A 70,637-nucleotide genomic window follows, 5' to 3' on the forward strand; every position below is an offset into this window, starting at 1 on the left:
ACTTAGTCAAACGATCCACTATTACCCAAATGCTATCATGTTTGCTTGCTGTCAAAGGTAACTTGGTAATAAAGTCCATCGCTACACATTCCCATTTCCACGTAGGAATTTCTGGTTGTTCGAGCAAACCAGATGGGCGTTGGTGTTCAGCTTTAACTTTAGAACAAGTCAGGCACTTAGCTTCGAACACAGCAATATCCTTTTTCATACCGGGCCACCAATAAGTTATGCGCAAATCCTTGTACATCTTATCAGCGCCAGGATGAATAGAATACCGAGATTTGTGCGCTTCACTCAGGATATCAGCGCGAAGATTCTCATCACAAGGGATCCAGATGCGACTGAGATAGCAGAGAATTCCACTCAGATTAGGGACAAAGAGTGCTTCCGCGCCACACGCTAACTCGGCGCGAAGGTTACCATTACTGATGGATGCGCGCTGCGCGTCACGAATACGCGATTCAAGGTTGCTTTGAATCGGCGCGAAGTGAAGCTGGGTGCGCGGCAAGATACAGTTAAGTTGGCAGGGTTTTCGGCTGAGCGCATCGGCTACCACATTAGCCTTACCAGGATGATACCGGATCTCACAATCGTAATCGCTGATGAGTTCGTTCCATCGGCGTTGCCTCATGTTAAGTTCCTTTTGATCAAAGATATGCTGAAGGCTTTTATGGTCAGTGTAAAGGATACACTTAGTACCATAAAGGTAGTGTCTCCAGATCTTCAAGGCAAAAACAACTGCACCAAGCTCGAGGTCGTGAGTTGTATAATTCTTTTCATGAACCTTGAGTTGCCTTGATGCGTAAGCGATAACCTTGCCTCGTTGCATAAGAACACAACCGAGACCTTGGTTGGATGCATCGCAATACACGACAAAATCATCATTACCCTCAGGTAGCGCAAGAACAGGAGCTTTACACAACAAACGCTTGAGCGTCAGAAAGGCTTCTTCTTGCTTCGAGCCCCAAATATACGGTTTACCTTTGTGCGTCAGAGCTGTTAAAGGCAAAGCGATCTTCGAGAAGTTCGAAATAAAGCGCCGGTAATAACCAGCTAAGCCTAGAAAGGAACGGATCTCAGAAGGAGAGGATGGCGTAATCCAGTTCTTGATTGCTTCAATCTTGGATGGGTCGACATGAATACCCATCTTGTTTACAACATGACCAAGAAACTGTACTTCATCAGACCAGAATTCACACTTGGAAAGCTTAGCATAGAGCTGCTCGGTTCGAAGCTTCTGCAACACTAACCGAAGATGTTGCTCATGCTCGGCCTTGGTCTTAGAATACACCAGAACATCATCGATAAACACGATCACGAATTTATCCAAGAAAGGCCTACACACCCGATTCATAAGATCCATGAAAACGGCGGGTGCGTTGGTTAGACCGAAGGACATGACCAAGAATTCAAAATGGCCATAACGAGTTCGAAAAGCAGTCTTCGGAACATCTTCATCGCGGATGCGCAACTGGTGATAGCCAGAGCGGAGATCAATCTTCGAGAAACAAGAGGCACCTTGGAGTTGATCAAAGAGGTCGTCAATACGCGGTAAGGGATACCGGTTTTTAATGGTGAGTTTGTTCAACTCGCGGTAATCAATGCACATGCGAAACGATCCATCTTTCTTTTTAACGAACAACACCGGAGCACCCCAGGGCGAAGAGCTAGGGCGAATGAATCCTTTAGCAGTCAACTCTTGAAGTTGGCTGGCCAATTCTTGCATCTCAGCGGGTGCAAGACGATAAGGAGATTTAGCTACGGGGGAAGCACCAGGGACAAGATCAATACGGAACTCGACTTCACGAGCGGGAGGGATACCAGGAAGATCATCAGGAAAAACTTCAGGGAAATCACGCACAACAGGGATATCGCGAAGCTTCTTCTCTTCAGCAGGCTTAACCACATGGGCTAGGAATGCAATATACTTCTTCCGCATGAGCCTTTGGGCTTCGGCGCAAGACATAAGTTTAAGACCACTGGAGGGTTTTTCGCCGTAAATGTAAAGATCACCATTTTCTCGAGGTAGGCGAATCAATTTCTTGGCGCAAATAACTTCGGCGCGATTATGCGAGAGCCAGTCCATACCAATAATAACATCAAAGCTTCCAAGAGGCATAGGGATGAGGTCGATCAGAAAATCGTTTTCGTTAAGATTAAGCGTACAATCTTTAATCACTGAGTTAATTAAAATAATTTCACCATTAGCCAATTCAACTGAAAAATCTTCTTTTAAATCGTTGCGCGGTCGCGCAAGCTTCTGCTCGAAGGCGCGAGAGATAAAGCTTCGATCGGCGCCAGTATCAAAAAGTACAGAAGCATAAAATCCGTTAAGTAAAAATGTACCATTAACTACGTCATTATTCGCTTGCGCTTGGTGCGCGGTTATGTTAAAAGCTCGTCCACGCGTCACTTGGTTCGAAATCTGGTTCACCGGATTCGCTTGCGTAATCTGAACTTGTAGTCTTGGGCACGCGTTCCGGAAATGACTGGGATCACCGCAGTTAAAGCACGATCTGGGTCGTGGGTTTTGGTAGATTGATTGTGGGTTCTGCGGGTAGACTGGTGGTGTTGGCGCAATTGGATTGGCGGGAAGGACTCTACAGTTTTCAGCAGTGTGACCAGTACGGCCACATCGGTTACAAAGTCGACACGGGGTTTGGGTTGGGTGGTGAAATCTACAGGTTGGGCAAAAGGGATGGTTTCCTGTGTAAGGTTTCTTAGTTGGCGGGGCAGGGAGTGCTGGATTGGTTAAGGCATAGTTATGGACTGCAGGAGGTGCTGGGTAGGTTGACAGTGGGTTAGGCGCGTAAACTGGGGGTTGGTAAACGGGTTGCTGGACAATGGGCGGGTTGGTAAGCGCATAGGCCTTGCGCCTGCGCTTGAGGTTGTTACGGTTTGAGGGTTCTGGTTTGGTTTCTGCGGGTTCAGGGACAGTTTTGGTGGTTTTGGTCTTCTCAGTTCCCCGCAGGAACAGGGTTCCTGCTCTGACATGGTTGTCGCTAAGCACAGCGGCCAACTCGATGGCGTCAGAGAGGGTAACTGGGTTTCTGGCCCATACAGAATCTTGAATTTCCATGGGGAGACCCCCAAGGAATTTCTCTATGGCTCGGCGGGAAGGGGTAACAAGGTGAGGGACAAGCAGGCTTAGTTCATGGAAGCGCGTCGCGTACTCGCGCGCTTCACCGCTGTACTGCTTCAAGTTCCAAAATTATTCCTCCAGGCGCTTAACTTCGTTGGGAGGGCAGAATTCTCGCGTAAGAATTTCCTTGAATTCCTCCCATGTCATGCTAGAAGCAGCCTCTGCGCCACGCGCATGGGCTACTCCATTCCACCATGTAAGCGCTCTGGATTCCAGGACACTGGAAGCATATAGGGTTCGTCTGTCTGAGGGGCATTGGGTGTGAAGGAAAGTGTTTTCTATCTTCTCGAGCCACTGGAGCATCACGGTGGCTCCTTCGAGACCTGTGAACTTTGGAGGGTTACCCGCATTAAATGTCTTAATGTTATAACTCGAGGTGTTGGTATTGTTTTGGCTCAAAGCTTGGGCTATTGCGGCGGCCATTTCCTGGGAACGTTGCTGTCTACGCATGCGCGAGGCTTCTCTTCTCTGAAATCGGCGAGATAGCGGAGGCATTCTATAAAAGTTTTAATTTTAGTTAATATCTTGGTTTTATCGCAAAGTATAACTTTATAAAGCTTGGTTTCACGGAGTTAGATGCTATCAAAAGTTAAAGTAAAATAAATGACCCAATATGCAGACTTAATAAAGGTAACAAATTCGAATCAGAAATCGACAATTCATGCATCACCATGACTTTCCGAATTCCCAATTTAAAATATACGAGTAAACGAGTATTGGAGATTGACGATTCATGTATCACCATGACTTTCCAATCTTCGATATAAAATATACAAGAAAATGAGTATTGGAGGTTGACAATTCATGTATCACCATGACTTTTCAAGTCTCCAACCTCAGAACATAATCGTAAATGGAAATTGAAAATCAACTATTCATGTATCACCATGACTTTTCGGATTTTCAAATCCCACAAACGAATATGTAAGTAAAATCAATAAAAATCGAAATTCAACCAAAATCGAAATATCGCGAAATAGAACATAAAATCATATACTGCGCAAGTGCGAGCATATTCATAAATAACGAGTAATTAACAATAAGCGCGCAAACATGAGATTTCTCTCATGCGCGAGAAGGGACTCTTAGGTATTCTAGGCCGTTACGTCTAACCACCTATCCTAAAGTCAACGAGCTCTGATACCAATCTGTAACACCCCGACCAAAGGCGGATTATACATCGGGGCGCCACATATTGTTTCATTACTCGTGACACTATTGGTGTCAATATTTATTAATACACATTTTATCGCGCACGCGCAGCGGGGAAAATAAAGAACATAAATCAAACATAAATCAATATATTATAAATTATAACATTCAAACATCATTAACTTGTCCTGATACATTTTAATTCTAGGTCCAAAAGTAAAAACGTCCTACGTGTCCACAAGCTCCAAAACAGCTACTGCAAACCTGAACATGTGTTAAAATAAACGTCAAACACTTGCGTGTTGGTGAGAAATCAAGTTTAATACAATACATAGATAACAATAAATCTGCGCGCAACATGTGTATGTCTGGTTTTCAACAAGGGTGTAATCTGATCGGGACCAACTCTAAGAGACAAGACTGCCAGTGCTCACAATTGAGCTCACAAACAAGACTAACTGTGCATGTGTAAACAAAAGAGAAAATCATAAACGAATGTTCTCCCGTGTTCATCTAATGGTACCATGAAAACTGCGGAATAGACCGTCCATACGGTTAATGATCCACACATACAAATAAACAGCCAAGTCTACGTCCTCAACACATGGGATACTGCGCGACTAAAGTTCATAAACAGTTTAAGACTCAAGTTTTGTATGAACACATGAACATCCCAAAGCATTTAAAATAAAAAGGGATTAGATACGAGATAACTCACTTGATAAACGATGCGGTGAAAGATATGCAAGAATCAACTCTTAAACAAGCAAAGTTAACCTATAATTAAGATTATTGTTTTAACGATCTGTTTTAAGTCTTGATAATAAGTTAGCATAATTAATAAGTAAATTATTATATAATATATATATATTACCGGAAAAGCAGGGCAGAACAGGGAGGAAGAGGAGGCAGAGAGGAAGACGGCAGAGAGAGCAAGGAGCAAGAGAACAGGAGAGATTAAGTGTTTGTGTGTGATGTGTTATGAAAATATTATTATTATATATAGGAAAACCCTAGGAGACACAAACCCTAGAAAAAGGGGAAAAGATCTCAAAAAGTAAAAGAAAAGATATCAACGGTAAAAAGTTCTGAAAAGTAAAGATATCAAAAGATATGGCAGCTGCAGGGGGCAAGATAAAGCTGACAGGGAACAGTAAAAAGCATGGGCGGATCAGATAAAGGTACTGGTCAAGCATGGCAAAAGCAGATCTCAAAAGATTATGTCAGTCACTTTTTCTACCAACCAATGGGGGTTGGTACGCATGCTGCGCCGAAAGTAACTATTCAGACATTAGATAGGTTAGGTCAACAGCACAGAAGATAAGACAACACAAAAGCATACAGGCTGGAATAAACAGAAGATACAAGGGTTAAGCGCGAGAAGGCTGAGTGCGCGAGCGCGAAGGCTGGCACAACAATCCTTAGCGTGCTGCGGGAAGAATCACAATTCCTTAGCGCGCTGCGTGAAGAACAAGAATTCTAAGCGCATCGCGGGAAGAACATACATTCTTAGCGCATTGCGGGAAGAACATACATTCTTAGCGCGCTGCGAGAAGAGTTCTCTTCACGCATCGCAGGAACAAGATGTCTTCACGCAGGCTTCCATGTAAGGAGTCTGGCGCGTGGAGCTGCAGACATCCTTAGGCGGGAAGAACCAAAGGACAAGCAAAGAGGAGGGAAACAAGGCTTAAGGGCGGGACGGCGACAAGAGGGAAAAGAAGGCGGAATGAGAGAAGGAAGAGGGAGGGGACGGCGGAAAGAAAGAGAGAGAAAGAGGCGGGAAGGAAATATATATTTTTATTATTAAAAGTAAAATATAAGTATAAATAAATATTAAATCATAAAAGAAAGAGATCGGGTCAGAGAAACGGGTACCTGGGTCGGGTCGGATCAGGGCAGATGTCACATTATTCGAGCGAGCTAAAAGCCACAAACCATTAATTAAAACAATATATTTACAACTTTACCATTCATGCAAAACAGAATTCATCGTTTACCATATATATCATATAATTATACTAAAAATCACTGCATTTTTCTGTCATGTTTAATTAAATAACACATTTTATTCCTTTATCATTATATTTTCTCTCTTTTCTACTCACAACCACTTTCAAAAACTATTAAATAATTATATGTTATGTACAGTAAATTCTCAAATTTAACTTTCTCATATAACATTTTATCTCTTGTCTACTCACAACCACTCGTAACAATACCATATAATTTACAAATCTTCGTTATATTAGTTTGAAGAACGGATTGAGAATACTCTTAACGAGTTAGTTCATCCTCTCACAAAACAAAAATGCATAAAAACGCGGGAAAAACTTCAAACAAAACACACACAAACCTATTTAAACTTATACAGCTTCGACTGCCACTGAAAATGCTGTTGCCACCACTGATGTATCCCATGCGCCTGCTTAAACCCATCCGACGGACTCAAATTCACCGTCAAATACGCCGTCGGCAGAATATGCAGCCGCTCCGAATATCCACCAAACGCTCCGGCAACCACACCCGCAATCGTATACCTCGTCGCAACCCGCTCGATCTTCCCGACGCCAATACGCTCCATCTTATCCCTGTGCTGAAAGTATCCAATAAACTCCGCACATATTGGATCCGAAGGATTCACAAACACGTACGGAGTCCATTCGGACAACACAACAAACGGATCCAGATCAGGATCCGAATCCTTTCGTTTCATAACCGCTGCAATCCCAGCGGTTATGAAACTGCCGGCGATCCGCACGCCGTGTTTTACCGTTTGGTTTGATATTAGTTTTTCAATTGGAACTGAAATGTACGGCGGATTGAACAAATACGTTTCGATTTGAAACCTCGATTTCGCCATTATTCGTCCGGCTAGCATTGCGATAGACGCGCCAAGCGAGTGTCCGGCTAGCCACACGCTTCCGGATCCATAAACCGTGACGATATTCGCTACGGCTTCGAATGCGGTGCGAAACCTAGGGCTTTGTTCGAGTTTGTCGAAAATGCATTTGAAGTTGAGGTTCATGTCTTCGGATTTGGTGAGAGACCGCGTGATTGTGCCGCGAAATGCGACCACGAATCGCGGAGGGAGTGGTGTGGATTGGTGGAAAAATGGATGCGCGTATTTGAGCTCGTAAATCGCTCCGAAATAGGATAGATCGGTTTCGTCGACGAGGACGTGGTTTAATTGGAAGTGGAAACGTTCGTACCATGGCGCCGCGTGAGTCTCGTGCTCGTTACCGATGGTTCGACGTTGTCGGTCTCTTTCTAGTATGTATACGCCTTGGACGAGGCTAGCAGCGACTGATCTGCGGTGAAATGTGTTCCTCCTGTAAAAAAAATATAATTCATAAGTCGTGTACTTCTTACAATACATTTAATTACATGTTAAAAAAAACGTTAAAGTTATAATGATGATTTATGAATTTGAAAATACTTCTTTGTATACAAAATGCGTACCAATCGAAAGAATTTAGTAGGTGAACAGGTCCCGAAACGTCGAATACTTCTCGATGGGACACCATTATCAGTAGATTCGCGCTTCTATTTCAGTTTAGTTTCTTATGTGAATTTGTATACATACATTTATGATGAAGATGAAAGTAAACTAAACATGAAATTGAGTTTAAGAGGTTAGGATTTCTAAGGATTTAGATTGATGCTTCTTGTATAAACAAAATAGAATAAACAATTTGGAGTTGACTTTGACTTTGAATATGCATACTTTCTTACTTTGATTCTAGTGGGTTGTCATTAAGCAAGTAGCAATAGACAAATGTAAGCACAGATTTGACTTTTGTTAATGTAACAAAAGAATCATGAACCATGATTTGATTTTGTTATATATATACTAACAAAATTATATAAATTAGTTATTCTATAACTAAATTTTATATACAATGATTATATATTTATATTGCAATTCTAACTCATTTTTTATGGCTTATCAATGTATATGAACTTGAATATATACAATATTCTTCTCAAAGTCAACTGTTGTGTTGAGATTTACGACACCACCTACCAAAGTACCAATATCTAATATAATTTCTCATAGATTCATCTTAAGAATGAATGTATGGAATGATGATTTGGTGTATTTGAAATTATGTGTTTGTTGTTGGGCCTTCAAATTCATGGATCAATTGTGTTTAATGTTTATGCGTAAACTAGTGTTTTACCTAGCGCAACACACCGAGCAGGTTGGTAAAACTCGGGCGTTGATAAAACTCAAGCATTGTAAGTCCTGGTTTTGAGGCGGTAAGTCGACCGAATTCGGTCAGTTTTGGTTACGTGCATTATGGTATCGGAAATAAAACAAAAACAATTTAAAACAGGGGTGGACCAATGGGGTGGTCAATAAAGCTGGACATTGTTAAAACCGGAGCGTTGTCGATCCCGGACATTGATGTAATGAGTCTGCATAAATTTGGTCGGTCTCTGTCACGCACGTTATGGTACTGGAACTAAAAAACAAAAACAAAAATAAAATTGATATTCAGTCAGTTTTCGTGATTATACTGATACTAAATAAAATGCGGTGATTGTACGCAAATTCAGTCGATTTCACTTAATAACACAACTATCCTGTCAACATCAAAGTTAATGTTGAAAGACAAATCATTCTAACATACACAAAACATAAATAACACATTTAAAAATAAAACAGATAATCGAAACAGGGTTCCAAACCGATACAAACATTAACCGTTACAACCAAACCATCAGGCCAACACCAATATATATGTTGAGTATCAACACCATTTCTACATATACAAACACAAATAACACATTTTGTGGCACCAAAGTTCTCAATTATACTAATTAGATAATTATAATTATCCTTGTTAAGCTCTCTTATACATTAGTTGGTAATTGCTAGTCGATACCCCATCAACTAGCTAGTTATTGATTCATCGTTACTTGGTCAAAATCGATCGAAATGCAAAATTTATATATATACTTTGGTATATATACGTGTCTTCAAGACAAATTGATATAGCTCATCAAAATGTAAGCACACACGAAACAAATACTGAATAACTCTCAATATATTATAGCAAAAATATAACTTAAAAAACCCATATTGCACATAAGTCGTGTTTCTTGATGAACACTAACTCGGTTGCATCTCGGATGTTTAATAATTTCTAACCATAACTCGGGTTAGACTAACCCTAACTTGCTAGCCAAAACATTGACAATTATAGTTGCAAAATAATTGGAATCATATTGTAATTAGGATACATAACCAATTATGACATACTTATAATTATTGGTCTCTCAAGTTCACTGATTTGTGACTTTGAGTCTTAAATTACAGCATGTATTTGTAAAATTACATACAAAATCCAATCACATTAATTGCTATCGTTAATGCACCGCATGACTATCATCTAGCGAGTTCTACGACACGTTAACGTGTTAACACTAAAGCTAGTCACATGGATGTCAATCTTGTGTTTCTTCAACATATAATTACACACTTGATAAATTTTCATTTGAGATATGGTCACGTTAATACCACCATTTAGCAAGGGGAATGTTAAAACATATTGTCACATGTTGATATACCATTACCAAGACCAAGTCAAAGGTAGTCGGTGAGTAAAAGTCAAATTTGTTAGCTTACAGCTTATTTTTCTGCTTTAACTTTATAGATAGACATGTATTTCATTTTCTTATTTGAGAAAATCGGTTCATACATTGCACAAATTATTGCTTGTATTTAAAAGTATCCAATAAATACATTATACATGTACGCATATAAATAAAAAAAACACTCAGTAATATACTAATATGTTGCTACAAAATCCCCGGTCCTAGTGTCAGGTACTTCTCTTGTTCAGAGAATCAGAGTTGTCTAATGTAGCATAGCTCTTTGTCATCCTGGGTCAGACTAAAGGCCATTAACACAAAAGGCTATTCGAAGGATCACATGGTGGATGCCCCGCGAACACTCATACACTACTCGTATACGAGAAGCACCAAGTATGACTATATTTATGTGAACAATGTGTATGCATGTATATAGAGACAGTTCAAGACTTCAAGTTGAAGGAAAAATAGGAGAGACAAAGCCCGAAGAAGAGGTTGGAGAAGACCCTCAATATAAGGTGGGCTTACTGGCTAACTCAATTTGTAAACGATACTAACAGGCTTGACGGGTGTGGCTTAGAGCCCACTGGACCCAATAGTGGGTATATTCTAGAATCTACATAATGAGATTAAAAAAAAAACAAAGAAAATAAACCTACATATTAAAATTCATAAAAAACTAAAAATAATTCGTACTGCTTTATAAATCTTAAAAGATAACTTTATTTTATAACTAATCCATTATATAATATCACAAAAGAATTCAATTACAATAAAGAGATTAATAAACGGACAACAAGTTACGTTGTAACTCTTTTTTGAATGTATAAATCTAATGGTATCCAATACCATAATTAAAAAAAATCAATAAGTATCTTTATATTTTCCTAAATAGTTTTTTTTGGAATATATGAATTTTATGGTATCCAATACCTTAATTAAAAAAATTAGTTAAATCGATAATTATTTAATGAGTTAATGTTTTCAACATGCGGGTTATATTTTGCTAGTACATTTTATGAATAGCGGACCTATCTTTTCAGTTTTTGAACATCTAAGCCGGCTATCCCTTAGGATTTTTATGCACAAATGAAAGTACATTTATATTTCATTAACACGTAAAAGAATTGTCAATAATAATAACATACACGAGGATAATGAATTTTGCTTGTGTATAATAATAATATTATTTTGATAAATACGAATTTTAAATATACAACAAAAACAGATGCATATTAATCAAAACTCAATATTTTGGCACACGAAAATCATAAATTTATCTTTGGTGTTATTATACCATTATATCTTCACAATAATAAATACATAATTAAATTAATAAAAACAAATTAATACACAAACAAATAATAATAAAGAAATCTATTGCGAGTAATTCTGGAGCCTTCTATTATATATAAACCGTTTCACATCTCTCTTTAATAACTCAACAACATAACAAAACCCCCAAACTCTTGTTTCTTCAATCAAACTCAAACCCTAACCCTAACAATGGCGATTCTCTCCGATTTCGAAGAAGAACCTCAATCCGTCACGAAGCCGTTCACCGCCGTGCTCGACACCGCCGATCCGCTTCGGTTTCTGCAAACGGCGTTTGAATTTGTGGCTCGTGAAACCGATCTGTTCACGAAGGAGTCGGTGATTAAGGACGTGAATGGTTTGGTTCGGTCGGTGAAGGAGAAAGTGGATGCTGATGAGAGGAAGAAGAAAGAGAAAGCTGTACCTGCTGCTGGTGTTAGTAGTAATAATAATGGTGTGAAGAGTGATGATAATAATATTAATAATAAGAGTAAGAGTGTGAAGGAAGAGTCTTCGGCGTCTGGAAGTGAAGGTAAGGAGGTTGTGGATGAGAAGATGGAGGAGTCAAAGGATGATGATGATAAGAAGGGTTTGAGAGGTATATATATGTATATATTTATTAATTATAATTATAATTATAATTATGTTGATAATTGTTTGCTGCTGTTTTTTTTTTATTTTTATCTGATTTTATAATAGTCTTTTAATCCAGTGCTGTATTTAGGTTTTTTATAAAGTATACCTTACAATAGTTGAGACTGCAATCGGTTCTTTGTGTTGTAGATAACTGTTTGCTTTGTAGCATGGTTGTGAAATTCGCCCTAGGCGTCGACTACTAGACTAGAAATTCCGGAGCACTCTCTGCCTGGACGGGTACACGTCGAGTTTTTTCCGAGTACTCACAACTCCCCATGATCGGGTTGGTAGCGGCTAGCAATTTCTGCAACCATGCTTTGTAGGATGTATGATAGATATACTAAATAGATAATTGCTTGTATCTTATCTTGATTTTTTTTTCTGTGATTTTTAACAGACATAGTTTGAATGTGTTTTATGTTTGCGAATAGGACAAGTGATGGACTTGTGATTAAGCTTTTTTAGTGTTACTGAATGTATTCTTTTAGCAAGTTACTTCGTATTGGAGATATATGTTTACTGAGGTAATGCTATTGTGTTGGGATGTGATTATAGTAGGTTGGCGTTTGAATAGAAAACTTTGTTTTGTGGTCTTAGAACTTTTGAATGTGAAGTCATGTAGTCTTGTGAAGGTGATCACTAGGTTTTTTGGAACATCAAATTTGGAACCAGACTTTAATTATGTAATGATCTGTTTGCCAACATTATATGCTAAGGAAGGGATACACTTAGTTATTGATCGTCGTCTCGTTTGTATTGTAAGGTGTTTTGTTTTGTTAGTTAGCTATGTAATTAACAAAGGTCACACTTTTCTGCACTTTCGTTTACATAGTGAACAAACATAAAATATATAATCATAGCGATGGTTCTTTGCAAATCTTAATGTTCATAAAGGATAATAAATACTAGGGGTGTTTTCAAACTGCTTGTTGATTTAAGTATACATCAATCAGCTGTTGTAAGCAATTATGGTTTTAATGATTCATCTTGTATCATCCATCCATTTACTTTCGCATGACATTTTTTTTGGGGGGTCAAAAACAGTTCTAATCTTTTCTTTTAATATACTTGCAGCTCCCAATAAAGGGAATGGACTAGATATGGAGAACTATTCATGGGTACAATCTTTGCAAGAGGTCAATGTCACCATTCCTGTTCCTCCTGGAACCAAGTCAAGGTTTATAGTGTGTGAAATTAAGAAAAATCATATTAAAGTTGGACTCAAGGGTCAGCCTCCCATACTTGAAGTAAGCGTGTTACTTGGCATCTAACCATTCTTTCGCAGGAGTTTATATATTTAGATACTAAGCCTTTAATTGATTTACAGGGTGACTTGTACAAGCCTGTCAAGGTTGATGATTGTTTCTGGAGCTTAGGTATACCCTTATATATCATCGTCATTTAGTTTGTTTTATACTTTTATACCTTTTATACAGTTTCTTCTTTGGCTTTTTTACTTACGTGACCGTTTTTGTTTTTAGAGGATCAAAAGGCTATTGCTTTACTTTTAACCAAACAGGATCAGATGGAATGGTGGAAGTTTTTGGTCAAGGGTGAGCCTGAAATTGACACTCAGAAAGTTGAACCCGAGAACAGTAAGCTAGCTGATCTGGACCCAGAAACTCGATCTACTGTCGAGAAGATGATGGTAAGGAAGATGCTTTATCACAGATAATTTAATATTATTTCAACTAAACTTTAGTTTTCACTAATGTTTTAAATGTTTTGCCGTTTTTAGTTTGATCAGAGGCAGAAGCAGATGGGAAAGCCCACAAGTGATGAGATGCAGAAACAAGACATTCTCAAAAAGTTCATGGCTGAGGTAAATCTTGTTTTCTTATTTATACACAAGTAGCTTTTATTTGTTTCTTGTGGCGGGCTGACTTAAAAATTGACTTTGAACTTGTGCAGCATCCGGAGATGGACTTTTCAAGGGCGAAGATTAACTGAGGGTCTTATCAGTGAGCAACTATTTCAAAGACAAAGTATTATGTTTTTTGTTGGGTTCTGCAAATGCTTTAGGAGATTTTGTGAGATTGAATTGGGATCGTCTTTTTGATTTTTGAGAAATAGTAGCTATTCTGATGAAATCTGTCCATATGAACTTGGTTATCGCTTTTTTTCCGTTATAGTTTTCTATGAAATGATGAATGTTAAAAACCTAGTTTTTCAGTATTCATGTTTGATTTGTGTGTCGATGATCGTATTCTTCTATGTTAGTTTTAGTTTTGTTACTTAATTTGCCGCCTCAAGTGGTTTTTCTTGTGCCATCGGCCTTTAGCTAGTACATTCAAATTCTTAAATTGATGATATAATGAAACCTATTGGTAATTTTGATTTATAAACCGACTATACTAATTGCAAGTTAAAGCTAGTCTGTTGGTTTGAGATACTGATAAGAACTAGAAATTTGGATGCTTGAATTAAACTGGAAAGAAGTACAGATGGTGCCTAATTTTGAGAATGGGTGATCTCCAATACAAGGTATAAAACCCTAATTTTGATAATAAAATATCGACACCTAAACAAGATAGAAAACCTGCTATTAATACTAATCTTAATGTAACAATTACTAAATTAATTGCTCCACTACTACTTCATCCTGATTTTTTGGATTAACCTCCACTCTCTGATTTCTTCTTTTTCCTGCCTCCTAATTCCCCTTTATTCGGATTTGTATCAATACTTCTGGCCCGGACAAACGACTTGTCCTCAAGTCGGGCATGATCAATCTGAGCTGTTGTTCCGGTAGTAAGTTCCTCAAAGGGCTCGATGGTGAGATTACGAAAAGTAGCAGTCTGCAAATTATCCAGTGGCAGCCCTTGTAGCTTGTAAGTCTTGCCATCGACAGTGAAAGCTAGATACATTTGCTTCCAATTTGCTTGAACTGTATTAAGCGTTGCTAACCATTTAATACCGAGTACCATATCAGCACCTCCTAAGGCGAATGGATAGAAGTCTTGTTTTATGACGAGGCCCGACAGTTTCAACGACACATCCTTGCACACTCGGTTGCATCGGATGACATCTCCATTTCCTATTTGGACACCAAAAGGTGTGATGAGCTGGGAGACTATCTGTAGGTCATTCATAAGCTTATCTGAAACAAAATTATGGGTTAACCCGCTGTCGATCAACACTAGCACCTCGGTTGTACTATAACTCCTTGTAGCTTCATTGTAGTTGGTGCCGACTGACCAAACAAAGCGTGAAGGCTTATCTCAGCAAACTCACATGATGTATTCTGCTCATTTATTGCTGCTGTTTCCTCCCCTACATTAGCAATCTCTAACTGTTTGAATGTTCCCGATTTACAGCGATGCCCGGGACTGAATTTCTCCCCGCACCGGTAACATTCCTCCCTTTGGTACCGGCTTTGCTTTTCTGGATCGGTGAAGCGGTTTTCAGTGGGTTTTTGGGTGGAGATAACCTGGCTAACGCTACTTGAAGCTGTTGACTTTGGTTATGCAGTTGTTACGGTAGCGGAACCGCCATTCTTAATCGATGGAGAGTGGTTAAGTTTAGACTCAAATTCAAGAGCCAAACTTACTGCCTTAAAAACCGATATGGTTTTGTGTATACGGACATCATATTTGAGTTCTTCCTTAAGACCGTCTAGAAAAACCCCCAACATGCAGTGATCGGGCCAATTTGAGACTCAGGCTGATCTCCGGGCGAATTCCTGCCTGTATTCTTGAACCGTACCGTTTGTTTTATGCTACACCGGTGCTCATCCGGGTTTTGGAATTCATGCGGTCCAAAATGTTTTTGTAAGGCAGACACGAGTTCCTCCCACCGAGTAATATCACGTTCTGCAGTCAGCCATGAGTACAGATCTGAGGCATCACCCTCCAAATTCATCGCTGCCACGTCTACCATGTCGTCTTCGGGGGTATGGTAGAAACGGAAATACTTCTCGGCCTTTAGGATCCATCCCCTTGGATCTCCTTCGCTGAAAGAAGGAAAGTCCAATACTCCAATTTGTGGTATGGACGAAACTGCCTGCTGCTGTTCCAAGAAGTCTCGCCATCATCATGCTTGCCTGAACCGCTCGTAGACTTGTGCTTGGATGTAAGGCCCCGAACCCGGTGACCCTACTTTAGCGTCGGATTTACTCATAAACACAGTTCTTCAAATCAGAGTTTATTAAAACTTTTCGCGGAATATAAAACATCAATCATTTGTTACAAACATTAATTCTTTTCTTTGATACCATAACACAAAACTTTATATTTAAAACAGCTTTACTTCTTTCTTCAGATGCCAGCCGTTCAATCCATGCCGTGTGTCATCCTCATGCTAACTCTATAATCAGCTCACCTGCGTGCATACTAAAAGTCAGCCACGCTGAGTGAGTTCTAGTTAATCGAACGCCATACAATTCATATACATACATACATATCTGTAGATACATATCCATACTTCACTAGTTATCCTTCTGTTCTACATACATACTTGCTACCATACATACATACATATCTACAATCACTAACCTCAGTCTACCGAGAGTACGTTCATAGTTCACCGTCTATACCTGTACTCAAGGTTGTGAACACGTACAAGGTTCGCAGTCCTTACCTATGTTCACCATTTATGGTACGTACAAGGATCGCGGTCCTTCCCTATACCATAGTACATCCACAACACGTACAAGGTTCGCAGTCCTTCCCTATGTTGCAACCTAATTCATAGCACGTACGAGGTTCGCAGTCCTCCCCTATGCTACAAAATCAGCACGTATAAGGTTCACAGTCCTTTCCTATGCTGAAATACATCCACAACACGTACAAGGTTCGCAGTCCTTCCCTATGTTGCAACCTAATTCATAGCACGTACGAGGTTCGCAGTCCTCCCCTATGCTACAAAATCAGCACGTATAAGGTTCACAGTCCTTTCCTATGCTGAAACCTATCTACATTACGTATAAGGTTCGCAGTCCTTATCTACGTTTACATATATCATCTACTTCACGTATAAGGCTCGCAGTCCTTAACTACGCCATCACCAGCCGAGTCTATGTCCGACAGAAGCTAGAGGGATTTGCCATCCTAACTTACTATGTCGAACGTAGAACTCACATGCCATTCGTGTACCTAAATACACATACTTACATTATAACATAAGAACACTCTAGGCATTCTTTACCTCATTCATTTAACAACCATACCCCTTGTCGTTACGTGCAATATCCGAAGATCGTTCACGCCCCGACAAGTATTCATTTGAAATATTCATACATCTACGATATATAATATTCGTACCTTTATTTTTAACCTGACAGTACGCGCAATATCCGAAGATCGTTCGCGTACCGACAAACAATCATTCATATCTATCACACATATCACATATGACATACACTTATCACTTAGGATAAATGTATTAACAACACATCGAGTATGCACACAGCCCCGAAAACATAACAAGGAATGGGGCTAGAAACTCACCTGAACACGGTTACGTTCACCGTTAATCGTAATCCCTTTCTTCAGTTGTGCACGGCTGACTGTATAACAAGTATACGTATCAATTAACTATCACTTCTCATAATGTATTTCTATCTTTATATGACCCACAACGAACGGGGGTCCGGGGGCAGCGCCCCTGGCAGCGGGGTCTAGGGGCGGCAGCCCCTAGCGGGGTCCAAGGGGCAGAGCCCCTGGCTGGGGTTAAGCTGCCAGGTCAGCTTGGAAAAATTTTATTTTCGATAACTGCCTTAACACATTTTCCATTAGGTTTTTAATTTATTTTCTAAACGAACCTCACTTCAGGCGAAGTTAAACCTTAGGCGAACTTGGCTTCAGGCGAAGTTAAACCTTAGGCGAACTTGGCTTCAGGCGAAGTTAAACCTTAGGCGAACTTGGCTTCAGGCGAAGTTAAACCTTAGGCGAACTTGGCTTCAGGCGAAGTTAAACCTTAGGCGAAGTTACGCTTGAAGGCGAAGTTAAACCTTAGGCGAAGTTACGCTTGAAGGCGAAGTTCATTAGGCGAACTTAATCTTGCAGGCGAAGTTATCGCGCTGCAGATCTGTTTGCCCATAAATCCTTCGTTTCTTAGCCAAATAACTCGATTTTGGTACCCACGGAATCGTATGATCGGCGCCTACAAATCCCAACCATCAAATCGGCCTAAAATCGACGTTTTAGGGGTCCGATTTGGGCAGTTTGGGTTTCGGGTCCGGTTAACCCATCCAATCCTAACCATTTTCAGTAATATTAGCTTTGTTGGATTTGTTCTTACCTTACCAACTCAGATCTATCAACAAAATCTCGGGTCTCGGCTTCGAATCTTGATCGGTTAGAATGTGTGTGTTTTGAGTGTGTGTATGGAATATGTGAGAAATGGTGGTTAAGGGTATTTATATTAGGGATCATGGGCTTAAGCCCATGGACTCTCCTTCCTTCGTTCATAACCCAAGTCCATAACCCATATCCATTACCCAACACTAGCCCGACCCATACCAACTCCTACTCTATTTATATCCCGATAACCCGAGTAAACTTTCCCTCTATTATTAAGTAATATAATTAATATTATCTTGAAATTTCGGGATGTTACATTGGAATTGGCTTTGAGGGCTGCGACATCCTTTTGTAAGGCATCCATGGTCTCCAATTTGGCTATAATAGCAGCCAATTGAGTGGTGACTTGGTCTGAATTGGAGCCTCCTGTTTCTGAATTCCTTGTCTGTACCATCGCTTCGAAATTTTCCCGACAATGGAACCAATGATTAGAACTAGAAACTTAGATGCTTGAATGAAACTGAAAATAAGTACAGATAGTGCCCAATTTCGAGAATGGGTGATCTCCAATACAAGGTATAAAACCCTAATTTTGATAATAAAACATCGACACCTAAAAAAGAAAGAAAACCTGCTATTAATACTAATCTTAATGAAACAGTTACTAAATTAACTGCTCTCACTACTACTTCATCCTGATTTTTTGGATTAACCTCCACTCTCTGATTTCTTCTTTTTCCCGCCTCCTAATTCCCCTTTATTCGGATTTGTATCAGATACCAACGGTTTATTGGTTTGGTGTGCTTGCTTGTTTGGGTGATCATGGAATTGGTTGTGTAGGGTTAACCGGGTGAAATATGCAGCTATCTGATAGTATGTAATATTTGAGACTGCAATTAGTAGTTTGGCTTCGATCTATGTTATATAAATCCAAACGTTACAACTAGTCTTAACAAGTGAATTTAATCTAAACAAGCATATAACTTACAACAAAGTTTCACCGAATATATCAAACTTCTTTGCATCATATGGAGGTGATAGTACTCAAGATTGTTAAAAAGAAACAATGATTCTAAGAAATTAAAAGGTTATTTAATTAGATCAAGATGGCTATACTAGAAGATAAATACTAGAGTTTATTTTGTTTTATGTATATCTTCTCTTATTTTTAGATTGATTTTCCTGAGTATGATATATCTTCACCAAAGGACACGCGCGACAATTGTTTCAAGACATCAGAATCATTTTATGTGCCTGCCCAACTCTCGCTCGAATTGAGAAAGATTATAAATTATATATTAGGCTCGATATCTTTATGTATTTATGTTTATTGTAGGGCTTTATGCTCGGCCCGTCCGTTGTACATTTTCCCTGTATAATTAGGGTTCCTTGGTTTATGAAGAGATCAAACATACACTTTTAACACCCATACACGTCTATAAAATTGCATCTCAAATATGGTTTCATATATGTTGGAAACGCACTACTCAACACTCCTTAGGTTCTTTGGTATACATGTTTAAGGTCTTACTCGGTTAAAAGTAAACATTCAACACCCACTATCCAAAATTCGATTTTAAAGTCGCTTAAAACCAACTTGAAATATAAAATATATAATTACAATTTGAAAGTTCCATAATGACTTTAATAATTTAAGTTTATAGCAACTTTAACATACTATTTATTATAATTTAAATAACACATAATGTATTAACATATCTGATTTTAGTACAACTAAATAGGGTGTCTAAACACCCGAACATGATTAACCCCTTCCAACCCAAATGCGAATAAGCTAACTAGGGTCGAAAATTCTTTATAGGGTTAATGGGGTTAACCCGAAATACGTTAAAATTATAAAATAAAATAACACCTTCATTTATCTAGTTATAAAATTGTTTGCAAATAACCAGAGCCATTTTTATAGTCTTTAATTGATTTTCTATGTACCTAAAAGAATTTGGAATATTCAACATACTAAATCTTAAAATAAACTTAAAGCTAATTTACAAAAAAATGTATAATTAGTTATTGTATAAAAGAACTTGAGTGAATAAAACAATCGAAACACAAAAAGTAAAATAATTATTTGACGATGAATTATGAATCTTGAAACCCGACTAACCCGATCAACTCGAAAACCCCGAACCTTAATAGGGTCGGGTTATGGGTGTTTGTTTCAAAACTCGTCTAACCTGACCTTATTAACCTGAAACCTTAATTGGTTGACCTGATTAACAATCCTACAACTATACAAGCTTCATTAATTGAGAACATGTAACATTTGATGCCATAACCATTTTAAACTCACAAATTTCTCATACCTAATATTCATACTTATATATCAGTTTGGGTTTCATAATTTCCATCGTCGGTTTCTCATACTGTTGGTATCAAAAGGTTCTTTATTCATTTTTTAATTTTTTGATAACTTTCCATGACCCATCTATTAAAAAAGGTACACCTTATGACTCCACCCACATAACCAAACCAACTTGTTGACCAACCATAACATCCTCCATTTTAATCCAAACCAGAGCCACTTCTACCACCTTCCGGCAACGGTCAGATGACCATTTTCACATCAAAACTCCAAAAATAAACTAAAAATGTTCTTCAAAACATCATAATACCAAAAAAAAAAAAAGATATTTATGCAAAAAGGAAGCGTCCGACAGTTGACAAGTCACCTCCGGCAACAATATTCTGTGCTTCTTTTCTTGACCTCCTTTCTCTATAATCCAATTTATATAGCTATGAAAAAAAACCTATATTATTTAATTAAATAACACTTTATAAAAGTGAATTATTGCTTCAAACTGAAAACAAATCTCTGTAACAACATAGCTTGGGGGATGATGTACGAAGGTTAAAAAGAATCTTGAAAAATCTAATAAGTGAACAAAAAACCCAACCAACCATAACAAAAACCCATTACAAATACATCAAAATCCACCTGTTTTATATAAATCTTTACAAAAATTAAACACAAACAAAAAAATCAAATCTTTTCGTCTTTCTTGTTCTTGAACAACAGAATGTCAAAAAAGTCAAAAACTTGGAGTTGAAAATGTTTTTTTTTTTTCTTTTTTTAATATAATAAATAAACTCTTGATATAATTGAATTATTGCTTTAAATTGAAAATAAAACTCTGTAACATAACTTGGCGGGATAACGTACGAAGGCTACAAAGATTCTTGAAAATTTAATAAAGTGAACAAACAGTCTAACCAACCTTAACAAAAACCCATTAAAGATTCATCAAAACTCACCTCTTTATACAAATCTTTACAAAAATCACATAATAAAAATCAAATCTTTTCATCATGCTTGTTCTTGAACAACAAAAACCTAACAAAACCCATTTCAAACCCATCAAAATCCACCTGTTATAATACAAATCTTTACAAAAAAACACATTAAAAGAAATCAATTTTTTCATGATTCTTGATCTTCAACAACAAAAAGTGAACCAACTAAAAACCCATTACAAACCCATCAAAATTTACACAAATCTTTACAAAAACAACACACAAACGCAAAAAAAAATCAAATCTTTTTTCATGTTTCTTGAATCTTGATCTTTAACAACAACAATAAAAAGTCAATAGCTTTGAGTTGCAAATGGGCTTTGTTAACGAGTCTCAACTCTCAACCCAATCCAGCGCAAGTTAGCTAAACAAACAAACTCACTTTCTCTCACCTGTTGGATCTTTCAGTCTATCTAAACCTATACATACACCACATTGTATCTATATATTCAAAAAAGATAATATATGTATATTATATATTTACAGTAAATAAATCTTTCTTCCTATTTTAAAGATTGTATGTATTTGTTTATGTGTTTTGAGTGTTTCTAATCTTATTAACTTAAACAACTCATCATCTTATTATTTTAATTTTCATCAGTTCTTCCAGAAACAAATACAAGATCCCCTAATATCTTCGATTTCATCAAATTCAATCAAATCAACACCAAATTGCTTCAAATTTTTTCCCAAGATTGTTACTTTCCGTCCATTCGATCGATTAATCCAACACCCATTTAGATTTAAACCCGTTTGTGTCCTCAATTTCCCTAATTAGGTTTTCCGAAATTAGGGTTTCGGGATGATAATCAAGCGGAAGTTGAAATCGGCAATGCCGAGTTTGAAGCGGTGTCGGGTTACTGAGTCCGATGACGACGAGTCGACTCGCCGGAAAAAACGAAGGAGCAATAATAATAATAGTAATAATAATAACAACGGTAGCCGTGGGTTTTATCCTCTGCATCTGCTCGGTGAAGTTGCTGCTGGGATGATTACTTTGAGTGAATTGGGGTTTCACTTTGCAGCCGGTGTAATCCCCGGGTTTTGTAGCGAAACCGGTGCCGTGGTCATCGTTGACTCGAACCCGAATAGGTCAAAACCTGAACAGGAAGATAGTAATAATAATAATAGTAATAGGAATAATAGGAATAGGAGTAATAATAATATTAGTAATGGTAATGTTATTAATATTGATTCGGTCCGGCCATCGCCACGGCCGCCTTTAGTGAGGACGTCTCGAGGGCGTTTGCAGGTACTTCCGTCTCGGTTTAACGATTCGGTTCTTGATAATTGGAAGAAGGAAAAATCGAAAATTGATGTTGGTATTGATCAAGATGCAAGCTTTGACCCCGAGTTTGCTCCGAGATCAAGTTTAAGGATTTCGAAGACTCAGAATCATGTGCAGCCCAAGAAGCAGAATGGGGTTAAAGCTGGGTACAAGTATCGTAAATCTTTATCGAAATATGAGGAGTTTGAGGATGATAATGAGGATGATGATGAGTATAGGTACCCGAGTTTTGAGACGATGAAGTATTCAAGATTTGTTGAAGAAGAAGAAGATGATACGGATGATGATACCGATGATGATGTTAATGTTAATGCAATTTTGGTTCGGGGAAAAAGAGAAGGGGTTTCGAACCCGAGTGAGAAAGTTAAAGAACTGGATGAGTTTTCACCGGGTGATATTGTGTGGGCCAAATCCGGGAAGCATTATCCAGCTTGGCCCGCCATTGTACTTGACCCAGAAATTCATGCTCCACAACAGGTTCTTGGTTTTCGGGTTGGTGGTGCTTATTGTGTCATGTTTTTTGGATATTCTGGAAATGGTACACAAAGGGTAAGTTAGTTAAAGTTTTTATTTGGAATAATATATAATATTGACGTAATCCAATGGTACGATATGTCAATATTTTACTGGGTACGTTTGTTTGTTGTTTGTTCAGGATTACGCGTGGATTAAAAGTGGGATGATATATTCATTTGTGGAAAATGTTGACAGGTTTGTTGTAATTCTTTATATGCTTCAAATTGGAAAAAAACAAAATCAATATGATATTGACATTGTGTTGGTTTCCGCTTTACAGGTTTCAGGGTCAAACCGACTTAAATGATAGTGAACCGAGTGTTCTTCGGTCAGCAATAGAGGAAGCGTTTCTAGCCGAACACGGGTTTACAGAAATGTTAATGGTTGAAATTAACGCAGCAGCTGGTAATTTGGATTATCTTGATTCTATTTCCAAAGGGAATTACGAGACCCGAGGATCAAATGCAGAACATGAACATGCTAAAAAACAGGTAAGTTTGGATCAGTTGTTACTCAAATGTTTGAAGGATTTATGTTTTTTAAAGTAATTTGTGTTTTTCTTTGGCAGGCGATGATTAAAAGGCAACACACACAGTCATGTGAAGGCTGCGGGTCAACCATCTCACTTAGAATGTTACGGAAAATGAATGATACAGCTTCTAATAACCGTCTTCTCTGTAATTCATGTGCTAGGGTTCGTCTTACACGTCTGGTTTTTATAGCGTTGACTTTCTTGACTTTAGTTATATATTTGATGATGATGATATGCTTGTGTATTGCAGTCGACAAAATTAAAACATGTTTGTGGTATATGCAAAAAAATATGGAATCGTGCAGAAACTGTTAGTTGGGTGAGAAAGCTACGAGCTGAAACTTTCTATTTTTAGTAATTTTCATTGAAGAACTAATTTTAAATAATTTTGACGGCTGTGTTTATATCAGGTGCGTTGTGATGGGTGTAAAGTGTGGGTTCATGCAGAATGTGATAAAATATCCGATCATCGTTTCAAGGTTCTATTTACTTTTAAATTTTGATTTTTTTTTGGACATTTGTTACGGTTTTATGAGTCGAATTAATTTGTAGAATCTTGGGACGAGCGATTACTACTGCCTGGGTTGCAAAGCGAAGTTTAATTTTGAGTTATCGGATTCAGAAACCTATCAGCCTAAAAATAGGTAGTTTTATATAGTTAACAGATAACGATATTATTTTAATAATAATGAAACAAATCTTTATATAGGATAGTGTTAATAATGACACGTGTTATGTTTCAGACATAATAAAAAGCAGGAGCCAACGGTGTTGCCCGATAAGGTCACGGTTGTTTGCACAGGGGTGGAAGGGATATATTATCCGAGCCTGCATTTGTAAGCATATAAAAATATATACTTTTCTAGACCAAAGATGAATTTTGTTATTCTTTATTTGAAAAAAGTTAAATAAATTTTGATTCTGAAGTTGTTTCTATTAAATTTTTAAGGGTTGTGTGCAAGTGTGGATCTTGCGGGACTCAAAAGGTAGCACTTAGTGAATGGGAGAGACATACAGGGTCAAAAATGAAAAATTGGAAAACAAGTGTCAAAGTGAAGGGTTCGATGTTGCCACTAGAACAATGGGTTCGTACATGAAACTGAATATTTCTTAGTGTATGAATTATTATGCGTATTTTGATAAAATTGTCCAAAAATGGTATTTTGCAGATGCTGCAGGTAGCTGAGTATCATGCTCGTGCTGTTGTGTCTGCGAATTCTCTAAAACGCCCTTCGTTAAAAGCACGGAAGCAGAAATTGCTTAGTTTTCTACAAGGTATGTTATGGTTTCCGTGGTGTGGGTTTGAACAGGTTGATTCGGTTATGTTTTATCTCTTTAACGGGTTAAATGAGTAAAATATGAAAAAATATATAGTTTTATAGCATATGAGTAGGGCTTTTCCCAAACTGTATTTCAAATGCATAAAATCATCTAAATGCTTTAAACAATATTTATATATAAAAATCGGGACTGCATATTTTCTGATATGTTTTTTTTTTATTTAACAGAAAAATACGAGCCAGTATATGCCAAGTGGACGACCGAACGTTGTGCTGTATGTCGTTGGATTGAAGATTGGGACTATAATAAAATCATTATATGCATAAGGTCTAGTCAGCATCCTATTCATTTAATAATTTAACATTTTCACCTCGTGGGTCCACTCAAACATCATATAAAAAAACAATTCAATGTATCTTGACAGGTGTCAAATAGCTGTGCACCAAGAATGCTATGGTGCAAGAAATGTTCAAGATTTTACTTCTTGGGTTTGTCGGTCATGTGAGACACCGGATATTGAGCGAGAGTGCTGCCTCTGTCCCGTAAAAGGCATGAATTTTACACATTAATTTATATTTGTTGGCAAGTTTAATTTGAGTTTTAAAATGTGATTTGTTTGGGTTTATTAGGGGGTGCTTTGAAGCCTACCGATGTGGCGCCCCTGTGGGTTCATGTTACGTGTGCGTGGTTTAGACCTGAAGTTTGTTTTGCAAGTGATGAGAAAATGGAGCCTGCGCTTGGAATATTAAGTATCCCCTCAAACTCATTTGTAAAGGTAAAAACATTTTTTTTAATATTGTTATACAAAGGAAGAAAGAATAAATACTCCTTTTCAATAAAATTGTGACCTTTTTTTTTAAAGTTAATTACTCGGATGCTCCCTGGGGTTTACCCAGATTTTTCAACTCGTAACACGAATGCTTCTTGGAGTGGATGGGCGTTAGTATTTTTGGTTAAGTGTGTGTGCGAAATGACTAAAATACTCTTATCTATTAAAAAATAAATGAATACATAAAACAATAAATGAAATCAGGTGGAAGTCCCCAATAGTTATTTATTTTTTTTCAATAGAGGGTATAATAGTAATTTTACTCCCACTCAACTAAAAACTTTGACGGTCATTCATGCTGGGGAGAACTAACAAACTATTGAGGAGCATCCGAGTTTTAATATTATTCTACAGACAAAAAAAGAACAATTACTCCCAATTATGTTACCCATAAATTAGTATTCACTATTTTTGTTACAACAATAATGGATAAATAAATAATTTAAAATATTGGGCTATAGTTTATTTTCTTGGATGTCCTAAAACTTGCACCTTTTTCGTGTTGAATATCTTGAATTTTCTTTTATCATATAACATATGAACTAATGGTAGCAATTCATCCTATTATTATATATATTTCTCAATTAGTCAGATATTCTATATATTTGACTCAAAATTTTGTCTTCTTTCAGATATGTGTTGTTTGTAAGCAAATTCATGGATCTTGCACACAGTGCTCAAAGTGTTCTACTTATTATCATGCAACATGTGCAGCAAGGGCTGGCTATCGAATGGAGGTGAGGTTCCTTATTTCACCATTTAACACTTCATGACATGATTATTAGTTCTTTTAACAAAATTCACATCATTTTATTTTACCCGAAAATTAAAAAAAAAATGAACTTTTTTTCACAGCTACATTCCCTGGAAAAGAACGGGAAGCAGATCACAAGAATGGTGTCTTATTGCGCTTATCACCGGTACTTAATTTTAACAACCTCAAGATTTTACCTTTAGTACTAAAATATTTCAAAATATGATTTTAGTTATTTTATTTTATTTTTTAGGGCTCCAAATCCAGATACGGTCCTAATAATACAGACACCAGGAGGGGTGATTTCTGCTAAGAGCTTGCTACTAAACAACAACAGTAACAAAAACTGTTCAAGATTGATTTCATCTAGAAGATCGCAGCTTCTAGAAGCTCCGGTCCCCGAAACTGTTACAGAAACCGAGCCATTTTCTTCAGCAAGGTGTCGAGAACATCGGAGATCACACAAGGTAGTGATTATCTGATTATAATTTAATATCTGTATTATATTTGTAACTTCTAAATTATAACCGACTTTTTGTTTTGATTTAATGTTTGTAGAAAAATGGAGAGGGGCTTATTGTGCACCGAGTTACTCGGCCATGTCGTCACTCGATAACCACAATACAACAGTTGAACAGCCTTAGGGTAGTTGATATTTAACACCCTTTGTCATTTACTTCAATAATTTTTATAATGTATTCGCTTAATTTTTTCAGCAAAAGCCTTAAAGTTCACACATTTATTGTCTTTTTTCTCTACAGGAGATGCAAGAACCTCGAAGTTTTTCTACTTTTAAAGAAAGACTGCGTCATTTACAGGCAAGTTTTTAATCTTTTTTTTTAACATAAACATGTTTTAAGTAAGGTAATTTAGTATATTGTACAGGCTTCAGAAATTTGGGTGACTTTTGACCCGTTTGACTTTTTTCTTTTTAGCTAAACTTTATCATTTTACTCATTTGACTCGTTACTTTGTTAGAAATAAGACAAAAGTCGGGAATTCATATAATAGATATATCATTTTACGTAGATGCATATAATAGATATATCATTTGAAACAAGTTTATAAGATTTTGTTTTTTTATTGCAAATGCAGAGAACTGAAAATGATCGTGTTTGCTTTGGGAAATCGGGAATTCACGGATGGGGTCTTTTTGCACGTCGAAATATCATGGAGGGCGAAATGGTAAATGCAAACATTTAGTGTGTGAAATCTATGAAAGTTTTGGGCTTTCTTCGGTTTTGTCATCATTGAAGGGTATTTTAGACATTTACTTTGATTAAATTTATTAACGCTTATATTATTCTAGGTTTTGGAATACCGTGGTGAACAAGTGAGGCGTAGTGTTGCTGATTTAAGGGAAGCACGTTATCGAAGAGAAGGGAAAGATTGCTACGTGTGTTTCTCATATCTTTATAATTTATAACTTTAAACAAAGAATAATAAAACCGAATTGACTTGGTCAAGATTTTGTTCTTTTGCAGCTGTTTAAAATCAGTGAAGAAGTTGTCGTAGATGCGACAGATAAAGGAAATGTGGCCCGCCTAATTAACCACTCTGTATGTCCCTAGATACCCTTTTGCCTGCACTTTATAATGTTTTTCTAGTTGTGGCAGTTTCGAGCTGTTTGGTAATGTTTTATCTCTTAACGGGTCGAATGGGTAAAATAATGATTTTAGAAATATGCTAAAAAATGAAATGGATAAATGGATCGAACATGTCAAAACTTGACCTGACCCGTTTGACGCCTAGCCCGAGCTTGGCCTGTTTAGCTTTAATAGAGTTCGGCTCGTTTAGAGCTCTTTTCTAAAGTCCGATATTGGCCCGTGAGTAATTTTTAAGCTCGAGCTCGGATAGTTTATTATTTATTGATTATTTAATAATTTCATTCGACACATTTGGATCTCTAGCTCCCGAGGCGGTTCGCTTCTTGGAACGGGTGCAGAAGGTGGTCCACAGTGACTCGCAGAGCTCGAGGAACCAAGGATTTATATTTAGTAGAATAGGTTTTGCGATCCAAAAGGGGATAGCGGCGCAGCTTATTGCTCGCTTACCCATTATCCAGATGTAGTTTGGTTGGTGTTAAATGTTTATAAAATCAAAAAAAATTGATTAAAAATTTAAATAAATTTATAATTATTACATTTACATATAACATAGGATATATATTTTAATTGTTCATATTATAATCTATATATAATTATTATATAATAACTATGTAGTTAATACTTAATACATTAGTAAAAGTGATAAATAAAATCTCGTTTAAGCCCGCGACTCTGCTTAAGCTCGATACTCAAAGCTCGGGCTCGAGCTTGTTCACTAAAGGAGTTTCATTATTAGCTCGAGCTCGTTTAAGCTCTGTTCGATTCATGTTGTTAGCAAGCTGATCTTTAGTAGTTCACGAGTGGATCGGCTCGTTTACACTCCACCTCCACCATTTTCTAACATAATTTATTTTGTATCTAGTGTATGCCAAACTGCTATGCAAGGATTATGAGTGTGGGCGGCGATGAAAGCCGAATAGTACTTATCGCAAGAACCAACGTGACCACCGGTGACGAGTTAACGTGAGTAACCAAGAACCAAATTATACGTTTATACCAACCCTCATGCGTATTTATTTTTTTCTGATGGTTTTTCTTTTTTGCGGTTTCAGTTATGATTACTTGTTTGATCTGGATGAGAGTGATGACTGCAAAGTCCCGTGTTTATGTAAGGCGCCGAATTGCAGGAAATTTATGAATTAGAGAGGTAGCGGTAGCGGAAAAAAGGTACAGAAATGGTGTCTCCCACAAAGGAAGAGGAGCTCTTCAACTAACTTTGTAATTTTTTTAAAAACCTTTTTTTTTTGGGTAATAATATATGTTTTAGATGTAGAAAAAGACCAGAAGGTAGCAGGCTTTGTAGGAAGTTTGGAGAGATAGTAACCAGGTGGTCTGTTTTTATTTTTATGGAATTTTAAAGGGAAGCCAATTTGGTAAGTTTATATGATTAAGATCCAGTTTAAAGCTACAAATATTAAAAAAAAAAGATAGGATTGAAATTTGAAATGAACTGTATTCCAGGTATATGTGTGAACTTATATATTTTTACATTATATTATTTTTCTATATTACATCTTTTGGTGGTGATCATAACCCATCGATCAATAAATTAGTTTGTATTATTTAAGTTTTTATTTACTAAATGGGTTGAACTGATTGTTCAAATCATACAATGAGTCAAAAGTAGTTAACTTTACAAGTTATGACGGTCCAAATGACAAGCGACCACACACAGCCACCATCGACCATTTGTCATTGACGCGCTACCATTCTTACCAGTCACAACTAGGGCTGTTTACGGACAAGTACGACTCAACAGGTTAATGTGATGGCCAACAAATAATAACATAGGGTGCACTCACTATTCAATTGAGTTAATAAAACGTAAAGAATATTAATCACTATTCTCAGTGACTAAAATTTTTTATTGTATATTTTTTCAAATTAACAATTATTAAACTTGATTACATTATAATGAATTTATTATATTATATTATCATTATTAATATTATTATTTTAAAGCATGTTCCATTTGTTTTCAAAGTCCTTAACACTTATAAAAAGTTACATAAGACTTCATTTGATCAAAGTCGAGTAACTTTAAAAAAAAACAAAACAGAACAAAACAACTGAACTTTGATAATACACTTTAAAAAATACTTAGGTTGCAAAATGTGAAGTTTTTTATTTTCTAAACAGCCTGTTTCAGTTTGAGCCCACTTGAGTAGAGCATGTGTTTTTAGCCAACTAAAGTTATGCTTCAAAAAATGACCAAACCGAGTATAAATCAACTTGTTTTGACAAGTTAGCAGATATACACCTATTTAAAACAGACCACATTTACAAAGTTAGCCCCACAGAAAAAAAGTTTCATTCAGGATAGTGGATCCATAAAAAAAACTCGGATAATAGATTGTTTTGTAGCGATAGGTTACCGAAAATGAATGTAAGCACTTAACAAAGCCAACCGACTAATTTGCATCGATGCCCTGAACATTACAATACTAGTACAACCAAGTACAAAGCCGTAAGTAGATCAACGATATCAACCAAAAATAACTTGCTTCCTGCTTGTGATTACAGCCGCACATTAAAATTGAAATTCCACGCAGAAAGCCCCTGCCAGCAAACAAAATCAACATACCATATTACCATTAACACATTATAATTGGTGAGTCGAATATGATTAATTGGTCAGCAAGTCAACACAGTAGTAGGTTCTGGTACTGCTCAGATTGTGTTGACCCAAAACACTCAGTCAAAAACTTAAATGTTTTATAGTCAGTGTATTACTTCAATCATAATCTAATTATTTTCAACATAATGAAGTCATTACGTTTAATGTATTCAAATGATAAACCTTACTTGCAGTAAACGGCAGCATCTATCATATCAAGCCTTGGCGTTGAAGATCAGTGTACGTCTTTTTGTTGTAAATATTACCCTCTCGGTCTTCATACTCTTCCTCCAAATCCGGACGCCACTTGTTCACCCCTTGCTTCTCTTTAATTCTCTCCCATAGTTGTTGTGCTTCCTGCGAGTAGTTAACATAATTATAACATCAATAACTAAAATATGTAACACCACAAATGAAAATAGTATTATTAAGAAGTTATAAACAAGACATTATTACCTCAATTGATGTAATTTCATTGAAGTTTTTGGTATTTGGAATGCCAAGGCGACGCATACCATACTGATGCCGAAACTCCTTGAAATGGCGCTCGTAAGCTCTTCGTCCCCAGTAACTGTAGTTTCCACATATCTCACATTTGAACTCCTGAAAAATAATAATTCACGTGAATAACTATAAAAAATTATTAAAAAAACATGTTACCATTAATAAATATACATTACCTGACCAAGACCGTGAAGCTTATAGAGCCAGTATGGTATAGGCTTTCCATCCCAACCCATTGGCAACTTCAAAGGATTATATATTTGCTGGTCTTCATCATCACTCTCGATATCAGGTACTTCCTCCTAAAAGTAAAAAATATTAATTAATAATGTATATTTTAGTATGTTTTGTAACATTATCACATATAAATGATTAAACCCAGACTTACATCTTCCCTTTCAGCGTCTATTTCCTCGAATATCTGAGCTTGTTTCTTCTCAACATTTTCTTTTGTTCGCATTATTTTCTGCACAAAAAAACATAGGGTCACTTTCACCCTAAAAGATTCACGAAAAAAATATATAGAAAATCTTTTTTGACAAATTTACCTCCGACAAAATCTCACAAAGCTTCTCTATCTTGACCTCCATGAGGGCAATCTGTTTTAACTCATCATCTTGATGTTTAGCACCATTCTGTTCAGGCCTTCGTGCACCTTTTGCAAAATGTTTTTTGTCCAACTTCTCAAGGGGAGTGTGCTGCATGGGTAAAACAAATATATAAGATTTGGTTCAAACACGTGACAGTAATATAAAAGAGAAAAATATATACCTTTGTAAGGAAAAGCCTTTCTGCACGTTGTTGGACAGTACCTCCTGTTTTCAAGCCCAGTGCACCCAATGCCTACAATGCCAGAAGATGGTAAATTAGTTGACGTTACAAAGGCGTAGACACATCTTTATAACCACTTTAACAAATGGTTAAAGAAAATTAACTGTGCTCTTACTTCCTTCAACATTTCAGGACTAACTGCAGCGACCAGTTCGTCAACTGTATCATAGTTATCTAGAACAATTGGAGCTTTTTGTTCAGATGCGTGTCCATTTTCTTGAGGCTCGTCCTTCCATCCATCTATTTTGCCATCAGCCCATTGCTCTTCAAACTCTGCAGTCACCTGTTTTCAAAACAATAAATCAGATGCGGATCGTGAACAATTTTAAAAAAAAGTTTCTGCATTTTTCTGTTCTCACTTATTATTAGATATACATAACTCCATTAAAAAACAAATAATAAACTCGATATCTTACTGTTTTTATTAGCCCCCTATAAAGGTTAAAAGTGATTGATGAGACCAAAATTGTTCAAGGACTCCTATTTCTCTAAATTGCATTTAGATCAGGTTATAATGGGATTGGGTTGAAACATGTCACAGGTTATAATGGGATTGGGTTGAAACATGTCATTATTAGGTGGGTTGAGTCAGGTGGGTTTGGCTTGAGCTGCATACATTTGTTTCATTTTTAGTTATCTTGTACATACTAACATGATAATAATCATAATATTGATTACAAAAACAATACTTAAATATTAATACAACTGTAAGCTAAATCTTTGAATAGAAACAATTAAAAGGTTGTATGCATTAAAAATAATACTTTGGGATAACTTCAGCTTATTTGGCCCACTAGACCCATTCCTTTTTGGCTAAAAATCTTATAATTTTGAGCAAACAAACCCAAATTAACCCGTTCAGAAAGTAAGTGGGTAAACTGATGACAAATTACTCAAACTTGTTTTTCAAAATTAAATTTCAATAAAGCTAATACTGAATGTTCTATAAGACATAGTATCTTAAATGTAATGCTAAAAAACACTTAAAAAAGCAGAGCTGAATAGCAACTTTCAGATATTGACCAATCAAAAAATACCTTTAAGGGCTGGCTCCATATTCAAAATATTAAAAAATAAAGAGATGAAAAGAAGACACAAAAGAGTTACATGCAAGTACCTTTGAGAATAATCTATCAAGATCTTGCAGGGGCTCTGTGCGCTCAAGAAAATACACTAGATATTCTGTCATTTTGCTCAAATAGTCTTTGTACTGCCTGGAAAAACAAAATAAAGTCAGGAATAAACGTTTATAAACACTAACAAGTTTATAAGTTAAGCCTTTAATCTTTAAAAAATCATTAAACAGAGTATAGAACAACTCAGGTTATGTGTAGCATGTAAGATGATGAATACACATAGAGCTCCGATGAGGATAAAGAATACATGGTAAGCTTAGATAAAGATAATACATATAAATGCAAATACAAGAATAGTCAGAATTAATTATTACCCGGTGATTTTCAGTCTTCGAGGAATAAGGTGTGGTTGTGAAAACACTTCAAGATAAGCAGTGTAATCAATTTGCTTATCACTTTGTTTGCCAGGTTTCTTATCAGTTGGTTTGCCAAACTTAGAATTGATGTAAACATTGTACAATTCATGCAAATCTAAATACCGCCCATATGCTTCCTGCAAACAACCAACAAAAAAAAACTCTTGTTTATAATGCAACAGTAAAGATAAAATTAATAACCAAAACAGGTATCATGCAGTTTTGAGCATGTATTAGAAAGCAAGTAAAGAGAGATTACATATAAACAATTATAAATATAGATTGAGTGAGTGACTGACTAACCTCTCCACTGAACTCAATTTGTGGTTCTTCTTCAAGTAATTGCTCAAACTCATCAGTGGTGTCGAGAACTCGTGCTGATGGATGCCGCCTATGATACTCCCGAGTCTGTATAAACACAATGTATTAAGATTATGCAATAACAACATTACAGAACAAGAACCAACCATAAATGAAAATCTCACCTCTTTCAATCTGTCATAGAATGCACTGAAAACATTAGTCCCTGTTGCAGTTTGTCCACCAAGGGCTGCAATTTCATCCTTCCTCGCATTATCTTTATCTTCATATATTTCAACCTAACAGTAACACATCAAACAAAAGCACTATTGATAAAACCCTAACTAATTCTAGGGGTGTAAACAAGCCGAGCCGCTCATGAGCAACCAGAGATCGACTCGTTAAAAACTAAAAGCGACCCGAGCTTCACATATCGAGCTCGATCTCGCGAGCCTAAACGAGATTTTTATTTATAAAATCTTTTTTAATATATAATAAACAAGCAGAGCTTGATAAACTACTCACAGGCCGAGCTCGAGCTGTAGAAATATAAATCTAAACGAGCCAAGATTGGGATTGGCTCGTTTGCGTAAACGGACCAAACATTTGACGAACTGTTAGTGAAGTGTTCAGCAGGAAGTTCGTTAAATAGCTGAAACAAGAATTTTTGTTCAATTAACTAAATGAATGAACACAAACATAGGCCATGCTCGTTCAATCGTGTTCATGAACGTTCAATAATGTGTTTGTTGTTGGTTGCTCGTTAAAGGTTTTTAATACTTTTTAGTTACTTCTCTAATCTTATCACATAGATTTAAGCAGAAATATTAATACAATTACACAAACTTCTAACGGACCAAAACGTTGACACTCATTCTCGATTAGCCTCATCAAATAAAACATCGTTTGTGTTCGTTTGTTCGCTTTCATTAAACGTTTACAGACAAGTTCATTTCCTTAGTGAACCAACACGAACATGAACAAAGCCTTGTTCGGTTTGGTTCGTTTACAATCCTTGTTGGCGATAATTCCCAAACTCGATTTATGAGTCGGGAAAGTGAGGCCGGTTCGAGCTAATGGATCAATCTCACTAATTGTAATCGAGTGTTAAGTTAATTTCTTGATTAATAGAATTGGTGAATTGTGCCGAATATTCTCGGTGTTTAATTCGTGTTCTATTAACCAACTGCCAATTTTCTAGTTAATTCGACTAATTTGCCCTAGTGCTGTTCAAAAAACTCACGGCTCCTAGCTCAACTTGTAGCTCTCTCAATAAAAGCTCAAATAAATCCAGCTAAAAAATTTATTTTCAAACAGCCTGAGCCAGCTAGCTCGGCTTGTGGCTCGATTTTAAGCTCGTTTAGCTTCGCGCTCATACTCGAGCCGAGCCGAGCCGCCTTTGAAGTCAAGCTCGAACTCACGCCCACTCGACTTGTTTACAGCCCTAATTTACCCTAGAATACAATAAACCCGTTGAATCTCAAACTAAACCTACAAATTACACTAATGTCCTATCAAACTGATAACCTATTGCATGCATAACAATCAAATCTGGTAACAGAAACAAATGATTACCAGCTTATGAGTAGTGGCTGTGATTTGGTCGATCATATGGCGCACACGGTGACTCTGAGCCAGACGGTCCTTGTTCGTGGCCGGTTCGTTCTGCAGGTCCTTGACGATGAGTCGCTTGAGCCGCTCGACGTCTTCGTGAGACGCTCGAGTGAGCTCTAATAGCGTTGAAGACATGGCTTAATTTCAGTCTGATTGAATTGAAATGAATCTAGGGTTTTCGATAACATGGGGGTTTTAGAATTGGAGTGAAGATTGGGTTTGTAATTGAGTTTTAATTGGGCGTGATTTGACCCGACAGTGTATTTTTTTTTATAGTTCAATTCTTCTGTTTATGTTATAAGAAAAAGTTAAAATTCTCAAAATGGGTTTCGTTCGAAAAGAGATTCCACTTTTATTCTTTAAATAAATTTTATAATTTCAAAAATATTCACCTTTAACTTATCTTTAACAATGCGTTAGACTTCCTGACACGTCATCAAAAATGAGTTAGGTATCCAAAGACATGATCTACAACGTGGTAGCATGTAAAACACATAGTTAAAGACGTGTTAACATATTGTTTGTTTTCCTTTAATATTATATTAATATAACTAATTCCGCTTATATTTGTTTTTCTTATAACTTTTAATATATAAAGTTATATATTATTTTGAATATACTGATGGGACATGCTTATTCATGAAAGCTTTTGGTGTTTGGAATAACAAGTCGATGCATGCCATTCTGATGTCGAAACTCCTTGAAATGTAACTCAAACGCTCTTCGTCCCCGATAACTATAGCTTCCACATATCTCACACTCGAACTCCACAAAATGTTTCACCCATTTATGTGAATGAGCCAAACAGATTGGTGGATTGTAACAAATGTGTGAAACGGGTTAAGCATATGACCTAAACACAACATTTTTATTACATGTGTTAGACATGACAACCAAAACTGTGATTGTCATCATATTCGTGTTGTATTTCAAGTCGGCCATGAATTGATACCTCTAGAAAATGTGACTTTGTATTAAAAAAATTGCGAAGCATGTTAAAGAAATTTTGAAAAATGTGCCTTAGCATGGGCATGTGTTTATCTATGTTTGGTAACAATTGGCCATTTTCTATATATGTTTAAAGCGGTCAGTACGCATGGTCTTGCTTTCTTACATTTCGGTTGCGCTCGGAATGTAAGAAAGCAAGACCAGCATATTCACTGCTTTATACATTAACTAATTAACCTCTCCACTGAGCTCAATTTGTGTTTCTGCTTCAAGTAATTGCTCGTGTTCAATGGTGGTGTCAAGAACTAGTGCTGATGGATGCTGCATGCCCGAATCTGCAAAAAAAAAAATATATATTTAAGAAATTAACTAACATCCACCAACTGGAAGATTATAAACTAACTAGGAATGCAAACAAGCCAAGCCGCTCATGAACTACTCGAGATCCATAAAATTAAATAATTCTTATAATTTTACCACCCATCTATACCCAACTTTTGATTAGGTAAAAAATACTTTTACACTTGTGACCCCCATCTTTACCGTTATTTCTTTTAATTTTATTTTTAAAACACATTCCCTCATGCTTTTTAATATATTTTTATAAAATGACACCATAAAAACTAACATTTCATTCTCCTTATATATTATATATTTTTGTATTATACTTTATGGTATTGCTATAGCCTTTTTTAATTAAAAAACAAACACTTTATGTGATTAGCATTGTCTACATTCCTGGCTTCGTAGTAAATTAAAAATATAAATTCACGCAAAGTTAAGCTCAGGCTAGGCTCATTTACAACGTAGAACCAACCATAAACCGAAACACACCCACCTCTTTCAATCGATCATAGAACCTGCTATAAACATCAAACCCTGTAGCATATTCAATTCTGTTCATCACATCATCCTTATCTTCATATAACTCAACCTCAAACCAAAACAATAAAATTAAGCCATTATGTAACATCTCGAAAACTTCGATAAAAAATTGCAATACATCCAAAGTTAAAAGACCAAAAATGAAAAATCTGAGTTTCTTGACCCATCGCAGTACGCGATGGATCAGAACACAGCCCATCGCGACGTTTGTCACATAACCCCAAAATGGGCGGTGTCGCGATACTTGATCAACCAAAGGCACTACGTCATCGCGTATCGCGATGACGTGGTCTGACAAGTTGTGACGTGTGTCACGCCACGTGGTAAAGTTATAAGATGATGGGGCAGAGCGGCGGCAACACGATATGCGATAGACGTCCAAAAGCTCCATCGCGTATCGCGATGAAGTATATAATAAAAACAATAAAATGGCCGATGATCCATCGCGATACACGATGGGTCGGCTGATTAACTTTATAAATAGGGCTTCAAGCCCTCTCATTTCATCATTCCATCCTCACTCTCTCTACCTCGTTTTCCGTGCTCTCGACCCGACTACCGTTACCACGTAAACCATGCCCAACACCGACGATACCTCGAAGTTCGTGCCACCCGGCATTCTATCTTGAAGTACTGCACGTCCCGACGACCACCGAACGTCGCCTTGATAAACGTGCAAATGCAGAATTGTTGTCGAAAGCTAGGTGTTTAATAAGCCAATTAAGGTAGGGGTTATGCCCAAATAAAATATTATATTACGGGTTTAGACCTAGTCGAGGGTATTCTCGATACCTCGAAAGTATAAATAAAGAAAAGTATAAATGAATAAAGTAATTCTTTGTTAATAAAAATATTATTTAAGTTTCTTAAATAAATAAAAAAATAAAGTAACGTAGTGTTTAGAAAGATAAATAGTCGAACTAAAGGTTCGACCATGTTTAATAAATAAAATTGATTTGAACTAAAGGTTCGAAAAGAAAATATAACCGAGGTTAGATTATGCGAAAAAGACTATAGGTCTTAAGCTAGATCGTTGATCTAGTAATAACAAATGGTTATACTCGTACTATAGGTTCGAGATAACAAGAAAGACAAAAGCAATCGGTGAAGCGAAGCTGATTAAGCAAAAAAATGAGTACGCCCCAAACTTTTATAACTAAGTTTAGTCGAGTCAATTAAATTGATCACATGAGATTACGTATCTCTAAAACGTTATGAACAAAGTAATCGTTGGCGCTCAGACTGTCATGTACGTTTGTCTAGATCCTTACATATGTTGTTAGACAGTGGGCACGCCGCGCCACACCTGGTTATGTCTCCGCCATGACGGGCCGGACCTAAGTTATGTCCGAGAGAGGGTAATCATGTGTATACTAATGGTAGCTAAGTAATCTCGAACGTTGCGGTGTTTGTTGAGCGGTTTCGAGTTGAGCTAAAGTTTATAATTGTGATTTTGTTTTTAACTTGATTATTCCTAAGCCACGATGGCCCGAGACCCAAGTTATGTCTCGAGGGGTAATTAAGTAAATAAAATATTTTTGCATCAGCTTAATCACTAGCATGTGTTGCTGACATATTTTTAAACTGTTTTGCAGGTAACGAATGATAGGTGCTTGGGAACTAAGTAGCCATTAGACGATCTGATTGCTCAGATAATCTTTTTGATAAATATTTGTAAAAGGTGGTTTAACGAACAATAAATCTTTTGCAAACTTTAACGGGTATTTTTATAATCCCGTATTTTGAATATATGTATGTATATATATATGTGTGTGTGTGTGTGTTATTTTTATATTCATGCTAAATTTCTACTAATAAACCATAACTCTGATTTATTTACAAAAATTGTACCAACTATAGGTCACACGCATAGGCCTAAGATTGAGGCGTGACACATTATTACAATATTATTAACATGTCTAATAATAATAATAATAATAATAATAATAATATCTTACAAGTTTGTGAATAGCGGAGATGATTTGATTGATCTCCATAATACATGGCCTTATGGTTGGTTTAGTTATACAGACTGCTAAGATTCGAGCAAGGGTCTCTTCTAGAAACCGTCCATCGTTCCTTCATATCTATTTATAATTTATATGTTCACTCTGGTATTTGATTTATCTTAACATTCAATCACTAGGTTCTTCATCACACCGAGAAGAATGAGTCGATACAAACTCGTTCCCTTTATCTCAACCGGGTTCTACTTTCTACATTGGCATAACCAGTTTATAAATACAAACTCGTCAACTCAACTTCATTCAAGCTTTTAAGTTTTTAACAAACCGATTCCAACCCGACGATACCAATAACACATTCCATATCCTTTTCGAAAACTTACACACAACCCCCCTCAACTTTCAAAACCTACAACTCCACCACCAATAACTTCTACTTGCAGTCGATTCAACCATTTTCGTTTGCAAAATGTGGAAGCAAGCAAAATCAATATTCGCAGCAGCAGAATCAGAAGACGATGAAGAATTACAAGAGAATCTTTTATACGAAACCGATGATCTATGCAATTTATCTTCCACACAGGTATCATAATAGTTTGTAAATAATTAACCCTAAATAATTGCACAATTTTATTGATTATTGATTTGATTCAGAGATTATACGCCTTCGGTGCCTGTTCGTTAGCTGGACTCGTCTGTATGCTTCTGGTATTGGATTTCATTTTCACTGTAATATTATTATTGTTAGATCATTCATAAGCGCATTCTGTAGGTATCGGTTAGGTTTATTACGGTACCGCGATTAAATCAAAAATATTAATTAATATGTAAATGTTCAAAACAGTATCGGCACTCGCATAGTTTATGCTAAAAGAAATTAATATCTTTAAAAAAGCAAATACGGTAAAGTAAACATCCGAAACATGAATAGCGCGTTCAGTGGGTTTCAGTTAGGTTCGTTACAGTACCGTAACTAGATCCGAAAAATTAATCTGTAAACGCTGAAATGAGTATCAGCACTTGTATAAGCTTGTGCTAAAAAAGATTAATATCTTTAAAAAAGCAAATGCTACTATCACCGAACGCACCTAAATGAAACCCACCGGAACTGAACGCAAAAAAACAACAGTATCGGCACCTGTACAGGTTACGATACAAAAAAAAGAAAGAAAAATAAGCTGATTACGCGGCATTAGTATTACCAGGGGGTTGACACGTGGCCAAGTAGGATCCTTGCACTATCACCGACAATGGTTTTTAGTGTATAGTATTTATAATTTAGCTTTAGATCTGTATGAAATTCAAAATAAACAAAATGATCAAGTATTGATCACTAAAGGCTACATAGACTGTACTTGGAGAACATTAAAGGTATCATTCCTCACAGTTATGCTCTGAAGTATTAGTATCAGAAACTATATAGAAACTGTGGTTTTGAAATCTGGCAATCAATGTCTGTGTTCATTAATACTTGCAACCAGGGCTGTAACCGAACCCAATTGAACAATGCCTTGTTCATGTTCGTTCGTTATGTTTTTATTGGACAAGTGAGTGGTACACCAACACGTAACCAAATGAAATTTCGTGTTCGTTCCCTGAGAAAATGAACTTGTTCGTGAACGGTTTATGAACACAAATGAACGAATACAAATGAGCACAGACAATGCTTATAACTTTAATATGATTTGGCTAACCGAGAATGGTCAGTGTGTCAACGGTTCAGTCTGGCTACCAAGTTTGTGTTGGCTTATTTTAACATTCATATTCATGTGTTAATTTACATATAAATTAGTCACATAATAGTCATGTATGATATTTTTCTTAAATTTATATGATAAGATTAGAAAAGTCATTAAAAAATATTAAAAACCTTTAATGAACAAACATAAACAAAGAAACATTAACGAACGTAATCGAACACATTATCAAATGTTCATGAACGCAATTGAACAAACATGGCCTCTGCCATTTTCGTTCATTTAGTTAATTGAATGAAATTCGATGTTCATGGTTGCTCATTAATTAAACAAGCGAACATAAATGAACTTTCTGCAGAACAGTTCGCTGTTCGGTTCGTATACAGCCCTACTTGCAACCGAATTTAATTGCATATTGATAACATCATATCAATTTTAAGGTGTAACATCATGTTTATGAACGGTTGTTTTTGCCATACCGATTAAGTTTGCTGTATTGTTTACGGCAACTTGTTGGCTATTGGAAGGTGCGCATCAGTTTGTTAGTTCAGTAGCATTTAAGGTATCTTTTGGGCCTGTGCTTCCAATTCGATGCTCTGAAATTGGAAGAAATTAAATACTTGTACAGTTTAACTGAACATGCATTGGTTTAAATTTAAATTCTTAGATTATGCAAATTGATGGTCATAAATTGAATTTAAGACCCCACCTAAGGACATGTTTTGCATTTTTTTTTACTCTGCACGGAGCTTAGCATGTTTTTTAAGCATTAACTACTGATTTAGGAATCTGGTTGATCAGGTAAAAAGCATCAAAGAGTTTGAACTTTGAAGTCATTAAATATTGAAAAAAAATATGTGGTGTCATTGTGTCAATCTTGCCGGGTTGAATATTTAAACCTTGCTTGTACAATGGAAAGTGCCACCGGTTTATCTCTCCAACGAATCAAAGGACACGACCGATATATTTATCTGTGCCGGACAGACTTAAGTTCGTGTAAATTAAACAAAAGTTGTTTAACCCATTTATGTGATTGAGCCAAACGCATTGGCGGGTTGTAAATGTGTTGATGGGTGGTAATCAAGTTGTAAAGGGTTGGCAGTTTGTAATAAATGTGTGAAACGGGTCGTAAAGTAAATGGGTTAAAAATATCAACTTGAACACGACATGTTTATTAAACGTGTTAGACATGACAACTAAAAACGTGATTGTTATCATATTCGTGTTGTATTTCAAGTCGTGTCATGAATTGGTACCCCTAGTCCCTAGAAAATGTAACTTTGTCTTAAAAAGTTGCCAAACATGTTAAAGAAATTTGAACAACATGCCTTAGCATGGGCGGGCTTTTATCCATGCCTAGTCACGATTGGTCATTACTCTACATGTCTGCAGCGGTTAGTACGCTGATCTTGCTTTCTTACATTTTGGTTGCGCTCGAATTCGTGATCTGCACAGTCATAGTCCAGTGAAGAGGTTCAAGGGCTCCATGACTACCAGATGCCATGGACCTTCGTTGCAATTTTCTATTGATGGGGATTATATTAGTGTTCGCTGCGACTAGCTTTGCTTATATGGACGCTATATAGAACGGCTTCCTCGGTCAACCTGTCAAACCAGTTCCAGTATCGACTAAGGGAGTCATTCTTTATTGCGTCCATATACGCCAAGCTAGTCACGGCGAACACTAATATTATCCCCACCAACAGCAAATTGCGACTATGGTCCATGGCATCAGGTAGCCATGGAGCCCTTAGACCTTTTCGTTGGACTATAGCTGCAAAGATCACGAATCCAAGCGCAACCGAAATGTAAGAAAGCAATATCAGCGTACTGACCGCTTTAGACGTACCGCCTTGTTCTTGAGTTTTTTAACCAAGGGAAGGATAAGAAAGGGAAGGGAAGGAAATTTTTTTTAATTAGGTGTGTTCTTGAGTTGGAAGGAAATTAGAGGAAAGGATAACTATGTTCTTAAGTTGGATGGAAAGAAAAGGACTTTTACAATTTTACCCTTAAGTTGGATGTTCTTAACTATGTTCTTAGTGGGTAATATTGTAATTTGGTTTTTTATCCTTAGTAATCAGCCCATTTTTGAGAGGATAATTTATTGGGAAAAAACATCAATTTAATCCCTCCTACTCCTTTCCTTTCCATCCTAAAAAAAAACTCAAGAACACTCATTTTTTAACTATCCTTAGTTTTCCTTTCATTTCCCTCTTTTAAAAAAACTCAAGAACAGGGTGGTAGAGAGAATGAGTAATCGTGACCAGGCATAGATAAAAGCCTGCCCATGCTAAGGCACGCTTTTCAAATTTCTTTAGCATGTTTGGCAAATTTTTCACATTTTCTAGAGGTATCAAATCATGACTCGCTTGAAATACAACACGAATATTATAACAAAGATTAACGTCTGTAAATGCTCAGAACTATATTGGCACTTGCATAGCTTATGCTAACAAAATTTAACATCTTAAAAACCAATTCAATAGCGGCACTAAACACAAAAGTAATGTTAATCGTCCAAAACAGTATCGGCTCTCGTATAGGTTATGATACAAAAAAGATAACAAGTTTTAAAAAATTAACTGATGTATCTCAATAGGATCTTTGCACCGTCACCGATAATGGTTTTTACTATACAGTATAGTTTAGCTTTAATTCTGCATGAAATTCTAAATAAACCAAATGATTAAGTATTTATCGCAAATCAAATTAGGGCTATATAAATATAAACTGTACTTGGAGAACATAAAAGGTATATCTCCTCACTTTTTATCTGCAAGTATCAGAAACTGTTTAGAAACTATGCTTTCGAAACATCATATCACTTTTAAGATTTAACATGATGTTTATGAACGGTTGTTTTGCAGTCGACGATTGTGTTTGCCATACCAATTAAGTTTGCTGTATTGTTTACCTTTGGCAATCTCTTGGCTGTTGGAAGGTGTGATTTAGTTTGTTAGTTCAGTAGCATTTAAGCTATCTTTTAGGCCTGCGTTTCCAGTTCGATGCTCTGAAATTGGAAGAAATTAAATGCGTGTACAGTTTAACTGAACATGCGTCGGTTTAAATTTGAATTATTAGATTGTGCAAATTGATGGTCATAAATTGAGTTTATGACCCCACCTAAAGACATGTTTTCTTATATTCATATTAATATTAAAACTGCATTCTTTTTAAAAACACGTGCGTTTTTAAGTTTTAACTGCTGATTTAAGTATCTGGTTGATTAGGTAAAAGGCATCAAGAATTTGAAGTCATGAAATATGGAAAATAATAGGGTGTCAATCGTTTTGGATTGAATAGTTGAACCTGAACACGACCCGTACATATATTTGTGCCAGGCAGACTTAATTTCATGTAACTTACACACAAATTGTTTAACCCATTATCTTAATGAGCCAAATGTAAACGGGTTGGCAGGTTATATAATAAATGTGTTAAACGGGTCGTAAGGTAAACGGTTTAACCATGTCAACCCAAAAACAGCTTGTTAAAGTAAACAAGGTAAACACGTCAGCCCGAGCACAACTCTTTTAATTAAATGGGTTAAACAGATCAATCTGAACACGACATGATTAGTAAACGTCTTTGACATGTCAACCAAATATGTGATTGCTATCATATCTGTGTAGTATTTCAAGTCGTGTCAAGCATTGATACCCCTAGAAATTGTGACTTGGTCTTAAAAAATTGCCAAAAAAGTGATCTTGAATATATTTGATTTTCCCGTACTTTTTTCTTTTTGTTGTTTCACAGCACAACTTTCCTCATGGGACCTACACGACAACTACGAATGATGTTTGACCCAGTTCGTTTATATGCCACATGTATTTATATTGGGTTTGTTGTTCTAGCCCTCATCTGTGCTCTTTGGGTAAGAAACACCAACCTTTTTATTATTAGCAGTCAATCGGTTAGATTATAAACTTATGATATAACCTTTTCTTGCATTCGGTTGCAGATTCACAGTAAGTTATTAACTATTATCGCGATACTATGTGAGATAGGTGCACTTATCTGGTAAGCTTGTCAACTTCAATGCTAGATCTTCACCCTGATGACATAAATGTTGATTCTTTTGTATGAAAATGTAACATGTTTGGAATCTATTTCAGGTACAGTTTAAGCTACATACCTTTTGCTCGTTCAATCGTGTCAAAAGTGACTATCCGTTTATTTGATACCGAGATATAGTTAAGGGATTCAAAGAGACTCGGTGAGTCACGATTCTGGTTTTCAACTACTTTTTTTTAAAGTTTTGATGCCACTAGGTTTTGTTATTAGTGTTTGTAAGTGTGTTGTTGTCATAATCGCTTTTCATTCAACTTTTTTGTAATCTTTTTGGTGAGTTTGGTGATAAGTTTCAAATTAGTGGCGTCTGGATGTGCATTTTGAAAATGATATGGATTTTATTTGTTTATAAACAGAGAACGAGTTATATATGGGTTCTTCTATATACATTCTAGGTATGTTTTTGTCGTTTGAATTTGAGGTAATCAGATAATCAACGTCAAAATCTAGATTTTTAAGAATGGCTGACACTACACCGACAATCCTACACGTTTGTCCATCATGAGATTTGAACCTTTAACCTGATAAGTACAAACTGTCAGCATACCAAGTTAGACTTTTGTATGTGTTGTGTTTGAAAAATGTTGGGTGTGAGTGTGATGGTGAGATGTCTATTTCCATGTTTTGGAAAAGTGAAGTGGATCCCAATTCTATAATGAAAGGTGGGTAAGTTGTTTGTCATAAATAGTTCAAATTTACAAGAAATATAAATTCTTTAACGGGAAACCGAGCGAACTTCTGTCCAAATTAAAGCAAGTTTGTCGGGTTAAGATCTAAATGGCTTGATTTAGGGATGTTCAAAACGGTTTGGGACTAGGAACCGGAACCGGAACCGGTTCCTATATTCAAAACCCCCTTTTAAACCGGTTCCAGGCTCGAACCGGTTCTCCCACCCTCGGACCCCTAACCTATCTAACCGGTTCTTACCAGTTCCAACCGGTTACAGTGTAAAATTTTATTTTTTTTTCGTTTTTCGTTTTTCGTTTGCGATTTGGATTCTAAACTACGATTCGTATTTGTATAGCATGAAAAATAAACATAAAATTCATTTTATTTACTTTAAAAAGTTCAAAAAAAAAAAAGGTTACATGTTTTAAAATCTTCAAAAACAAACTAACAAAACATTAAACTTATAAATATAAAGTTGTGACATATTATTTCTAGAAAAGCCTTCTTGTTCGTCGTAATTATTGAGCGGCGACTTCTTCCTCGGAATTACTTGTAGAAATGCCTTCTTGTTCGTCGTGCACTCGAACATCAAGTGGTGTTTCATCTTCGAGAGTGGTTACGTGTTGAATACGATCGATTGAGTCCAAGTGATCCTTTAAGCAAATGCACATCTCCACCGACTCCGAATTTAGTCTTGTTCTTCTCACCGATATTACTCTGCCACTAAGAGAAAAAACGGATTCCGAAGATACCGTAGAAGCTTGGACGGTTAGTAAATCACGGGCCATGGTGGCAAGAATCGGAAACTCGGTTTCCTTTACCTTCCACCAAGCCAAAACATCAAAAGTGCCATATTCCTCTTCGGATAAACCGGTAGAGTAATCATTTGCACTATACCTTCCTAGTTCGCTTGAAGGGGTGTTACCCCTTTGTTTTTTAGCCGTTACGTTGCGAACGGTGTTCATAAGGCTAATAATGGGATCTCGTACTCTAGTAGCACTTGAACTTGATGAAGACCCCCCCGGCATAGGCATGTGTATGTTTGACCCATATTTATTTAAATAAAAGTCATACATAAATTTAAAATTCAAGTTAAAATAATTTTTTGCCTCTGTTGAAAAGTTTGGGTCAATTTCATGCATATCTAAGGCTGAAAAAATTTCGTCTATCACACATTCAACCCCCGTAACATTTAACATTGGGTTTAAAGCGGCGGCGCAAGTAAAAACCGGTGGTAATTCAAGAAAGTATTTTTTTAATTTAAACTTCATTGGTAATATGATGTTTGAAAACATTGGACTTTTATTTTCAAATTCTTTAAGATTGTTAACCATTAAAAATAACTCCGAAAGAACCAAGGGATTTGTCGGATAATACGTTCCCGATAGTTTCGTAGTTGATGTTTTAAAAACTTCAAGAAAAGTCGATAAGTCGTTGATAATTTCCCATTTCTCATTTGAAAAGGGGATTGCCAAATCATTCTCGGCAAGACTAGAATGAAACATTTGTAAAGTTTCTCTTTGTTCCAAAGCACTTTGAAACATTGTGCAAGTGGAATTCCATCGATGAGGTACATCCCAATTAGCTCCCAAAGCTTTTCTTCCCGTATCTTTACAAAATTTTCTATAATCCATTTGTCTTTTTTTACTTTTCTTAAAAACTTCATGTAGCATTAGTCTAAAATCGTTTATAACCGATGTAACCTCATCCGAAGCAAGTCCGTCTTGCACGATTAAATTAATGATATGTGCAACACGCCTTGAGTGAAAAAATACACCATTGCAAATCGGCGTATATTTTAATTTTAATTTATCAACCGCCGATGTATTATTCGACGCGTTATCAAATGCCATTGAAAATATTTTATTTTCTAGTTTATAAGTTTTTATAACATAATCTAAAATTTCAAACAAATTATCTCCCGTATGTGGATACTCAAAGAGTTCGAAAGCAATGGTGCGTTTCATCATTTCCCACGATGACGGGTCTACCCAATGAGCGGTGACACAAAGATAAGATTCGGGTAGACCATGTGGAGCCGACCAAACATCACTAGTTAAGTTTATTCCCGTATTTATATTTTCAAAATATGCAATTAGTACCTCTTTGGCCTTCTTCCACAATTTTAAACAATAACGTTTAAGAGTATGACGACTTACGTGAGTGTATTGTGGTTGAAGCGTATCTCGAATCATGGCGGTTAAGCGAGGGTTGTCGAAGTGGCTAAACGGCAAAGCTTCTTGAATCACAAACTTCGCAATACGACCTTGAACTCGATCAATTTGGTATGTAAATATTCCGCCTTCACTATCCATTTGCGTTTGTTGCGAATCGACGTTCTTTTTCAACGCCTTGCAATACGGTTTTTCGATGTGTTTCTTCAAATTTGAATTCGAAAGTGGGTTTAAATAAACCCCACAAAACTTTCACCGAGCCTTCGATGAATGGTCACTCAATTCAACCAAATCCCAATTGCACCAAATCTCTTGATTACGATTATGAGGTACAATACGAACGAAACTTGGTTCGGCGTTGGAACCTTGACCAACCGATGATTGTGAGGCAGCCATAACAACAAATATGAATATAGAAGAAGAGAAAACAAGAGATTAGAGAACTCAAAACGTTGTAATAGCGTTTTTTTGTATTTTTTTGCGTTCGGGTTTGCGTTTTGAGTGTTGTGATGAACCCATGACACCAAATACCTATTTATACTAGTAGTGGGGTGCTTGGGGGAGCCAAAAAACGGCTATTTTTGACCCCAACGGTCAAAAAACGGCCAAAAAAACGATTTCCAACGGCTTAATCGATCCAACGGCTAGAACCGGTTCCTAACCGGTTCCGGTTCGGTTCCGGTTCCTACCCGCCCCCACTCAGAAACGCAAGAACCGGTCACGGATCATCGGGTTGAATCAGATAGGATCCGGTTCCTACCAAAAACGGGTAGGAACCGGTTCGGTTCCGGTTCGGGTCCACCGGTTCAGTTCCAGGAACCGGTTTTTTTGATCAACTCTACCTTGATTCATGGTTTGTTTGTTTGTTTTAATGCTTGGTCTGGTCTGAAACCATATGATCCAAACGGCCAACTCAACCTGACAAATTTGATTTTGTCATTTTTTGTAACCAAAGATGGCAGTTTGGCAAAAAAAAATTGGTCTAACCGAACCGAACTAAACTGCAAACACCCTAGTTTTACCGACTATCAACTCTCAGAAAGTAATATGTACAAGTTTCTTTAGTGTTGTCTAAAAGAAAACAAATATTAAGAGAGAGAAAAGCTAAAAAGGTGATGGGATTTTTGTTAATTGGTATAATTTTATTTTTTAAAACTGCCTCTAAACATGGCTAAAAATGGATCTGTATATAACTTTGATATATGATTTGAACCAAGTGTGATTAGACCCATTCAGAATACTTTTTTAGTTAAAAGCACTAGAGTGGATGTTTAGGCCTCTAAACATGGCTAAAATGGATTGGTGAAAAGTTTTGGTGTTTGATTTGAACCAAGTAGTCACCAACTAAGCGTGATTAAAACATTCATCAGTTTATAGTTTTATATAATTAAATTAAATGGTTACTTAAATGATTGGTAGAAAAAATGTATTTGTATATATGTATTTTTTTTAACAAAAAGTCTAAATCGTACCTCTAAATTCTTACATATAATTTGAGAACGATGAGACTTTACCTTCAGCCTTTAGAAAGACAAATTTTTACTTGGTATCTTGATATTGTTATACCTAAGACACTTTGGTAAGATGTATATGTATTTAAAACGTGATTAACACCAAATCATGCATTTATAGTTAATTAAGATGGCAATAATAAACTATTAATGCAATATGGAATCCAAATTGGTCTTGTGGACTGAATATTAGTATATTACTTTTTTTTCTCCTTTTGTTTGATTTTGAATAATTTAAATTTGACTAACAGAATATGATTAAAAGTACCATTTAATCATTATTATTTGCTAATGATTCATAGCTCAAATTGTTGTGAGACGTCCAAAAATTTCAGTTTAAAAATGGGAAGTCTTTTGAGTTCAATTTTCACGAATGAAAAGAAATATAAAAATAAAAGAATGGTTTAGGGTGAGCCACGAGGTTTTCTCAATTATGATGGGTTTTCTCCTAAAGATGATTTCCGATACTTGAAAATAGAAATGAGCGGGTGTGTCAGTGATCCGTGTGTTATTAAAGTTTAATCATTATTATTTAGTAAATGATTTAATTAATTAATTGTGGTGGTTGGTGGCTGTTTTCTAATCCCACACCTACCCTCACCATTGGATTTTGAAATTTTCTATGCATCCACCTACTACCAAGATTATGAAAGAATCTCAAAACCATAATAACATTGAAAATATATTTTATAGTTTATTAAGCAATACTAAATTAGATACCATCCACCATTGCACGTATATATACTTCGTATTTGGATCAAATAAAAATAAGTATGATTCCTATTAGGAGTGTGTACGATTCGGTTTGGTTAATTTCGATTAATAACCAATATTAAATTTTGCTTAAAAATACTTGAAATGAATGCTTAAATATATATAATGAAGGTATAAATATATGCAATTGAAATATTAATACATGAAAATGAAGATATAAATACATGAAAATGATAGTATTAAACAATTAATACATAATATATGAAATAGAGGATAAAGAGCTTGAAAATATTAAAAAAAAATTAAGAGTTCGGTTAATTTGGTTTGGTCTCAGAACATGCCAACCTATGTATGTAGGGGAAGCAGTTTCTGTGTTTGACAATGGTCTTCGGGGGGTGATTGAGGACATCGTGGTTTGTGGTGGTCCCTTCTTTGGAGATTTTCAATGGAGGTTGACATCACTCCCGACTCGTTTTGGAAGTTTGGGTTTATGTTCAGCTTCAGACGTTTCTACTTATGCGTTTGTGGCCTCGAGGGCGCAATCTTGGGAATTACAAGACCACATTCTTCGAGGTTGTGGTATTGATGGGCTTGACTCCGATTATGGGAGTGCGATAGATCGGTTGCACATTTCACTTCCCGATTTTGACATTAGCGGTTTCTCTAATAAATACACCGCCCCCCCTAAAGCCCAACATGCTTTGGCGAGTGCCCTTTATAGTGGAATCATCAAGAGTTTGGAAATGAAGTTTGATTTATCCCCTCGTCAGAAAGCGGTGTTTGAGTGTCTTCGGGCTCCTCGGGCTCAAGATTTCTTAAGTGTTCTCCCTATTGAAGGATTAGGCCAACATATGTCGGCTTTGGAGTACCGGGCCATCCTGAAGTATCGGTTAATGATCCCTTTGTTTCCGGTAGATGAGCCGTGCCCTGTTTGCCGTAAGGTTTGTTTGGATTCATTTGGCGAGCATACGGTTCACTGCAAATGGCTGTTAAGTACATGCATGATTTGGTGAGGGATGTTCTATGCGATGTTCTTAAACGAGCCGGAATTTCGGCTAAAAAGGAAGCCCCCGTAAACTTTCTTACGGATCCTCAAGAAGGAAGATCTACATTACGACCGGCCGATATACTTGTTTTTGGGTGGGTAGGGGGAAAACACGCTTGTGTCGACCTCACAGGAGTGTCCTCTCTTGTTGGGATTAGGGAAACTGGATTTGTAGCAGGCCAGGAAGCATTGAAGGCGGCATCGGGCAAAGTTGCTAAACACGAGAGAGCTTGTTTGGAGAATCAACACGTGTTTATCCCCTTCGCCTTTGACACTTTTGGTTTCTTAGCTCCGGATGCCGTGGACCTTTTGAATAGGGTTCAGAAAGTTGTGTATAGTAACGTATCAGCCCATAAGAATCAAAATTTTGTTTTTAGTCGGATTGGGTTTGCTATCCAAAAGGGGGTTGCGGAGCAGCTTGTTGTCCGCTTACCTGCCACTTCATTGTAAATCGTTTGGATGTTTCTATGAAATATAAAAGGTGGTAATCGTGCACCAACAACATATGGTTTTAGTTTTTTCGGTTCGGTTTCATCGGTTTTCGGTTCAGTTTCGGTTATCGATCTGGTTATTGCTCACCCCTAAGTCCTATCATTCTTTTTTTTCTTTTGAATAACCAACAAATTTTTTATTATTAAAAACTAGCAAGATGTTAGATGTTAGACAACATATACAATAACAAAATCCAAGAACATGAACCCCACCTAACAATACACACGGAGTCTCTCAACCAACCAAAATTACTATCGTTATCTTGAAAATCGATCAGGTGGTTTACTAAAACTTTTTGGGTTAAATACGAGAACAAATTTAGGCTTTAAGTAAAAAACGGTTTTTATTATTGGGTTTAAATAACTAAATTTTTGAATGAGCTTATTAGGTTATGATTTGAAATATGTAAAATTCTTCTTATTTTTATATAAAAATAAGTTTAGAGGAACTATGTAATTGGATTTAAACATTAAAAATACAAAATTTTTTAATATACATATCTTAAATATATATAAACGCTATTAAAATGCAAACTCATAACCGTGGTGGCCGCCGCAGATGAGCTCGCAGAAAAAGTCACCGCCGGTCCGGTGAATGACGTGGTAAAGATGGCACTGACGGCCGGCGTAGATGACGTCATAACCGGAACAGTTGCTTCAACAGTGTGAGCAACTGGACCAGTACTAGAAACAGGCGCAGCCGCCTGGGTCATCGCCTCGGATAGGTTGACCAAACCTATCGTCGTGGGTCCTGAACCGCTTCCTCCCGCACCGCTCTCGAAAGCAGATAAGTCCACTCTTGCATGAAGAAAAACCAAAGATATAAAAAACAAAGGCGGAAGGATATGCGGAAAAGGTACACAAAAAGTATACTTACTAGTTTTCTTGATCTTGAAAGCTCTGACAGGCGGAGATGGACCCGAAGAAACTGGCCTCTTCACGCCAGTTATCTTCGCAATGCTTGGCGGCTCGGAAGTGACAGCCGTTGTCTCAACCTCTGAGACAATAGTTTCGTCACCACCAAGGTTCCCCCCGCCTCCTCACTTTCAGTCTCGGAATCAGACTGATTCCCCAGGTCAACGAAAGTAGCAACCTTCGTCTTGCCCTTCACGCCAGCCGCCTTCTTCTTCCTCACGATAAAAGGCCCATCTGCGGATCCCTCATCAGAAGATGACAAGATCAGAGAAATTCCAGCAGAAGTTTGAGCATGGAGAGGACGAGGATTAAAGAACTCCTTACCTGGCCGAGTGGCGCTTAAAATCTCGTGGCCTGGCGGGTAAAGAACTCCTTATCCGCAGTCTTCTCCAAAATGGGCAACTCGTTCTCATCGAGTTCATGAGTACCCAACCGTGCGGGACCACCAGTCTCCCGCGGGTGCAAGAGCGACTGTAAGTCGTTCCCCTCTGAAGTAAAAACGATAAAAATGTTAGAAGGAAAACCCTAAACCAACACAAAAGACGGGGCGTACCAAAAGAAAGATAGTTCAAACCGTATTCGAGAACGATGGGTATTTGCGGCGTCCCAGACCCGGCATCCTTCCACACGCGGCTCATCCCAAGCATCACCATCCCAGACTCCGCGAAGCGATAATCCGGTGTCTGAATCTGGGAGATCTTGGTGTACCATTCCGTCTCCTGGTAGTTGGAGGCGTGAAGGTTAGGAAGTGCCCTCCCATTCTTGAACGTCATCGCGATGGGGACGACACGAGCGGAAATGTAGAAAAACTCTCGCTTCGAAGAACGAAGACTACGCTCAGTAGCGCAGATCTTCAAGCCCTTGATCCGAGTAACAAGGGTATACCAACCCTTGATGCACCTCCAAGTGTAGAAGGTCATCAGGCGGTCGACGCGAGGCTCGATACCCAAAATACGGCACACCCATTCGAAATGGCGAACTTTGGCAATTGCCATTGGGTGCACCTCCGTCAAATGAACACCATACACGAACTTCGTTAATGGGAATCTTAGATTCCCATATAAGAAGAACGAAGCATAAACCCCTATCTTGCCCTTAGGGGCATCGTACACCGTCTGGTTGGCCTCCGGAAACTCAGGCTCATAAGGCTTCAGCATAAACTTCTTGACGATGTAATGGTATACATCGACAGAAAGAGTACACTGACACTCACCAGCAGTACTCTTATCGTCCTTATCGGACGTAGACGTCGGGTTCTCGAGGTAAACGTCGGACTCCTCGACGTTAACCTCTGGGTCATGAGTAGAAGAAGACATTTTTTAGTGTTAAGAAAGCGGTTTCAGGAGAATGCTCGCCGGAAAAGATGAGTATTCGCCGAAAATCGCTTAAAAGGAAAAGGAGAGTGAAGTGAAGATGATGGATGAAATACACCCTCTCCCCCCTTATATACTAATCGCAATGAATGCGATGAATTTAATGCGGATGAGAGAGAGGGCGCAGGAGCAATGACGCGGCGACACGTGTGGATAAAGCAAGCTGGCAACAGGTGTCAAAAGGGCGCGTGCCATAAAACTCGCGCCCACGCGCCTGAAAAAGCGTCCTGATCGACCACATGCTGTCACGTCGTTATAACTTCCTGCACGGCCTGAAACCGTCAGAAGACGCCAACGTCCCTTCAATCGTTTGGATTGTCCTTATCCTTTCACCAACTCTCCGAATTCCAAAAAGATTCAAAAAGATTCAAAAATAAGAGGGAATATACCCCCTTACCTTGGAAAGCAAGAAACCGTAAGACAAGTGCGGGTACAGTGTCAAGGCGAAACCCTTCACATACTTAGCACTTGCAGAGAATTGAAACCAAGAAGGATCTTATGGGCCATGCTTGCGGAAAGAGAAATAACTCCCCCGCATGGCGGGAACGTTGAGAACTAGATTGTTTGAAGCTCCAATGTGGAATTGGTTGTTTAACATAACTGATCACTATGTCTAAAATTACCAAAACCTCGTGGAGAATCTACACAAGTGAAACTCAACGCTCCCGACTTGCGAAGAGGTTACACACCTACCCGCATCATACCCAAAGATCAGGCAGAAAAGTCAGGAATTTCTGCAAGTGACATTAGGAAAACTGTGGGAAGAATCCCCACGGAAAACCTTAAAAAACGAAAACCCCCTTTTCAAAACCCCTTGCTTAAAGTCCAAAAGTTCACCTCACTTATTAAAAATTCATAAGAAGAACAATGGACTGAGGGGACTTGAAGAGGTAGGTCCCCGCAAAGCCCAGTTGGACTCGCAAGACTCACCTTGAAGAGGTACGTCTGCGCAAAGACCAACTGTATCCGCAGGACCCACCATGCTCAGAAGGATGAAGACCTTACACGCAGTAAGCCAGCTGTCCCCGCAGGAAAGCCTCCCTTGGTACAGTACCCTGCCTGTTCCCGCAGCTGTGGGTACAAGCCAAGAAGGAAGGTTACCCGCACTAACAGTAAGGCTACACGCATAAGGCACTAACTCTTATACTTCAGTAATGTAACCTGAAGAAGGAATTAGCAGGGCGGGAATATTCCCGCCCAAAAGAGCCAGTCCGTACACTTCCAGAAGATCTTTTGTACTATACCTACCAAGGTATGGACAAATAGACAAGATCTGACAAAAGCAACCCATGAACCAATCACAGGGTGACAACTCACCGACAATAGTACGAGGAGGAGCACGCTCCAGTACAAAATGTCACTATCAGCCGCTGTCTACCCACCAACTCCCATCGTGGCACGAACGTAGCCCATAGTTGGTGGAAAAAGAATATTATATACAGATGGCCGTACCTGCTTGGAAACCTACCTTCGGCTATAAATACTCCAACACCTTGGAACGGTATCATCATCTTCTCTCTAGCTATTTCTCTCTATATACACTTATATTCAGAGCAACCTAGTCTGATTCTCACGCCGGAGGGTGGTCACAAGTAGGAACCCCCCCCCCCCATTCTCAGTGACGAGCTTACGGTGTCTGTTTTGCAGGTTGAGAAGAATAACCATCTTTGCCGGACCTAACCCTCGTGAGAAACATCTACTTAACCCTAAGATTATCCTTAATCCGTCGGGGTCACTTAGTGTTTCTTCAACGTCTTTTGACATTAGTGTAACATGAGTTATCAACTTATCATCACATCCTAATACATCTAGTGTTGATTCTCTCCTTCAGGTAGGTGCCACGTATGACTCCACCATTCTTTGCCAATCTATCTATCAAGGAGTGGTATCATTCCATCTCAATTCGTCTTTCACCATATCCCTCTCTCCCCTTCCTCCCGTCCACTGACACACACGTGTAGATGTTTCAGCGTGACTGTCCCGATCAGGAAGAATTTTATTCGATACCGAGATGGGCATGGTGGTGTTCCTATCGGTATCGAACCCACTTCGGTCCTATCCCAAACCCACTTCGTGTTCCGTTTACGGTGTTTACAGTTAATGATATTAATTAACGAAACTTTGCTTAAAACAATGTATTTGTAAATTTTAAAATTTACATACACGCTGTTTTTGTTATTATTCATGTCCTTTTTGTTGGTGGATGCATTGGTGGTTTTCTAATGACTTGCTAGAACTTTAATAAAATTTGAAAAACAAAAAAAAAAAATAAAAAATAAAAAAACCATAAGCACTATTTAATGAATTATTATTGAAGAAAGCCAAGTGGATAATAGGGGCGGCGGGACCGTTTTATGCGGCCAACAGTTTGTTTGTTTGTTTATTAAATATCGTTTTATGTTGATTTAGTGTTGGAGACGACACGAGGCGTGGCGTATTACCACCACGTTAACTTTTTTCTACATATATACTTTTAAATAATTATTATTCACTAATATAAGTTATCTCGTTGTCTGCCATAAAAATAGATATATTATTAGACATTTTGTAGTTATTACACTTTTAAGGAAAACAAGAAAATAATTGCTAAAAGATATTAAAATAATAATATATAGTAGCTTATGCAAATTTTTTGAATGGCCAACGAATAAAGCCCGGCTACCGGGGTAACCTAAAGGCAAAAGACGGTTTCATACGCCCGTGATTGTAGATAGTGTTGGATAGCTCACAACCACCATTTACTGTTTCGGTGAAACCCCACTATCTAAAGACCAACTGCTATTAAACCCAGTTAAGATCGGATTCGAACTTGAGATTCTAAGGCTTCCGTTTCAAATTACATGATTAATAGATTAGACATTAAATGATATTCGTGTTATCATCTTATTTAGTGAAAGTGTGAATCATGTCATAAGATAAAAAGATAAAATATTATTAAAATACCAATATGCTTTCTCAATTTTCACCCAAAAAGTACTTTTAACATAATATTGAGGTTGTAGAAGCCACTCAACCAATTTCTACTATACTAAAGGATTAATACTTGTCTAGAAAAAATATAATTGTGAAAATATTTAAAAGAATTATTCTTTTCTCTCTTAAATCGGTTAAAATTAACATTCAATCTTTTGAGCTAAAAATTATAAAGTTTTGTTTTGACCAATTTAAGGTGTAACGATTCATTGTTTAAATATTTCATTTCAAGTATATTTATTCCAAAAGAGTACAAAGACTAACATTAGCAAGTAGTCTAGAACTTACTTTTGTAACATATATAAATCTAATACAACATATCTTAATTTGTATTATATGTCACACATAAAAACAAAAAATATAAATGTTAGTTTAAAGTTGAAGTATTTGTAGTGGGTGGGGTTGCAACTTATGCCTTTCTCCATGGAAAAAGACCATTCCCCTTTATCAAAGAGTCAATTAGCAATTTAGCATGCATGTGATATGTGGGTAAGCTGGCTCTATGTCAACTTCGAAAGCTGCTTCACTTATGTCCCCAATTTGGAAGAAACACATTGTAAATAACTAAATATAACTATATAAACTTCAAATATGGACATCTATCTTATACTTATATATAGATTTACATAAATATATCAAAATAGAAGCAAAAATACAATGACCTTTTTGTTATGGTTAGGATTAGAATATTCTATTAGAGGGTTGGAGTGGGAGCCGGGAACTCCCCATAAAACAACAGCCCGTGCGTGAACGCCACCCATTGGATACACGTTTTTTTTCAATGGAAATCGGGGGGATAACCCATGTTTTCTACCGATTCCATTTTTATTGGTTTTGGTTATTGGGGAAAATGAGAAAAGTGGGATGACACCATCATGTTTGGGAAAGAACCAGGAAAGGGAGGAAAAAGCTGATGTGGATAGTGGCATGTGGGGAAAATGAGATGACTCCTCCTTTTTAAATACATGTACATTGTACACCGAAAGGGTAACAAAGGTTTACATTGTTGCATAGGAAGAGGGGTCGATGGTTCGTATGTGATATCAAAAGATTGAACGCTCATTTGAGACTTGTGTGAGACTTATAGGTGCACCATAGTTGTTCATATAAAGCATTTGTTCGATGATGAATGTGTGAATATATGTTGAGTGGGTGTAATGTCGTTTTGGTCAACTTGGTTACTTTGAAGAATAAATAAAAGATGGTCGTAATTCGTAAATGAATGAATAATCTTGTATGTTACAAAGATTGTAAAATAAGTTTGTCATTTCTCCTCACGAAAACACATTCGTCCTCACCATTTGTGACACCACATTTTCCGGTTAACTTTGTTAGCATGCATGTCATGCATAACATTTACATGAGTCAGTAACGGGTCAGACAAACGAGTATGTCTGTACATTTTGGCGTTTAATGTCGAATCAGACATGTTAAATAGTTTGAATACATTTGTTATATGTTATATGATCATGGGTTACATGCTTTGCTGTATTGTAATTATGTATTATAATATTAAATAAAAAAACTTAAAAAACCATCCACGCTACACGACGGGACAGAGGCTCGCACGGCGCGATGCGCGACGGGTACCAGCTTTGGAAAGTTTGTTTAAAACGAATTTTAAAAACCTAGACACCCAAAAACGTTTCTAGCCGTTTTGGACAAAACCCTTGGGTGCTCTAAGCGATTTTGGTGATCTAGAGGGTGCTTTGTGGTGTCTTTGATCATTTCTTACTCCCGTTGATCATTAAACGTAAGGGTAATCGTTTAATCCTTGTTTCTTGATTTATCTTATATGTTCTTGATGAAAAACTCTACATGATTCAATTTTTCTGTAAGATTGTTGAGGAATCATGAGTATGATGTTGTTATTCATTATATGATGAAATAGAATGTCAGGGTTTGTCGTATACATGATTTTGACTAAGTTTTGTTGAAATCAGAATGTTATTTGATTTGTACCCGTTTATTGTTTTGTCTGTAACTCAATGATACGTGCATGTTTTTAATCAATTCTTGGTTCTATATGATACTACTTTGAGTCTAGTGTATGTAGAACCGTAGTTTGTAATTTTTAGACTTATACTTGATAGTTTTTCTCATTTTACAAGTTAAATGTCAATGTTGTTTCGGGAAATTGTAATCTAGTATAGATTAGTGACAACATATCTTGAAATTGACAAAGCCAAATGGGTTAGTTCCACTTCTAGAACTTAATATTATGAGTCTAGAAGACAACTAAATTGGTCTTACACAATTTGGATAAATGTAGTGGAAAAACCATATCAATACTTTTTGTTGTGCAATTTATTGAGCTAAATGCACCTATGTGTATTGATAGGATTATTATGATTATTGTGCTTATGATAAAAATATATTAAAAATTGTTTAGTATACATAATCCATATATTCTTATGTGGTAAAATTTATTTCTATGTTTTACTTAGTTAATAAAGTTGTTTTTAGATGTTAATTATGTTCCGGTAATTGTATGATTAGAATTTATGTTGTATGGGGGGGAATGCTTGTTTGATTTTTCATGATAGGATGTGTGGATACTTGTTATAACCTTTTAGTACAATTGACATTAATTTTTATCATCAACGAGTCGTCGGGTCAAGATTCTGTTTGTGTATGAGTCCTTACATGAGTCTCAAGGTCATGTGTTGTCAAACACATTCTCATAGTTTAACATTGAACTAGGTAGTGCTCTCTTCTTGTTAAGCTTTTCGTGGAATCTTGTTCACGCATCCTAAGTTGAGTTCATACTTTTCATATCTTGTTTTTGGAAAGAAAACACGCGCAACTTTTCAAATACTTGTTTTCAGAAACGAAAACACAACATTTTCGTACGCATGGTTTTGGAAGTAAACACAAGTGCATTGTTAGTTCATTAATTTCTATTGGCTACATCACTTGTTTATTATAATTGCAATATCACTAAAGTCCTTATATGTATGAACCGTTCGGGTTTTTGGCAGGGTAATTTGAAGTAGTACTACTGGGTTTGACAAACCTCACATGGGGTAGTCGCTCTACCACGACCGGGGGTCGTAGAAACAGGTGTTTGATTGACCTATCATTTCATACCAGTGTTTGTTATATACCTAGTCTTATAGACAACTATATGCTCAACAGTCAATATCGGTTCAACTTTCTAGTAACATGTAAAAAATCTAGCTACCTAGATATGATAGAAATATACTAATTAACAAAAATACTATGCTTTACATTTACAACGTTTAAACTCACTAACCTCGTGTTGACACTTGAGTATTTATTACTTTCCAGGTCGCTAGGTACTTTTGGATAACGTCATTTGCATGTGCTTTGGAGTTTTGAATAGATTGTTATAGACAATTGTTTTCATATTGGTCCAAAGATGGGTTGTGCATTGCTTGAGTACGTATTTACTTTTACATTGAACTATTTTCTAAATGCTTCTGCAACTTAAACTTTTTTTTTAACATTTAATTCCTCTCATGTTTGGACGAGAGACATTTAATGTTTTTACATTAATTGCATGGTTGTTTAGTATAATAAATGAGCATGATCTTGAAATGTCACGGCCTCACGGTAATACCCCGTTAGTTATAAACTGAGGGTATGACACCATTAATGAACCTCATGGCTCTTTGATATCGTTTCGATCTCCTTTCCCTAACTTTGTTAACTTTGAACATGCCATACCCCCCTTCATAGTCTCCACACGCCTATACATTTCTTCGGCCATGTTATTAGCTTCATATATTGCCTTCCTGGTTTCTTTATATCTCTTATTCAAATCTTGATCTCTCTTCATTGTTTATACGTATCAAAAGCTCACTAAAAGTTCGTTGTTTGTTCTTTACCTTGCCTTAGCACATACTTATTATTAGGGATGAACAAATTCGGTATTGGTACTGAGTAGTACCGGTACCGAACCAGTTCCGAAATCGACACCAATTTGGTATCGTCGGTACCGAATCAATACCAAAGTTTTGAGTTTTTGGTAACGGCACGATACAGTACCGATATTTCCTAAATTTTACTTTATATATCGGTACCGTCTCGATACCGAACCGAACATTTCGGTACCAAAAATTTCGGTACCAATACTGGTACAAAACTTTTTTGATTTTTGGATCATGATTTTCGGTACTGGTACGCTACCGAGCTCATCCATACTTGTTATGTCACAAGGACTACTAATGCTTCCATACCCTTGAGCCATTTTCCTGTTAATGCGGTGGCGTTCTTTGGGGCTAATCTAACTAGCGGTCGTTCATTCTTAGTTGTAAATATTTAGCTTAGATTGTGTTGGTAAGGTGCCAGGGGTATCACTCCACAACACTCGGTCTAAGAAGACCTTACTAATTTCATCTAATTTAGAAATCAAATGACAATAAGTTATCATTTAAGTTAGGAAGAAAATTAAATGTATTAAGTCGTTTGAGTACTAAAATATAAAACATGTAAAATAAAAAATAATAATAAATAGTTTAGGAAAATAAATGCTATGATTGAAATTAAAGATTATACACAATAAATTTAATATAATTGGAAAATTAAAAACAGAAAATTATTAATAGCATATACCAAAATACATTTTTGACAATCTAAAATGATAATATACTTAAATTTGTTAAATATATATTTATTAATTACTTGTAACAAATGAAAAAAAAACATGCTAGAGTATTTAATGTTGGTTGCAAGACATTGACGAGCTAAGAATTACTTTTATCTGCTTGATCTAAATATAAATAGTTCACGCGAAATGTGAAATCCCCTTCATACTAAAACACCCGCACGAGCTGCCAAGTCAAGACCCATGATCGGCCTCCATCATCGGCATAATAATAGATTCCAACTTTTTTTTAATGCTAATGTTCCATGATTCACCTTTCTTATACATCTCATTACATGCTGTTTATGGCAATTGCAGTTCATAAGTGGACATTCATGTCAATTAGGCAATGGCAGCACAAATATAAAGATTGAGATTAGTCGAAATTGATTGATTTAATCAATTTTTTTTAAGTTTTTAGCATGATTGCCATAAAATTTGAGGCCGAAAACCACATAACCGTAAAGAGACTTGTACATGTTGTATTTATATATGATAAAAAAGTATAAAATTTGCATTTATTTAACAAACAAATATGATATACTTTTTTTTAGAGTTAACTAGAGATTAAGTGAAGACCCGATATAGTGAGATTAAGAAAAATTGTAAGGCTAAGCACTCAGTGTGTTTGATGAAGAAGGTGATCACCTTCTTTGAATAGTGAGACATTTGTATTAGTGATCCCTAACGTTTATGAAGGCAGCCAATGAAGAATACTCTCAATCGGTCGACCGCCTAGGGTCCGCCTAACGACTTTTACAACCTTGATACAAACACACGTTATACTCAATGCTTGATTGAGGTTGGCAACTACGACCTATGTTTGAAGGCTCGTGCGTGTTTGGTATAATCGAAAACTCATCTCGAAACCGGCTTTTGGGATTTGAACATTATATTCGCAAATGAGATTGTTTGAATCAAATGTTTTTTATTATCACAGAGAACCAAAGTTTATAATTATAGTAATAAGAGAGTAAAAATAATCAATAGCATAGATATGTAAAATTTTGAATTCTAAATCAGTATTTCCTACATTAAATTTAATATTTTTTATTATCAAAATTCATTTTTTGAATCTGATCATTTTTCAAGTATAACATTTTTTTAGACTTTACTATCGAAAATGCAACACGATTTTCACGTGGCCATCTAACCCGACACGATTTTCTCACTACGCGGGCCGGTGTGTTCATAACACATGGCCTAATATTGTAAATTATTAAATATATAAAATAAATAAATAAAGTATAATAATAATAATAATAATAATAATATATTTATCGAGATAAACCAAACCAAAGAAAAGAAAAGAAAATAGTTAGATTCCATCATTTTAGAAAAAACGAAACTAAAAAAGTGGGTATTTGTTGGTGGGTCCCACGAACAAACAATGGCACTGTTGCCAACATGAGCTGCCTTTCCTCCTCTATTTAATCCACCTCGTCTTATCACGACCATCAAACACACACACACCTTCTCTCTCTATCTCTATATATACACACAAACATATACGTATACACACACCCATCCATCATATTTGTGTATATCCGCAGCCGCCTGTATTTGTTGCTTTCCTCTTCATATCCATATATCCAAATCCAATCCAATACATCAAGTCTTCTGTTGGATCCAAATACTTTCTTTCCTTTCCATCCAGATCTGATTCAGCCGTTTGCTCTTCATAATGTCGGTGGCTTTAAATCACGCTCTTCACGCTCGACCCGACCCGACCTTCACCAATCCTTCTCCTACCCGTTTCGTTTCCGGGTCGACCCGGGTCGGGTTCGGCAGGATCCGTGGATCGGTTGCCAAGCAATCGAGCCTGCTGGGGAAGAAGCTTTACGGGACCCGGGTGTTACGTGGATCCGGGTCGGGTCAGGTTACCCGGAAGGTGGTGGTTCGGGCGGGCCTGTCGTTGGTGCCCGAGAAGCCGTTGGGTTTGTATGACCCGGCTTTTGATAAGGATTCGTGTGGGGTCGGGTTTGTTGCTGAGCTGTCCGGTGTTGGTAACCGGAAAACGGTATGAAACGATGTCGTTTGATAATAATAATATTATTATTGTTATTATTGTTATGTTGGTTATTGAATTATTATTATTATTGGGTTTAGGTGACTGATGCAATTGAGATGTTGGTTCGGATGTCACATAGAGGTGCTTGTGGATGCGAGACTAACACCGGTGACGGTGCCGGAATACTCGTCGGGCTGCCACACGAGTTCTACAGAGAGGTATACTTTTATTTTTATATATTATGATACTTGATTGTGTTTAGTGTAAATTTAAGTGTTTTTTAACTTTAATTCTGGTAGATTACTAAAATTTGTGAAGGGTTATTATTATTATTATTATTTGATGGTTTATAATTTTTAATTTTAAAATTTTGTAAATTTTAAATACAAAGTTGCATGTTAAAGTATATGAAAACCATTAAACTAAATTGTTTGAATGCTCGTATGTCTTTTAAGTTTTAATTGTCTTTATATGCATGCATAGGTTATGTGTAGGTAATATATAAAGAAATTTGTTTATAATTTGTGATGGTTTTATTGGATTTAATTTTCTGATAAAAATGTACAATCCTAAATTGTTTATTATTTTTTTTATCTATGGTTCATAATTTTAGAATTTTGTAATTCTTAGATACAAAATTAAATTCCTATGTTAAGTATATAAACGCCATCAACTGATTTGTTTGCATGTCTTTTAATTTGTGTATAATACACATGCATAGGTTATGTGTAGGTTTATATAAATGAAATATGTTATTAATTTTTTTTTTGTTGAATTTGAGGAAAGATAAATGAAAATAGCATTTTAACTATTTGTCATGTTTTAAGAATTTGTAAGATTTAAAAATTAATGATTTATGCAGGTGGCAAAGGATGAAGGGTTTGAGCTACCAGCACCGGGTAATTATGCAGTCGGCATGTTCTTCTTGCCGACTTCTGATACTAGAAGGGAGCAGAGCAAGATTGTGTTCACAAAGGTATATCAAGAATTTAAATGATGAATTATTATTACTTTAAATATTTAAAAACAGGGTTTTTGATCTTTTTGCGGTTTATGTTGAATTCGGTTTAAAAGTTTACATATTTGGTTTTAGGTTGCTGAGTCACTTGGGCACACGGTTCTTGGTTGGCGTACAGTCCCGACAGATAATTCTGGTTTGGGTAAATCCGCTTTACAAACCGAACCCGTTATAGAACAGGTGTTCCTCACTCCCACCCCTAAGTCAAAAGTCGATTTTGAGCGACAGGTATACATTATTAATTTCTCTCTATGACCATTTTAACGCTTTTAAATATGAGTCGATATTTATCTTTTATTTTGTATTTGCAGATGTACATACTAAGACGGGTTTCAATGGTAGCCATTCGGGCTGCATTGAACCTTCAACACGGTGGGGTTCGTGACTTCTATATATGCTCCTTATCATCTAGGTTTGTTTTCCTTGAGATTATTAGTTTTTTTTAATTTTTTTAATATTTATTGATTCTAAAATTATTTTTTGTTGAATGTAGAACTGTGGTGTATAAAGGTCAGTTGAAACCGAACCAGCTGAAGGAGTATTATCACGCGGATCTCGGGAACGAAAGGTTTACGAGCTACATGGCACTGGTAAATATATTTTTTCATAAACTTGTTTCTTTGTCTGCTGACATGGCACTTAACAACAGCATTGGATCAAACGGTTAACGGGATGCTGGATTGGATTCTTCAGTGGTGAGTTGGCATTAAGAAGTGTTTTGCTCACTTCTTGAAGATGAGACCCGTGTTCACCATCCGTATATGATTGGTTCAGTGACAAGTGTACTTTGATGCTAACTTTTACAGCCATTTTGATAATGTTATTGACTAAATGATATTGGCTTTTTTGTACAGATTCATTCTCGGTTTTCAACCAACACGTTTCCTAGCTGGGATCGTGCTCAGCCGATGCGTGTTCTTGGACATAATGGCGAAATTAACACGCTTAGAGGGAATGTTAATTGGTAAGTACTTCACTTTGCACTCTTATGTGTACATTTACGTTTAAAAACAATAATATAATATATAATTGTTACTGTTATGTATTTGTTTGTTAAGGATGAAAGCACGTGAAGGTCTTTTAAAATGCAAAGAGCTCGGTCTCTCAAAGAATGAGATGAAGAAACTCCTTCCCATCGTAGATGCCAGCTCATCAGATTCAGGTATGTAATAACGTCTTTACAGCATTTGATAAGAATTGTTTGTTTTCATTGAATATTAATATTTTGTTTATTGTTTAGGTGCTTTTGATGGTGTTTTGGAGCTTTTAGTACGAGCTGGCAGAAGTCTACCTGAGGCGGTTATGATGATGATCCCCGAAGCATGGCAAAATGACAAAAACATGGATCCTCAAAGGAAGGCTTTATATGAATATTGCTCGGCTTTAATGGAACCATGGGACGGGCCCGCTCTGGTTTCATGTATGATCGTTATTTCACTATTAACCGCTTATTAAAATTTTTAATTCATGCGATTGTGCTTACTATTAATTCAATGTGTAGTTACTGACGGTCGGTACCTTGGAGCCACACTGGACCGAAACGGGCTGCGACCGGGTCGGTTCTACGTCACTCACAGTGGGCGGGTTGTAATGGCGAGCGAAGTTGGAGTTGTTGATATTCCTCCAGAAGACGTCTCTAGAAAAGGAAGACTTAACCCTGGAATGATGCTACTTGTTGACTTTGAGAAGCATACCGTTGTAGATGATGAAGCTTTGAAGCAACAATACTCACTTGCAAGACCATACGGCAAGTGGCTCGAAACGCAAAAGATTGAACTTAAAAAGATTGTGAATTCGGTCAATAAATCCTCACGGGTTTGTCCTCCCATCGCAGGAGTATCAAAGGTAAAAGTAAAATATCTTATTTATGAAATAATATTGACTTTATTTTATAATATTGTCTTTCAAGAATTTCATAATATCGACTCTCTTTCACAATTTTTAGGGTGAAGATGACATTGGTATTCAGGGTCTCTTGGCACCATTGAAGGCTTTCGGGTATGAATCTTTGTTTTGTTTTAATAATAATTATTATTTCTTGAAATAGTTTAATAAAATGTGGATATGAAATTAACTAATTATGCAGTTATACAATTGAGTCTTTGGAGATGCTGTTGCTACCAATGGCTAAAGACGGAGTCGAGGCGCTCGGGTCAATGGGAAACGATGCCCCGTTGGCGGTGATGTCAGACCTAGAGAAACTAACATTTGAGTACTTCAAACAAATGTTTGCACAAGTAACAAACCCGCCAATTGATCCTATAAGGGAGAAGATTGTAACCTCAATGGAGTGCATGGTGGGCCCGGAAGGCGATCTAACAGAAACGACAGAAGAGCAGTGTCGCCGTCTTTCATTGAAAGGCCCGCTTTTGTCTATTGAAGAGATGGAGTCGATTAAGAATATGAACTATCGAGGCTGGAGAAGCAAAGTGCTTGATATCACTTACCCGAAAGCACTTGGTAAAAAGGGTTTGGAGGAAACTTTAGATAAAATTTGTTCCGAGGCACACGAGGCTATTAAAGAGGGGTATACTACATTGGTGCTTTCTGACAGAGGTAAACTGTTTGAAACCTTAGAATTGCAATATGGATGGGTTTGGTATTGGTAACGGGTCAAAATCAGTAGTTGGTGTTGGTCAAAACATGTTGGATTGGGTGTACGCAGGTTGGTTATGGGGTTTTTGAAAATCGATGGTTTTTTTTTTCAGTTTTCACAATGGGTTAAATATATTTTTTAGCTTTAAAATTTTTGAGCTGAAAAAAATGGCTCAAAATTATAAATTTCGATCTAAACTCGAGTGTTAAATAATGATCAATAATTCATACACATTTGGGGCTAGGTTATTTGAGCTACATCATTTGTTAATTTTTTTGTATAAATTACGACATTCAAAATAAAATTTAAATTACATAAAAATTTCTCTAGACCGGGTTGACGACACATAATCATCGTCTATTTAAGGAGGTTTTGCATATAAATACAATGCATTTAATACCAATAGAAAAACCAAGTTTTTTTATAACAATTATCTGAATTGTTGACTATTTATGTTGTCTGACGCACCCATTTGTAACAAAATGAGTCAAACTGCTAACCTGTAATCCATACACCTGTATTGTACCCTCTTTAAATAATTTAATTTTTTTATGTTTTTTTTTAATGCAGCTTTTTCATCAAAGCGAGTGGCAGTAAGCTCTCTTTTAGCAGTTGGTGCGGTCCACCATCATTTGGTCAAAAAGCTTGAAAGAACCCGGGTTGCATTAATGGTGGAATCCGCTGAGCCACGCGAAGTGCACCATTTCTGCACCCTCGTTGGATTCGGCGTTGACGCCATTTGCCCCTACTTGGCTGTCGAAGCCATTTGGCGGTTACAAGCCGACGGTAAAATCCCACCAAAATCAAACGGCGAGTTCCACACAAAAGCAGAACTAGTCAAAAAGTACTACAAAGCAAGTCACTATGGAATGCAAAAAGTGCTTGCAAAAATGGGAATTTCAACTTTGGCATCGTACAAAGGCGCACAAATCTTTGAAGCGGTCGGTTTATCAAGCGAAGTAATGGAAAGATGCTTTGCTGGCACTCCAAGTAGAGTTGAAGGAGCTACATTTGAAGCGCTTGCTGGTGATGCACTTAATTTGCATAATTTAGGGTTTCCATCACGCGCGTTTCCACCAAACAGTGCGGAAGCGGTTGCTTTACCTAACCCTGGTGATTACCATTGGAGGAAAGGTGGTGAGGTTCATTTGAATGACCCGTTAGCTATTGCTAAACTGCAAGAAGCTGCTCGGGGTAACAGTGTTGCTGCTTATAAAGAGTATTCTAAACGTATTCATGAGTTGAATAAAACGTGTAATCTTCGTGGGCTTTTGAAGTTTAAAGAGGGAAACGCGAAGGTGTCTTTGGAAGAAGTTGAACCCGCTAGTGAAATTGTGAAACGGTTTTGTACGGGTGCCATGAGTTACGGGTCGATATCGTTGGAGGCACATACTACACTTGCCATTGCTATGAATAAAATTGGAGGCAAATCTAACACAGGTAATGGGTTGCTTTCTAAAGGGGCCGGGCTGACCCGCAAAACACTTTTTCGTCTTTATCATCTATCAGTACAGTAGTAGTATTGGAATTATCTTTGGCCACTGCCAATCTGTTTGACCCAGATTTGCATATGGGCTTATAAATTTTTTGAAAAAGTTTGTTAATTTACTATGGAATTATCTTTGTAGGTGAGGGAGGTGAAAATCCGTCTCGTTTGGTACCGCTTCCGGATGGATCAATGAACCCTAAAAGGAGTGCAATCAAGCAGGTTGCTAGTGGACGTTTTGGTGTATCTAGTTATTATCTTACCAATGCTGATGAGTTGCAAATAAAGATGGCTCAGGTATATATATTTTTCTTTTCTTTTTATCTAGAACCAAGCGTTTTTACACGTTAATCAGTTATGCATATTGTGGTTAGCACTTCATATTCTAGTTGGAACAAATGTTCCTCTTGTGAGGTTAAATAAATCAAATCGTTTACTATATGTTAATGCACATGACATTTTGGTGAGGTTAACTAAATCGAATCGTTTACTGTATGTTGATTATGACATTGCTTTTAATTAAATGTCACAGGGAGCAAAGCCCGGTGAAGGAGGTGAACTTCCGGGTCACAAAGTTATTGGAGATATTGCTGTCACAAGAAACTCGACAGCTGGCGTTGGATTAATTAGCCCACCGCCACATCATGATATTTATTCAATTGAAGATCTTGCTCAATTGATTCATGATTTGAAGGTAATAACTTTATTCAAATATCATTTTATTTGGACAACTTTATTAAATCATTTTTGTTATTGTAGAATGCGAATCCTTCGGCTCGAGTAAGTGTGAAGTTGGTGTCTGAAGCTGGTGTGGGAGTGATTGCTAGTGGTGTTGTCAAGGGCCATGCGGACCATGTCTTGATCTCAGGTCATGATGGTGGAACCGGTGCATCCAGGTGGACCGGGATCAAGAGTGCTGGGCTCCCATGGGAACTTGGTCTAGCCGAGACACACCAAACCTTAGTTGCAAACGACCTTCGTGGTCGAACCGTGTTACAAACTGACGGTCAACTAAAAACTGGGAGAGACGTAGCCATTGCTGCCCTTCTTGGGGCTGAGGAGTTCGGGTTTAGTACCGCCCCACTCATCACACTCGGTTGCATCATGATGAGAAAATGCCACAAAAACACTTGTCCTGTCGGGATTGCCACACAAGATCCAGTTCTCCGTGAGAAATTTGCAGGGGAACCTGAACACGTAATCAATTTCTTCTTCATGTTAGCAGAGGAGATGAGGGAAATCATGGCTGATTTGGGTTTCCGAACCGTTAGTGAAATGGTGGGACGCGCGGATATGCTTGAGGTTGATAAAGATTTAACAAAAGACAACGAGAAATTAAGAAACATCGATCTGTCCTTATTGCTTCGACCTGCTGCTGATATCCGCCCTGATGCCGCCCAAACTTGTATACAAAACCAAGATCATGGGTTAGACATGGCTCTCGATCAACGATTAATAACGCTTGCGAAACCCGCTTTAGAAAAGGGTCTCCCGGTTTACATCGATACACCGATTTGTAACGTGAACCGTGCGGTTGGGACGATGCTTAGTCATGAAGTGACCAAACGGTACCACTCGGCGGGCCTTCCAGCCGATACAATCCATATCAAGCTTAGTGGAAGTGCGGGCCAGAGTATTGGAGCCTTTTTATGCTCAGGGATTACGCTCGAGCTTGAAGGTGACAGCAACGATTATGTCGGGAAAGGGTTATCGGGTGGCAAGATTGTTGTTTATCCACCAAAGGGAAGCGGGTTTGACCCAAAAGAAAACATCGTTATCGGAAATGTAGCTCTTTACGGTGCAACAAGTGGTGAAGCTTATTTTAACGGGATGGCTGCTGAGCGGTTCTGTGTTAGAAACTCAGGGGCTAAAACGGTGGTGGAAGGTGTCGGTGATCACGGGTGTGAATACATGACGGGCGGGACA

The 70,637-nt window shown here is 37.0% G+C and overlaps 6 protein-coding genes across 8 annotated transcripts in view; 4 read left to right on the plus strand and 2 right to left on the minus strand.

Annotated features, from left to right (window-relative positions):
* Positions 1 to 6,647: 6,647 nt before the first annotated feature.
* LOC143626290 (GDSL esterase/lipase At4g10955-like) lies at positions 6,648 to 7,987 on the minus strand. The gene is made up of 2 exons (XM_077096432.1): positions 7,754 to 7,987; positions 6,648 to 7,623 (listed from the first exon to the last, which is right to left on the minus strand). Exons 1-2 carry the CDS (start codon positions 7,816 to 7,818, stop codon positions 6,648 to 6,650), a joined length of 1,041 nt encoding a protein of 346 aa, XP_076952547.1. The 5' UTR covers positions 7,819 to 7,987.
* Positions 7,988 to 11,334: 3,347 nt separating this feature from the next.
* Positions 11,335 to 13,971, plus strand: LOC143627808 (protein BOBBER 1-like). Its single transcript, XM_077097545.1, has 6 exons — positions 11,335 to 11,804; positions 12,917 to 13,089; positions 13,170 to 13,218; positions 13,324 to 13,490; positions 13,581 to 13,664; positions 13,754 to 13,971. The coding sequence occupies exons 1-6, from the start codon at positions 11,399 to 11,401 to the stop codon at positions 13,790 to 13,792; spliced, it is 918 nt and encodes a 305-aa protein (XP_076953660.1). The 5' UTR covers positions 11,335 to 11,398; the 3' UTR covers positions 13,793 to 13,971.
* Positions 13,972 to 21,926: 7,955 nt separating this feature from the next.
* LOC143627819 (histone-lysine N-methyltransferase ATX5-like) lies at positions 21,927 to 29,516 on the plus strand. Its single transcript, XM_077097550.1, has 23 exons — positions 21,927 to 23,233; positions 23,340 to 23,395; positions 23,481 to 23,691; positions 23,769 to 23,894; positions 23,983 to 24,051; positions 24,143 to 24,211; positions 24,285 to 24,376; positions 24,476 to 24,568; positions 24,682 to 24,817; positions 24,902 to 25,007; positions 25,241 to 25,340; positions 25,438 to 25,562; positions 25,643 to 25,788; positions 26,475 to 26,579; positions 26,698 to 26,762; positions 26,850 to 27,063; positions 27,155 to 27,241; positions 27,358 to 27,414; positions 27,692 to 27,781; positions 27,906 to 27,992; positions 28,081 to 28,155; positions 29,066 to 29,166; positions 29,256 to 29,516. Exons 1-23 carry the CDS (start codon positions 22,199 to 22,201, stop codon positions 29,344 to 29,346), a joined length of 3,336 nt encoding a protein of 1,111 aa, XP_076953665.1. The 5' UTR covers positions 21,927 to 22,198; the 3' UTR covers positions 29,347 to 29,516.
* Positions 29,517 to 30,482: 966 nt separating this feature from the next.
* LOC143627829 (splicing factor SF3a60 homolog) lies at positions 30,483 to 35,811 on the minus strand. The gene is made up of 13 exons (XM_077097554.1): positions 35,523 to 35,811; positions 34,133 to 34,246; positions 33,951 to 34,055; positions 33,606 to 33,784; positions 33,273 to 33,369; positions 32,271 to 32,438; positions 32,096 to 32,167; positions 31,873 to 32,022; positions 31,713 to 31,790; positions 31,501 to 31,626; positions 31,277 to 31,423; positions 31,009 to 31,177; positions 30,483 to 30,762 (listed from the first exon to the last, which is right to left on the minus strand). The coding sequence occupies exons 1-12, from the start codon at positions 35,694 to 35,696 to the stop codon at positions 31,031 to 31,033; spliced, it is 1,557 nt and encodes a 518-aa protein (XP_076953669.1). The 5' UTR covers positions 35,697 to 35,811; the 3' UTR covers positions 30,483 to 30,762; positions 31,009 to 31,030.
* A 3,980-nt stretch (positions 35,812 to 39,791) lies between these two features.
* LOC143626301 (uncharacterized) lies at positions 39,792 to 45,413 on the plus strand. The gene is made up of 6 exons (XM_077096440.1): positions 39,792 to 39,941; positions 40,013 to 40,066; positions 43,923 to 43,996; positions 44,812 to 44,929; positions 45,017 to 45,075; positions 45,171 to 45,413. Exons 1-6 carry the CDS (start codon positions 39,828 to 39,830, stop codon positions 45,247 to 45,249), a joined length of 498 nt encoding a protein of 165 aa, XP_076952555.1. The 5' UTR covers positions 39,792 to 39,827; the 3' UTR covers positions 45,250 to 45,413.
* A 17,871-nt stretch (positions 45,414 to 63,284) lies between these two features.
* LOC143627839 (glutamate synthase [NADH], amyloplastic-like) overlaps positions 63,285 to 70,637 on the plus strand; it is a 10,023-nt gene continuing 2,670 nt past the window's right edge. Inside the window, exons 1-16 of one of the 3 annotated variants that reach the window (XM_077097563.1) lie at positions 63,285 to 63,620; positions 63,710 to 63,829; positions 64,474 to 64,587; positions 64,705 to 64,857; positions 64,941 to 65,041; positions 65,123 to 65,219; positions 65,484 to 65,593; positions 65,688 to 65,791; positions 65,870 to 66,049; positions 66,131 to 66,474; positions 66,575 to 66,627; positions 66,716 to 67,185; positions 67,796 to 68,665; positions 68,854 to 69,008; positions 69,244 to 69,405; positions 69,471 to 70,637. The exon at positions 69,471 to 70,637 is cut by the window's right edge and continues 681 nt beyond it. In XM_077097563.1, coding sequence (XP_076953678.1) covers positions 63,285 to 63,620; positions 63,710 to 63,829; positions 64,474 to 64,587; positions 64,705 to 64,857; positions 64,941 to 65,041; positions 65,123 to 65,219; positions 65,484 to 65,593; positions 65,688 to 65,791; positions 65,870 to 66,049; positions 66,131 to 66,474; positions 66,575 to 66,627; positions 66,716 to 67,185; positions 67,796 to 68,665; positions 68,854 to 69,008; positions 69,244 to 69,405; positions 69,471 to 70,637 — 4,536 coding nt within the window. Of the gene's footprint in view, positions 63,621 to 63,709; positions 63,830 to 64,473; positions 64,588 to 64,704; positions 64,858 to 64,940; positions 65,042 to 65,122; positions 65,220 to 65,278; positions 65,398 to 65,483; positions 65,594 to 65,687; positions 65,792 to 65,869; positions 66,050 to 66,130; positions 66,475 to 66,574; positions 66,628 to 66,715; positions 67,186 to 67,795; positions 68,666 to 68,853; positions 69,009 to 69,243; positions 69,406 to 69,470 lie in introns of those variants that run through there. The other 2 variants (XM_077097568.1, XM_077097574.1) reach the window with 2 other exon arrangements.

Source organism: Bidens hawaiensis, unplaced genomic scaffold (assembly GCF_021521415.1).
Source record: "Bidens hawaiensis isolate Kalapana, Puna unplaced genomic scaffold, B.hawaiensis_p1.1 tig00000458_1, whole genome shotgun sequence".
NCBI lineage: Eukaryota > Viridiplantae > Streptophyta > Magnoliopsida > Asterales > Asteraceae > Bidens > Bidens hawaiensis.

What these genes read in the sequence shown, in the direction of transcription:
- LOC143626290 (XM_077096432.1), bottom strand. Translation starts at nt 7,818, where the DNA reads ATGGTGTCCCATCGAGAAGTATTCGACGTTTCGGGACCTGTTCACCTA. An exon ending in CTACTAAATTCTTTCGATTG is followed by an intron (nt 7,624 to 7,753) that starts GTACGCATTTTG and finishes TTTTTTTTACAG; the next exon opens with GAGGAACACATTTCACCGCA.
- LOC143627808 (XM_077097545.1), top strand. Translation starts at nt 11,399, where the DNA reads ATGGCGATTCTCTCCGATTTCGAAGAAGAACCTCAATCCGTCACGAAG. An exon ending in CTACTGTCGAGAAGATGATG is followed by an intron (nt 13,491 to 13,580) that starts GTAAGGAAGATG and finishes TGCCGTTTTTAG; the next exon opens with TTTGATCAGAGGCAGAAGCA. An exon ending in TCAAAAAGTTCATGGCTGAG is followed by an intron (nt 13,665 to 13,753) that starts GTAAATCTTGTT and finishes GAACTTGTGCAG; the next exon opens with CATCCGGAGATGGACTTTTC.
- LOC143627819 (XM_077097550.1), top strand. Translation starts at nt 22,199, where the DNA reads ATGATAATCAAGCGGAAGTTGAAATCGGCAATGCCGAGTTTGAAGCGG. An exon ending in TTTGTGGAAAATGTTGACAG is followed by an intron (nt 23,396 to 23,480) that starts GTTTGTTGTAAT and finishes TCCGCTTTACAG; the next exon opens with GTTTCAGGGTCAAACCGACT. An exon ending in CTGCCTCTGTCCCGTAAAAG is followed by an intron (nt 25,563 to 25,642) that starts GCATGAATTTTA and finishes TGGGTTTATTAG; the next exon opens with GGGGTGCTTTGAAGCCTACC.
- LOC143627829 (XM_077097554.1), bottom strand. Translation starts at nt 35,696, where the DNA reads ATGTCTTCAACGCTATTAGAGCTCACTCGAGCGTCTCACGAAGACGTC. An exon ending in CAGCCACTACTCATAAGCTG is followed by an intron (nt 34,247 to 35,522) that starts GTAATCATTTGT and finishes TGTTACTGTTAG; the next exon opens with GTTGAAATATATGAAGATAA. An exon ending in TAGACGCTGAAAGGGAAGAT is followed by an intron (nt 31,627 to 31,712) that starts GTAAGTCTGGGT and finishes TTTTACTTTTAG; the next exon opens with GAGGAAGTACCTGATATCGA.
- LOC143626301 (XM_077096440.1), top strand. Translation starts at nt 39,828, where the DNA reads ATGTGGAAGCAAGCAAAATCAATATTCGCAGCAGCAGAATCAGAAGAC. An exon ending in AATCTCTTGGCTGTTGGAAG is followed by an intron (nt 43,997 to 44,811) that starts GTGTGATTTAGT and finishes GTTGTTTCACAG; the next exon opens with CACAACTTTCCTCATGGGAC. An exon ending in CCCTCATCTGTGCTCTTTGG is followed by an intron (nt 44,930 to 45,016) that starts GTAAGAAACACC and finishes ATTCGGTTGCAG; the next exon opens with ATTCACAGTAAGTTATTAAC.